We start from the raw sequence: 65,570 nt of genomic DNA, 5'->3' as shown, positions 1-65,570 counted from the left end.
CGTGGGGCTCACAGTCTTCATCCATATTTTCCAGACGAGGGAACTGAGGCCCAGAGAAGCGAAGTGGCTCGCCCAAAGTCACCCAGCTGACCGGTGGCGGAGCCGGGATTAGAGCCCGTGAGCTTCTGACTCCCAAGCGCGGGCTCTCTCCACTGAGCCACGCCGCTTCTCGGTGCCCGACCAGGCCGGGTGACGCCCTCGACCCGAGCCGAGCCCCCCCCCCCCAATCAATCAATCGTATTTATCGAGCGCCTACTGTGTGCAGAGCACTGTACTAAGCGCTTGGGAAGTACAAGTTGGCAACATATAACGTCCTCGGAGCCCCCTCGCCCCCGCGGGAGCCCCTCAGCCCCTGGACGGCGGCTCCGGAGGGGGACCCCGGCCCCGATGAGGCGGGGAGGACGAGGGGGGCGGCCCTCCGTCCTTCCCTCCCTCCCTCCGTCCGTCCGTCCGTCAGGAGGCCGTGCCCGGCCGCGGGTCCTCCCGGGCCCCGGGCCCCGTCAGACGTAGGCCGAGTCTCCGGACTGCGTCCGTCCGAAGGCGGGCAGGCTGGGCCGGGGCAGGTCCCGGGCGCGGATGTCGGAGAGGGACTTGCGCTTGGCCCGGGCGCCCCGCACGGCCAGGCGGATCTTCCGCCAGCCCAGGTGGTTGAGCTCGGCCAGGTTGAGCAGGACGCAGACGCCGCTGACGGCGAACATGAAGACCAGGAAGACGCTCTTCTCGGTGGGGCGCGACACGTAGCACTCCACCTCCTTGACGCAGGGGTAGCGGTCGCACTCGACCAGGCGCGGCACGCGGAAACCGAACAGCAGGTACTGGCCCAGCAGGAAGCCCAGCTCCAGCGCGTTGCGGAAGAACACCTGGATGACGTAGAAGCGGGAGATGCTGCCCTCCGGCCGCCGCAGCTTGGGCCGGCCGGCCGGGCGCGGGCCTCGGGGGCCCGGGGGCCCCGCCGCCGGCTCCTTGGCCTCGGGCCCGGCGGGCTGCAGGACGCCGTTGAGCGCCGGGCGCTTCTTGGGGGCGTCGCCGTCGGGCCCGTCGGGCCCGTCGGGGGGCTCCCGCTCCGGGGCCGGCGGCACGGCGGAGCAGCGGCGCTCGCGCTGCTTGGCCGCCTGGTGCACCGAGTAGGTGATGAAGCAGAGGCTGGGCGTGCACACCAGGATGATCTGGAACACCCAGTAGCGGATGTGCGAGATGGGGAAGGCGCGGTCGTAGCAGGCCTGGTTGCAGCCCGGCTGCAGCGTGTTGCACACGAACATGGCCTGCTCGTCATCGTACACCGTCTCGCCCACGATGGCCACGATCAGGATGCGGAAGATGACCACCACCGTCAGCAGGATCCTGGGGGCGGGAGGGGGACGGGAGGGAGGCGTCAAGGCCGGACCCCGGGCCCGCCGACCCTTCCCTTCCTTTCCCTTCCCTTCCCTTCCCTTCCCTTCCCTTCCCTTCCCTTCCCTTCCCTTCTCTTCCCTTCCCTTCCCTTCTCTTCCCTTCCCCTTTCCCTTTCCCTTCCCTTCCCCTTTCCCTATCCCCCTATCCCTTTCCCCTTCCCCTTCCCTTCCCTTCCCTTCCCTTCCCTTTCCTTCCCTTCCCCTTGCCCTTCCCTTCCCTTCCCTTTCCTTCCCTTCCCTTCTCTTCCCTTCCCTTCCCTTCTCTTCCCTTCCCCTTTCCCTTTCCCTTCCCTTCCCCTTTCCCTATCCCCCTATCCCTTTCCCTTTCCCCTTCCCTTCCCTTCCCTTCCCTTTCCTTCCCTTCCCCTTGCCCTTCCCTTCCCTTCCCTTTCCTTCCCTTCCCCTTGCCCTTCCCTTCCCTTCCCTTCCCTTCCCTTCCCTTCCCTTCCCCTTTCTCTTTCCCTTCCCCTTTCCCTTTCCCTTCCCCTTTCCCTTTCCCTTTCCCTCTCCCCCCTATCCATTTCCCTTTCCCTTTCCCTTTCCCTTTCCCTTTCCCTTTCCCTTTCCCCTTCCCTTCCCTTCCCTTTCCCGCAGGGCAGGGCCCGGCCGGGCGCTGTCCCGGGATGCCCGGTGCTGAACGCGGGCACGACGCCCCACCCCCAACCCTCAGGGGGATCACGCAATCGTATTTATTATTAATAATAATAATAATGGTGGCATTTATTAAGCGCTTACTATGTGCAAAGCACCGTTCTAAGCGCTGGGGAGGTTACAAGGTGATCAGGTTGCCCCACGGGGGGCTCACAGTCTTCATCCCCATTTGACAGATGAGGTCACTGAGGCACCGAGAAGTGAAGTGACTTGCCCCGTCACACAGCTGACAATTTATCGAGCGCTTCCTGTGTGCGGAGCACTGGACTGAGCGCTCGGGGAGGACGAGGCCGTCCCCACCCAACAACGGGCTCACAGTCTGGGGACAGACGTGTGTTTCCGTGCGGGTGGCGGGAGCGGGAGGGTACGACTCTGTTCGGCGGGAGTGAGACCGTTGCCGAATTGTACTTTCCGAGCGCTTAGTCCAGTGCTCGGCTCACGGTGAGCGCTCAATAAAGACGACCGAATGAATGAATGAACCCCTTCGAGACCGTGAGCCCGTTGTTGGGTAGGGACCGTCTCTCTCTGTTGCCCATTTGTACTTCCCAAGCGCTCAGTCCAGTGCTCTGCACGCGGTAAGCGCTCAATAAAGACGATTGAATGAATGAACGTGTGTGTGTGTGTGTGTGTGTGTGTGTGTGTGTGTGTGTGTGTGTGAGTGAGCGTGTCCGTAGGGGTAAGGGTGAGGGACACTATGTGGGCGAATGCCAGCGTGTCTATGGGGGTCTGAGGACCTGAGGTTGTGTGTAATTGTGGGTGGGAGTCCAAGCGGCGCGTGTAAGCGGGGGTGTGAATCTCTGAGGGAGTGGGAGTCCGTGCGTGTTAGCGGGCGTGTGAGGGTCGGAGGATCCGAATGGGATGGGTCAGCGGGTGTGTGTGTGTGTGTGTGTGTGTGTGTGTGTGTGTGTGTGTGTGTGTGTGTGTGAACGTAATCTGGGGTTACCCGAGTGCGTTTGTGAGTGGGTGTCAGAGTGTCGGCTCTCTGAGCGTGGAACCGTGTGCGAGCGGGTCTGAGTGTGAGTCCGTGTGTACTGGTGAATCTGTGTCTCTGCGCGAATGCACGTGAAACCAGTCCGGGGCTTGGCACTGTCCTCGCCCGTCCTCGCCCCCCGCCCCCGCCCTCGCCTCAGCCCCCCCCCCCCCCCCCCCCGCCCCCGGTACCCAGTCCCGGCCCGGCCCGTTGCTCCCTTCTGGCCGGCGGGGCCTCCTGCCTTCTGGTCCGGGTCCGGGTCCGGCCCGGTTGGGACCGGGGTGTGGCCCGGCCAAGGTCCGGCCCGCTCCCGGCCCCGCTCCGCCCTGGCTTTGGCCCGCCCAGGGGGCAGCCCGCCCCCCGGCCCCCGGCCCCCGGCCCCCGGCCCCCGGCCCTTACCTCCCGATCATAGTCGAGTGCTGCTGCACCGCCGCCTCCAGCAGCCGCTCCAGGATGGTCCATTCTCCCATCGCTGGGCATCCGGCGGGGGCAGCGCGGGCCCGTTCCCCGAGCCGCCCCCGGCCCCCGGCTCCCGGCCCCCGGCCACCGACCCCCGACCCCCGGCCCCCGAACCCCGGCTCCCGGGCTCAGCCCGACACGGGCAGGGGGGGGGTCGGCGGGCGGGCCGTCCGGCTGCGGCTGTGGAGCCCGGGCCGGAGGGCGCTTGGGGATCCCGGCTCCCGGACCGTGCCCCGTCCGGTGCGGGCGCAGGGCGGGAAGCAACGGCGGCGGCCGAGCCCGGGGAGTCTGCAGCCTCGGCCCGCCTCTAATCCGCCTTTAAGTAGTCTTCTCCTCCTGCGTCAGCGGGGCCGGGCCGAGCGGGGACCGCGGGCAACGGGGGGAAAACCTGCGCCGACCCCCGCTCGGGGGACATCGCCGGCGGGCAACGAGCATGGGGGGGGGGGACTCGGGGGAGGGCCTGGGGCGGAGGGGCCCGAGGGGCTCCATCCGTCTCCCCCCAACCCTCTCCCTCTCTCTCTGCACTGAATGGGAAAGGGCAGGGAGGGCTGCCTGTGTGTCTGTGAGTGTGGATGTTTAAGCCACCCCTGTTTCCACGGGTTGGGCAAAGGGACTTGGAGTATTATATGAATATGTGTGTGCCCAGACGTGTGTGTGTGTGAGTGTGTGTGTGTGTGTGTGTGTTTGTGGGGGCCCACGGGGAATCCAGGCGTGTGTGAGGGTGTGTGTGCACTCAGCTAAGTATTTGAGTGTGTGTGTGTGTGTTTGCCTGGGGGTTAACGGGGAATCCAGGCGTGCGTGAGGGTGTGTGCGCACTCAGCTAAGCATTTGAATGTGTGTGTGTGTGTGCGTGTGTGTGTGTGTTTGTGGAGGCACACGGGGAATCCAGACGTGTGTGAGGGTGTGTGTGCACTCAGCTATTTGAATGTGTGTGTGTGTGTGTGTGTGTTTGTGTGGGGGCAAACGGGGAATCCAGGCGTGTGTGAGGGCGTGCGTGCACTCAGCTAAGCATTTGAATGTGTGTGTGTGTGTGTGTGTGTGTGTGTGTTTGTGGAGGCACACGGGGAATCCAGACGTGTGTGAGGGTGTGTGTGCACTCACCTAAGCATTTGAATGTGGGTGTATGTGCGTCTCTTTGAGTGCAGATGTATGTGTGGGTAAGACTGGGTGGGGGCGAATACACCGTTTTGTCTTTCTCCTTTGCCAAGAAGAACTACTACACTACTACAAACAGGCTGGCTCGCGGGAGGGGGAGAGTGGCGAGTGTGTATATGCAGGGGGATGTGTGTGTGTGTGTGTGTGTGTGTGTGTGTGTGTGTGTTTGTAGGGGTATGTATGTGTCTGAGCAGTGAGTGTGAGTGGTGGGAGTGTATGGTCAGGAGTTTGTGTGTTTGTGCGTGTGTGTGTGTGTGTGTGTGTGTGTGTGGTGGGGGGTTCAGATGAAGTGGTTCATTGTCCATCTTATTAATACTAATAATGATCACTCATAATCGTGGTATTTGTTAACTGCTTACTATGTGCCGAGTACTGAAGTAAGTACTGGAGTAGATACAAGATAATCAGGCCCCACATGGGGCTCAGGCTCACAGTCTAAGTAAGAGAGACAACGGGTATTGAATCTCCATTTTGGAGATAAGGAAACTGAGGCACAGGAGAGTTAACTGACTCACCCAATGTCAAACAGCAGGGAAGTGGCAGAGCTGGGATTAGAACTCAGTTCTGGGAAGCAGGGCTGTCTAGTGGGTGAGGCATGGGCCTGGAGTCAGAAGGACATGGGTTCTAACCCCAGTTCCACCACTTGTCTGTTGTTTAACACTGGGCACGTCCTTGAACTTCTCTGTGCCTCATTTACCTCGTCTGTAAAATGGGGATTAATAATAATGTTGGTATTTGCTAAGCGCTTACTATGTGCGAAGCACTGTTCTAAGCGCTGGGGGGATATAAGGTGATCAGGTTGCCCCACGTGGGGCTCACAGTCTTCATCCCCATTTGACAGATGAGATAACTGAGGCACAGAGAAGTGAAGTGACTTGCCCAAAGTCACACAGCTGACAAGTGGTGGAGTCGGGATTCGAACCCTTGACCTCTGACTCCCGAGCCCGGGCTCTTTCCACCGAGCCACGCTGCTTCTCCGTGCTGTGAGCCCCACGTGGGACGTGGACTGTGTCCAACCCGATTATCTTGTATCTACCGCAGCACTTAGTACAGTGCTTAACGACACCATAAAAAAGGTCTTCTGGCTCCCAGAGCTGTGGTCTTTCCCCTAGGCCTCACTGCTTCTCCTTCCAGCCCAGCTCTCGGGCGGCCCCTTGGCTGCTAGCCAGGCCCCGGGGACAATGGACCAAACGGTTGCGCCAGACTTTTAGCTTTCATTTAAAAAAATCCCAGCTATGGCCCTGCCCCATTGGGTCCATGCCCCATCCGGGGAAGGCACCGGGCTTGTAATCGGCGCGGCAGATTAAGTCTCTCCTGGCCTACATAACCGCCGGGTGAATGTGAAGGTGCATGTGTCTGTTTGTTGTTATTCTGTACTCTTCCAAGCGCTTAGTACAGTGCTTAATAAATTCGATGGAACTGAATGAATTCGTGGGCCCGGAAGGCCCAACGCAAGGTCTCCCCCGCTCCCCGCCGAGGCTCAGTGTCCCTGCCTGCACAGTAGGGCTGGGAATCCTCCGTCCACCCATGGGTTGGACCCTGGTGAAATCCCGAATGTCCTTTCAGGGGAGAAAGCTCTGGAGAGAAGAAAAGGCTGGAGCTGGGGCTGGGCTGGGGCTGCAATGCTCTCTGGAAGGGACCACCCCCTTGACACCATCTGCGTACCTAACCAACTCCATCCCCACCGGTGTGGCTCAGGTGCTTTCAGCGTCCCCTCCGTCAGGTGTACACCATGTCCCCTGCCCTCCCTCAAAGTCCTCTTTAAAAAGTCGCCTCCACCAGGAAGTCTGTCCTGATTAACCCCCCATCACCTCAGCCTTGATGTACGGGTCTGTCCATTTGTCCAATTAGTCATAGTTCCTTCCTCTGAACTATTATGTTAGGTCTTTTTGTCTGCCCCCTTAGACCCTAAGCAGAGATCGCTTCAGTTACTTTGGTTAATGCTCCCCCCAAAAGCAACTTTGAACTTATAAACCCCTCCCCAGAAGCCACCCTCCTCGTTCCTCCTGTCTGCTCCCTAGCAAGTAGCTTGTCACAGCCTCAAACTACTTGAGTTCATCTGCTGAAGTCCGAACAAGGGGAGAGTCGGGGATGGAGAGGGGAGAGTCAAGGGTGCTGGACGTTTTGGAGATTCAGAGGTGTCGGAGGGTCTTTCAGGCTGAGTCACTGGAAGAGAGTCAGGGATGGAGAGGGGAGAATCAGGGTGTTGGGTGGTCCGTTCTGGGTCACTGGGGGAGTTAGAGATGGAGAGAAGAAAGTCAGGGGTGTTGGGTGATCGGTGCTTGGTCATTCGGGGGAGATGCAGGTATGGAGAGGGGAGAGTCAGGGATGTTGGATGGCTTACACTGGGTCACGGGGGAGAGTCGGGGATGGAGAGGGGAGAGTCGGGGGTGTCTGATGGCCCTCTGAAATCTTGAGGACGGGTGCTCAGGAGGTGTGGCCAGCACACGGTTTCTGCAAGTCTCCCGGTGCCTCAATCAGAGACAAAATCGTGGATCGGACGAACCGTGGGTCTCCCGTCGGGGTGGTCTCTCTCTCTCTCTGTCTCTCTCTCTGTCTCTCTCTCTCTCTCTGTATGTGTGTGTGTGCGTGAGTGCGTGTGCGTGTGTGGTGGGGGAGGGAGACGGCGCTCAGGGACTGAGGGGCTTTTTTCTCTACAACTAGGGGTTCTGAGCGTCTAATCCCAAATTGGGTCTGCGATTGCTACGAATTCGCTCTCCAACGGCTGGTCTGCTGCTTGCTCTCCCCTCCATCCCCAGATGCCCCCTAGGAACGGTCCCGCCCCCGCCCCAGGAACGCCCCGCCAGCCTCGGGAAGTTGGCAGCCCCCAGTCCGCCCTGGGTCTTGTTTATTTAGAAAGCAATAAATATCCGAAGCACAAGAAACGGCCCGTGGGAGTAAACAAACTGTACAAGGACTGAGAGGCTTGCCGGGGGCGGGGGGCGGGGGGAGGGGGCGGGTCCAGGCTAGAAGCACTTGCGGTGGACGATGGAGGGTCCCGCCTCGTCGTACTCCTGCTTGCTGATCCACATCTGCTGGAAGGTGGACAGCGAGGCCAGGATGGAGCCGCCGATCCACACCGAGTACTTGCGCTCCGGGGGCGCGATGATCTGAGGAAGCGGAGGCAGAACACGCCATCCCTTCAGCTGCCGCCCGGGAAACGGGCCACGGGGGTCCTGGCCAGCCCGACCTCCCCCTCTCCCCCCACTCACACTCACACTCACACTCCCTCAGGATCCATCCCTCTCTGCCTGGTTTCCACTAAGAGGTCTGGGGTCTAGTGGATAGAGCGCGAGCCTGGGATTCAGAGGATCTGGGTTCTAGAGAAACAGCATGGCCTAATGGAAAGAGCATGGGCCTGGGATTCAGAGGTCGTGGGTTCTAATTCCGGCTCTGCCACATGACTACTGTGTGATCTTGGGCAAGTCACTTAACTTCTCTGGGCCTCAGTTACTTCATCTGTAAAACGGGGATTAAGATTGTGAGCCCCATGTGGAACAGGGACTGTGTCCAACCTGATTACCTTGAATCTACTCCAGCGCTTAGTACGTTGCCTGGTACCTAGTCAGGGCTTAACAAATACCATTTTTAAAAAAAGGTGCATAGAGGATGGGAGGCCCAGACTTGCTGCGTGACCATGAGTTTATCGCTTGACTTCTCTGGGCCTCCGGTTCCTATCCATAGAATGGGAAGAATCTTATGTCTTGCTTTTCGTCAACAATGGTTTATTAACTGAACGCCTACAGTTTGCAGAGCGTTTTATTGGGTAGCTACTGTGTGCAGAGTGCTATCCCGGGCGCCTACTGTGTGCTGATTGCTGTACCAGGGGTTTGAGAACATACTGCAGAAGTGAAGACGTGGCCCCTGCCCTCGAGGAGCCTAGGGGCCGATGGGGACCCCAGGAGATGCCCTCTGTCCAAAGGACAAAGGCCACCCAGAGTCGAGGCTCCTCTCCCTGATGGGGAGGGAAAGGGGGGGTCCCTCCGAGCCCATGCTCTGGGGAAGACCCCCCGCCCCCCTTTGCCCCTGGGGCGGCCGAGGCCCCTACCTTGATCTTCATGGTGCTTGGGGCCAGCGCCGTGATCTCCTTCTGCATGCGGTCGGCGATGCCGGGGTACATGGTGGTGCCCCCGGACAGCACGTTGTTGGCATACAGGTCCTTGCGGATGTCAATGTCGCACTTCATGATGCTGTTGTACGTGGTTTCGTGGATGCCGGCCGACTCCATCCCTGGGGAGACCCGCCCCACCCGCCCCCGTCAGCTCCGCCGCGCGGCTGGGGAGGGGGAGAGAGGGTGGGGGGCTCCGGCTGCCCTCGGGACGGAGGGGCTCCCACGGCCCGGGGAGGAGGGGGGTGATATAGAGGGTCGTTGGGAAGTGGGGGCGATGGGGGGCAGTCCTCGGGAGGGAGGGCCTGCCACGGGCCGGGGAGGGACTTTTAGACTGTGAGCCCACTGATGGGTAGGGACCGTCTCTATATGTTGCCAATTTGTACTTCCCAAGCGCTTAGTACAGTGCTCTGCACACAGTAAGCGCTCAATATATACGATTGATGATGATGATGACGGGGCACCGGGAAGGGGGGCGCTGGGGCATCCCCTCCAGGATGGGGGAGGGGGGCTCACGGATAAAAGCCTGCTGAGACAGGGAAAGGGGAGGCGGCGGGGCTCCCCCGTGAAGGACGGCCTGGACCGGGGGAGGGTCTCCCCGACGAAGGGCGGCCGGGCCCGGGGGTGGGGGGTGGGGGGGAGGCGCTCACCGATGAAGGACGGCTGGAACAGAGTCTCGGGGCAGCGGAAGCGCTCGTTGCCGATGGTGATGACCTGGCCGTCGGGCAGCTCGTAGCTCTTCTCCAGGGAGGAGGAGGAGGCGGCGGTGGCCATCTCGTTCTCGAAGTCCAGGGCCACGTAGCACAGCTTCTCCTTGATGTCCCGCACGATCTCCCGCTCGGCTGCGGGGTGGGGGGCAGCGGGTCAGCGGAGGGGTGTCGGGCGCTCATGCGGGGCCGGGGCCGGACAAGGCCGCGCCCGGAGGGAACGGGGACGGGCGGGAGGACGGCAGGCTGGACGGCACTGACCGGTGGTGACGAAGGAGTAGCCGCGCTCGGTGAGGATCTTCATGAGGTAGTCGGTCAGATCGCGGCCGGCCAGGTCCAGCCGCATGATGGCGTGGGGCAGCGCGTAGCCCTCGTAGATGGGCACGTTGTGGGTCACGCCGTCCCCGGAGTCAAGGACGATACCTGCGGGGGGGGGGGGGGGGCGGGGGCCAGCCAGAAGCCGTGACTCCCCCCGGCCTGATCGCCCCCCTCCCCTCGCCTCGCCTCGCCCCCCTCACGGAGGCCGGGCGCCCTAGACTCCCCTCCCCGCGGCTGGCAGGGTAGGGCCAGGGGCCCGGTCAGGGGCGAGTCCCCCAGCGCCCCCGTCCTCCAACCCCTAGCCCCCAGCCCCCAAGTCTACCCAGTCCAGGCTTTGGCTCTGACAGGGCCACCAGGGAGCTCGGAGGACCGTGTGTGGTTTGCCCACTCACCATCATGGTTACAGACGGATGAAACAAACCACCGATTCTCCCCTCTCCGTTCCCGGTTTTCCCATCCGACACCCCTGACTCACACAGGCTACCCTACCCCCCTGACTCTCCCCAGTGACCCAGCACGGACCGTCCAACACCACTGACTCTCCCCTCTCCAGCCCTGACTCTCCCCCAGTGACCCAGCACGAATGATCCCACACTGACTCTCCCCTGCATAGACCGTCCAGCACCCCTGACTCTCCTCCTCTCCATCCCTGACTCTCCCCCAGTGACCACCCAGCACGGACCCTCGCCTATAGATCTGACAAAACCCCTCTGGACGCTGCAAGATCTGGATACCCTTCAGGAAAGGACCATGGTGATGGAAAGCTCCACAGTTCCCACCTTTTTCAACTGCGGAATTGGACAAGTTCAAGGAGAAAGGTTTTTCCCCTCGAAGCGAGCTTCGGCAGATGTTTGAGGCAACGGGTGACTGGGTTTATTTCTCGGGTTAATCTGTTCTCTACACCTCAACAATCCTGTCACTGCTGTCACCTATTTTTGAGCTTAAAAATCTCCTGGTTATGTACCAGAAATACCACCCTGAATTAGGGCCAATGAGGGGTGGGGGGACCTTCCTCATCTTTTCAGAGGGGAATAGGGGCATGTTTACCCGTTGCTTCTCCGGAGGGAGGGGTGGGAAGGGGTGGGGATGGGGCACAGCTGGGCTACATCTGTCCCTATCCACCTCAGCTGGGAATCCTAGGGGTACCATCTCCATTGTTCCCACAGCTGGAGCACTACTACTACTACTACTACTACTACTACTACTACTACTACTACTACTTGTTAAATGCCTATTCTGTGACAAGAACTGTGCTAAATGCTGGAGTAGACATGATAGTCTTGATGGACACAATCCCTGTCCCACATGGGGCTTACAGTCTAAGTAGGGGGGAGAACAGGTAGTGAATCCCCATTTTACAGATGACAAAATTGCAAAGTGACTTGACCAAGGTCACCCAGCAGGCAAGTAGCAGAACAGGGGTCAGAACCCACGTCTCCGGACTCCCAGACCAGTGTTCTTGGCAGTAAGTCGTGCTGGAACTTGGGGTCACCGGTCCCTACCAAGAAGCAGCGTGGCTTAGTGGAAAGAGCCCGGGCTCGGGAGTCAGAGGTCGTGGGTTCTAATTCCGACTCCGCCACTTGTCAGCTGTGAGACCTTGGACAAGTCGCTTAACTTCTCGGTGCCTCAGTTACCTCATCTGTAAAATGGGGATTAAGACGTGAGCCCCACGTGGGGCAACCCGATAACCTTGTATCTACCCCAGGGCTTAGAATAGTGTTTGGCACATAGTAAGCGCTTAACGAATGCTATTATTATTATTAATAAGGATAATGACTGGTCCCCCAGCCACCGGGGTTCTAGAGCCCACACCAGGCGAAGGCAGGACTAGATTGGCCATAGGCCCCCCACCACCCCGGCCTGGCCTGGCCTGGCCCAGCCCGGTCACTCACCGGTGGTGCGGCCGGAGGCGTAGAGGGACAGCACGGCCTGGATGGCCACGTACATGGCGGGGACGTTGAAGGTCTCGAACATGATCTGGGTCATCTTCTCGCGGTTGGCCTTGGGGTTGAGGGGGGCCTCGGTGAGCAGGGTGGGGTGCTCCTCGGGGGCCACGCGCAGCTCGTTGTAGAAGGTGTGGTGCCAGATCTTCTCCATGTCGTCCCAGTTGGTGATGATGCCGTGCTCGATGGGATACTTCAGCGTCAGGATGCCCCGCTTGCTCTGCGCCTCGTCGCCCACGTACGAGTCTTTCTGGCCCATGCCCACCATGACGCCCTGTGGGGATGGAAGGGGGTCGGTTATCCTGGGGCTGGACACCCAGCCCTCGGGTAATGCCCCAGCGGAGAGTCCCTAAGGTGAATCTGAGGGACACCCCCCCCCCCCCAACCCGGGTCAGCCCCACAGCCCCCCGTGTCTAAGGCAGCGGTAACTATGTGCACGCTGCCCTCCAGGAAGCCCAGTTTTATGGTTTGAGTTGGACGTGCAACACCCCTGATTCTTCTCTCCGTCCCCGACTCTTCCCCCAGTGACCCGGCACGAACCATCCAACACCCCTGACTCTCCTCTCTCCGTCCCTGACTTTCCTCCACTGACCCACCACAGGCCATTCGACATCACTGACTTTCCCTTCTCCATCCCTGACTCTTCCCCAGTGGTCCAGCACGAGCCATCCAAAACCTCTGACCCTCCCTCTCTCAAATCCTGCCTCTCCCCTCTCCATCCCTGGCCGTCCCCCAGTGACCCAGCACGGCCCAACCAGTACCCCTGACTCTCTCCCTTCTCCATCCCTGACTCTCCTCCAGTGACCCAGCACAGACTTACTCACCCGGCCGACTCCATCCCTCTCCATCCCTGACTCTTCCCCAGCACGGCCCGTTACGGAGCACTCCCTGGATGGGTTATCTAGGGAGAGGCATGGTCTGTGTGTGTGTGTTTATGTGTACGGGGGTGTGAGTGTCTGTGAGTCCTCCTGTGTGTGAACGTGGGTATATGCACACTGGTGGCACCCGTGGAGATCTTCCTTTTAACCAGTTAAGTGCCAAGACCAGGAGAGGTGCGGGGCTGGCCCAGCGAAGGGGCAGTGGGCAGCAGGCAGGGGGCAGGGGGCCTGGATGGTACCTGGTGTCGGGGTCGGCCCACGATGGAGGGAAACACGGCCCGCGGCGCATCGTCCCCGGCGAAGCCCGCCTTCACCAGCCCGGAGCCATTGTCGCACACCAGCGCCGTTGTCTCTTCGTCGTCGCACATCTTGTCTGGGGGGTCTGAGGGCCCGAGAGGTCAGGGGTCAGGCCTCGGGGCCGGAGGCCGCACCTTCCCCTCACCCCCCGGCCTCCTCCCTTCCCTTCCCCTCTGCCAGATCCCCCCGCCTCCCAAACTCCCTCCCCTCTTCGGCATCTCCGTTAAGCCTTCGCTCCCAGGCCCGTCCCAGCTGCTGCCTCCCCGCGAGGCTCCGCCGGAGCTTCTTCCCCGGCCGGGGCCGCGGTGATGGGGAGAGGCTCCCCGCCGGCCTCCCAAGGGACCGGAGACTTGGAGGAACATCCTCCGGAGCCCTCTCCGACCCTCCTGTCCGGTCCCGGGGAGGCGCAGCCGGGAGCCTAGTGGCGAGCCATCCTCGACGACCACGAGGTGCGGAGGGGAGAGGAGGCAGAGGAGCAGGGGCAGGAGGACCGGGTGATGGGGGAGAGGAGCTGGCGGCGCCCCGGGGGCGGGGAAGACTCACCGGCGATGCTGGTCCCGGGCAGACGGGCTGTGGGACCCGAGGGCGCGGCGACCCCTCTTTATAGCGCGCTGATGGACGGGGCCGGCTGGGACGGCGCGGCCGCCTTGTCCTTATTTGGTCGCCTGCGCGGCCCGGAGGGACAGCCGGGCCTTGCATGGAGTCGACCCCCGGGGGGAGGGGGCCAGATGAGATTGGGGGCGGGGGTGGGGGGCGGGGGGGGACCGCACAGGCCTCTCCCCCACCGGGGGCCACACTGGGCCGGCGAGGGGCGTCGCCCTGGAGCTGAAGTGTTCGTGGGCAGGGGAATCTCGGGAACTGGCACGCCCCACCCGCCGGGGGCCTTCCGCGGTCACTAGGACCAAGCCCTGGTGGCCTGGAGATGTCGGGGAGGTTTAGCTTGGGCTGTGCCCGGGGCCCTCGGCCGGCCCGGGGAGGGAGGGCTGGCTTCCTTCTCACCCGACTTTCCATCGCGGGTGGGACGGCGGGGCGGCTGGGTTTGTGCCTTGTCCCCGCGGTGGTGATGCCCGATCGTGGGGGAGCGGTGGGGGCGGCGAGGGGCAAGGAGGAAGGGGGTACCAGGCTGCCCTCGATGCCGCGACTCTGCTCTGCCACTTGCGGATGCAGGCCTGGACCTGGCTCCTGGGAAGGGGAGGGGAAGGGAGAGAGAGAGAGAGAGAGAGGGATTCTGTGTGTGTACGTGTGTGTGTACGTGTGTGTGTGCGAGCGCGCTCTGGGACAGGGCCTGATCTGTGGGGTTGGCGTGGAGACCTGCGAGATCCTCCGACCTGCATCCCCCAGGCCTCCCCTCCCGGGCCTCTTCCGCCCTGGCCCCTCCGTCCCTCAACCTGCGGCCCCGGGCTGATCCAAAGGCTCCTGTCCGGGACAGTGGGGCGGGGGAGACCAGGCAGCGAGAGGAGGGGGAGGTCGGAGGTCTCCGCCAGCTAGGGGGGCGGGGGTTGGGGGGGCTCGGCCCTCCCCCCCCCAGCCCGGCCCCAGAGATTAGGGGCCCACGCTATCTCAGCTGTCCCTCGGCTCGGAGGTGTCGTGCTATTTCCATGGCGGCGAGGACTGATAGGCCCTGAGGAATTCCTCTCCAGCCGCCCTCCCCCGCCCCCACGTGCAGCTCGGCTGCAGGACAGATGTCCATCCGTCCTCCTCCTCCTCCGCCGCCTGTCCTCCCCCGGCCCGGAGCCAGCCCTCGGTGGGGACAGCTGGAGGGAGAGGACTGGGTCACCCCGGGCGCGTTCCGACCGTCCGGGCTCCGCTTCCCCTGAGAGGACATGGGACGGACAGTCCCCTCCCCCAGGTCTTCCCCTGCGGACCACCGAGGCCGGACCCCTTTTCTGGCCCGGACCCTGGCCCCCCACCTGTGGTGGCGATGGGGAAGGGAGGTCTTTGGACAAGGCCGGTCCTTCTGTAGGCCGAGGCAGGGAGTCGCCCCCAACCCCAGAGGGTCTAGGCCTCCTCAGAACGTGGAGGCCCTGGCGCCCTTCCCCGCCCCTCGACCCTCCTCTCCACTCTGCCCGTCCCCTCCCTGGGGCAGAGGTGGAGGTAGGAGGAAAACCAGGGCCGAGTCCGTCGGCCCTGCCAGAAAGTGACACCGGAATTTAGGCGCTAAAATTCCTAGTCTACACGTCTACACATCTACGTGTCTCCATTCGGGCGCCTGTGTCTACACAGTCTTCCTATCTGGGTCTATACATTACTAACTTCCTAGCCCTGGCTAAACGTCTACACGTCTACGACTACCGGTCCATGGCTACATGGCACCAAGAGGCCCTGCGTGTCTACAGGAGTCGGTGCTTCCAGGTTCGGCTCTCAGGCGGGTGTCGGCGGTCCGGGGCCTCACGCCTTCCGAGAGCCCCTTCCTCCTCTGCAGGGATGGAGTGACAACTGCTGTCACTCAGGGCTGCTGGGGTCTCGGCGGGGACCCCTCCACACGGACCCCTGCCTCCTCCCTCCCCCCCTCCGCTTCCCCGGAGCCTGGGCCCAGCCTCTATTTTGGGATTTTTCCAGAATGCCCACTTGTGGCCTCGCTTGTCCCCTCCTGTGCCCTCAGCTCGAGCCTGGAGCCACGAAGTCCGAAGCCTGGATCCGTGGATCCACTGAGCCTGGAGCGTGGAGCCCAGATAATAATCACGGGATTTCCTAAGCACTCACTACGTGCCAAGCACCGTACTAAGCCCTGGGGAAGATACAACATCATCAGGTCAGACACAGTCCTTGTCCCGCATTCATTCATTCATTCAATCGTATTTATTGAGCGCTTACTGTGTGCAGAGCACTGTACTAAGCGCTGGGGAAGTCCAAGTTGGCAACATATAGAGACGGTCCCTACCCAACAGCGGGCTCACAGTCTAGAAGGCCCGCATGGGCCTCGCAGTCCACGGAGCCTGGATCCACGGAACCCCGGGAAGCAGAACTCGGGGTACGGAGCGGAGCCTGCCCCTCCCTCCATCCTCGCTCACTCGGAAAACTGTCCCGGGGGAGGGGATTCTCGTTTCCCGTTCAGCTGTTGTTTTCTTTCAAAACGCAGGCCTAAAAACAGCAGTGGCGAGTCTCGCGGCCTGGCGGGGGCTGGATAGACCATATAAAGCAGTCGGGTCGCCGGCCGGCGGACAAAGAGACAAAGAGACAGATAGACATACAGACACAAACTCCCCCCCACCCCCGCCCCATCCCGCTTCGCTGGGAATCCTGGCGCGGTCCCTGGTCAGCCCGGTGGCGATGACCTCCGCCCCTGTACCCCGGTTCAGCCAAGCCCCGTCAAGGGACACCCCCTGCTTCGCTTCGATCTGTGTCCAAAGAAGTTTTTTCCCCAGCGTGGCAGAGTTGGGCCCGGTTTGGGCTGGGAGGGGCGGGGGTGGGGGGTCGGTGGCAAGGGGCCAGCAGTCACCCACCCCAAGGGGCCTGGAATGGAGTCTGGCTCCCATTTCCCTTCTCCAGCTCTAACGTGTTGCCCCCTCCCTGCCTGACCTTCCCACCCTCTGCTTTACTATACTGTGTCTGCTTGCCTTCCCCTTTGACTAGAAGCGCCTCGCAGGCAGGGACCGTGACCTATTTTTGTATCTTCCCGACCACCTAGCTCAAGGCTCTGCAATCAATCAATCAATTGTATTTATTGAGCACTTACTGTGTGCAGAGCACTGTACTAAGCGCTTGGGAAGTACAAGTTGGCAACATATAGAGACGGTCCCTACCCAACAGTGGGCTCACAGTCACAGCAGGCACTCAGAGCAGGGCTCTGCACACATCAGGAGTGAGGAAAGGGAGGAAGTGGAAGGGGGGAGGGTCTCAGCAGCCCCCAGCCCCAGCCTTTTGGAGGTTCCCGGCCATGACGGGGCCCAGGTCGCCTTTGGCTTTGGGAAGTGTGGCCACTAGCCCTGGGCAGCCTGACTTTGGGGAGCTCGCCTCGGGCCCATGGCTTCTCCAGAAAAGAGCCGCAAAGGTCAAAAGCAAAAAGCCACGGGCGATTCGGCCCCAGACTCGGAGAGTGTGGGTTCCCAACGCCATCTCCAAGGCGGATCCGGGAACAGACGGTCGGTCTCGGGAAATTTTTCTCTTCTTCTGGGCAGGGGGTCTGGTCCCTGGCCCCACGACGCCTACAGCCTGTGGCTACTGTGGCTGCTGTGGCTGCTGCCGGGATGAAGAAGCTGAAGGGATCTGGGAAAAGGGGATCAAACTCTCCAACAGGGGACTCGACCAGAAGACCCCAAATCTGCTGTCTCTGCTCCCTGCCCCTCACTATAGCCTGCCCATACTACTACTACTACTACTACTACTAATAATAATGGCATTTATTAAGTGCTTACTGTGTGCAAAGCACTGTTCTAAGCGCTGGAGAGGTTACAAGGTGATCAGGTTGTTCCACGGGGGGCTCACAGTCTTAATCCCCATTTTACAGATGAGGTAACTGAGGCCCAGAGAAGTGAAGTGACTTGCCCAAGGTCACACAGCTGACAATTGGTGGAGCCAGGATTTGAACCCATGACCTCTGACTCCAAAGCCCGGGCTCTTTTCACTGAGCCACGCTGCTTCACGCTGCCCATCTCCACACACTAACCCACAGTGGTGCCCACATCACCGCTTCTGTCCCTCAGCCCCCACCCCAAGCTCCGCTCCTGGGATGGGTCTCCCAGCCCCTCCTTCCCCTCCCCTAAGCACTCAGCTCCACTCTGCTCAGGTTCTGTGAGGGTAGGGGCCCAAACTCAGGGGTGGAAGGCGTTTCTGACCCCATGGGGGGCTCACATGGCATATTTAGTCTGTTGACTATGTGAGATCAGGGCTTTCTTGTCAAGCAGCCTGGCTGAGTCACTGAGCTGGGAGGGGTGAAGAGGGGAGAGTCAGGGGTGTTGGATGGACTATGCTGGGTCACTTGTGGGAGAGTCAAGGATGGAGAGGGGAGAGTTGGGGGTGTTGGATGATCCTCAGTCGGTCACAGTGAAAAGAGCTGAGAAGGTTGGGAAGGTATGGCCCATCTCCAATCGCGAAGGTAGGTGTCTCGAAGGGCGACAAGTTTTCTCAGGTGGTCCTGGTGGCTCTGCTGGAGTCAGAGTCCTGGGCTGGGCAGACCCTGGGGCTGAGCTAGGAGGGTGATTGAGAGATGGGGCTCTAGGTCTCTCCCTCCCCTGCCTGGCTCCGCAGGGCCCAACGCAGGCCTGGGCCCACGGTGGAAGGCAAGGAGAGCGACCTTTGTCCTGGGGGCCAGGGGCCACCGTTTTGGGCCTGGATGTGCTTAGTACAGTGCCTCCAGGGCTTAGCAAAATGCCTGGCACATAGTAAGCACTTAACAAATATCGTAATTATTATTCTTGTTATTGTCATTTCTGTGATGGGTGCCAGACTGCTCCAGCTCCCATCTGGGGGGCAGCGGCTCAGTGCCACAGAAGACTCCGTCTCCGGGGAGGCCTCACCCAGCAAGGAGCCACTTGCCATCTTTCCAAACAAAGGCCGATTCCTAGGAAGATTTGCATGAATCGAGGGAGGGGGAGCTATCACTGAGCCCTGGCATGCAATCTCCCCGGGTCCAACCAATCAGGGCTGGGGTTTCAGGGGGCCGGGCCCTCCCGCTCGGCCCCAGATGTTTCCGGCCAACGTGTCGGGGCCTCGGATTGGTGGGCCGGGCTGTTCTGGCAAGAGTCTTCTCCGGCATCATCTCTGCTTGAGCCCATACCCCCCGCCCGGCCGTGGCTTCCGCCCACGGATTTTCCCCTGTGGAAAGAGGGAGAAAAATCTTGCCTTCTCACCCATCCACCTTCCCATTTCCTCTACAAACCAGTCGGTGCCTGCCTCCCCCGTTAGAGAGCCAGCTCCTCGAAGGCAAGGATGGTGTCCTTTCCCTCCCCCCGGCCCCGGTAGGAGATGAAACCCCACGCAGTCCCACAAATGAAACATCGGCAGCAAGAGAGGGGCAGGCCTGGCCAGGCTCTGGCTTCTGGAAACACAGGGTCTAATGGAAAGAGCCCAGGCCTGGGAATCAGGACACCTGGGTTCTAATCCCACCATCGCCACTTGGGTGCTGTGTGATCCTGGGCAAGTCACTTTACTTCTCCGCGCCTCGGTTTCCTCATCTGTAAACTGGGGAGTCGATGTCTGTTCTCCCTCCCCGTTGGGTGGGTGGGGGGAGCCCCTTGAGCCCCATTTGGGATTTTGTCCATTCGGATCATCTTGTATCTGCCTCAGCGCTCAGTACAGTGCTTGGGATGTAGTAATCACTTAACAAATACCACGGTTATTGTTGCTATTATTGTTATCCCACCCTCTCCCTTCATCTGGACCAAGACAAAATTGGCGGCAGACTGGCGGGAAAGCTGGGTCTTTATTAGGTCGGGCTTGTTGGCACCCCTGGGCAGATGATCCGCCTGGGCTTCTCAACACACACATACCCACACATGCTCACACACACACACACACACACACACACACACACACACAGAGTTCTATTTCGGGAGGAAGGTGCCATCTGCATTCTGCCCTGGCCCGAGAGCCAGGCTGGCACAGGAAATGCCCCGGGTGCCGGCCGGCAGCGAGCCCAGGCGCTGACCTCGCCGGGAGCCCGGGAGCCCGCCGCTTTCCCATCACGGATAGTTGTCTGAAATAAATAGGTCTGTCCTGAAAATGTCCGCCCAGCGACAGGGCGGTGGGGCTGAAGGCGGATCCGGGGTGGGAGGGAGTCCAGGGGCTGGGAGGAGGCCGGAAGGGAGGGAGGGAGGCCTTAGAAGAAAGGTTTGCCGTTGATGGCGTTTAGGGCGCATTTTCGGCCCAGGTTGGCTCCTCTGAGAAGGGCTTCACTGACATCGTCGAGCGCCAGGAGGGTGGTGATGGGGGCGAAGACCCCAAACAGGAGGGCCAGGAGCAGGCTGACGGGCCAGGCCAAGACAAGCAGCACCGCGAACCACACCACGCACCAGCAGATGCATTTGCAGTCGCCCATCGTGGATCTAGCGGCAGACACCGGAGAAACGCACTGAACAGAGTCGGCTCTTCCTGGGCAGGGACCTAATCCCGGCCAACTGCTGGACTCGCCCAAATGCTCAGAACGGTGCCCTGTAGCCAGGGAACACTCAGGAGTAAAATTCCTTTACCACTATGACGTCTACTACTACGTGGTGGGGGGGGGGCGGAGGGGGGCAGGGCGAAGGGGGCGGGGGGGGGGGCAGGGCGAAGGGGTAGGTTGCCCCGCCTCCCTACATCCCAGTGAGCTCCTGGAGGGCAGGGATGGTGTCTGCCAATTCTGTTTTATTGTACTCTCCCCAGTACTTATTACTATAAGTACTCTCTGCCAGAGAGTGCTCAATAAATACCGTTGATGGTGAGATTGATTGGTTACTTCAGGGGCCCTAACTTCTCCCTGTCCGATCCAGGAGAACGGGCCCTTGGGACCTGGTCCAGGCAGGAAAGCCGGGGACTTCAGGCTCCCACCCCCTTCCCCCTGTCTTGCCGAACTTCTTCCCCACCCGCCCGACCTCCCACCCAGTACCGGAATGGGGTTCAGGCGTCTCGGCCTGGATGACTTGGCAAGCTTTAAAACTCTTCTCTGGCTGCCAGAGGGTCCACCTTTCCGGATCCAACGGCAGGAGAGGCAGTGAGCAGCTGTTCAGAGGAAGAAGGCTGTGGTCAACTAAATGGCCCCCCACCCTGGAAGCCTGGGTGAAACCCATTCTGGAGGGGGAGAGGAGACAGGCCGGGACCGGGGTGGAGGGGTGGGGGGTGGCCGGGACCTCAGTGAGTGTGTCTGCCTGGCAAGGAACAGGGTCTGGTGGAGGCGAAATTCAGTGGGCACACCGTGAGACAACCGGGCCCTTGTCCCGGCTCTGCCCTGGCCTGCTGGGTGACCTCGGAGAAGTCACTTAACCTCTCTGGGCCCCGGCGTCTTCAAATGAGCAATGGGGAGAAGCCCACCTGCTCTCCCTTCCTGCCTCGCAGGGCAAGATGAGATGGTTGCCAGGCAGCGAGCGTTATAGGGAAAAGCGTGCCCCAGGGGTCAAGGGGCAAGCCCTCCTCGGGAGGCACAGGGGTGAGGGAGATGAGGGGGCGGAACAGGGTCCCCGTCGGGAAGAGCCCTCGTTCAGTCGCACCTGATCTCCGGAGCAGTCGGCTGGACTGTGGGGGACAGAGGTGGGGTGGAATGGGGGGGACGTGGGAGGGGGGACCGAACCATTACGGTCTGGCCGTGGGGGTGGGGGGAGGGATAACCCGCAACTCAGGACCCCAAAACACAGCAGTGAGAGGGACCATTTCCCTCAAACCCGCGCAAAAGAAAGGCGGGGAAGCATCTAGGGTCCCTCAGGAGGGGAGAACCAGCTCCTTCTTCGGCTCCTCCAGGTAAGTCCCGGATGGTCCGTCCCGCCCTCCAACAGCCCACGGGGGGCCGTTACCCGCGGAGCCGCGCGGACCGGGCTGGGCCCAACCAGTGGGCAGGGCCTCGAATCCATGGCAACGCCTGTCTCCCCTTCTAGCCTGTCAACTCGACGCGGGCAGGGAATGTGCCAACCAGCTGCTAGATAGTGCTCTCCCAAGTGCTTAGTACAGTAAATACTCAATAAATACCACCAAGTGCTTAGTAATCAATCAATCAATCAATCAATCATATTTATTGAGCGCTTACTGTGTGCAGAGCACTGTACTAAGAGCTTGGGAAGTCCAAGTTGGCAACATATAGAGACAGTCCCTACCCAACAGTGGGCTCACAGTCTAAAAGGGGGAGACAGAGTGTTCTGTACGCAGTAAGGACTCAATAAATACCACCGATGGATTGGTTTGGGGGCGAGAGGCAGAGCCCAGGGTGGTGAGCTTCCCCGTGAGGAGAACCTGGGCTTGCAGGAAACCCCCAAATCCCTCAGGGAGGGCACTTTCCCGGACCCGGTGACCTTGACGGCCTCCTTTCTGGCTGATGGACTGGAATGAAAGCTTCTATTATTAATTATTATTATTGTATTTCTTAAGCGCTTACTGTGCGCCAAGCACTGGGGTAGATACAGATCCCGTATGGGACTTGCAGTTTAAAAAGGGAGGAATCCCCATTTTGCTGATGAGGAAACTGAGGCCCAGAGAAGTGAAGCGATTTGCCCAAGGTCATGCAGCGGACGAATGGCAGAAATGGGATTAGAACCCAGGTCCTCTGATTCCCAGGTCCTGGATCTTTCCACTAGTCCGTGGAAAAGCTTTTCCCACAGGCTCCCCCAGGTCCAGAAGCCACGGGGCTGATAGTTGCCAACTCTGAGGGAGGCTGCGTCCTCGAGGATTTGATGCGTCAGACCTCAGGAGACTTGTTCAGTCAATCAAATCAATCAATAGCATTTATTGAGCACCTACTGTGTGCGATAAGGTGCTCGGGAGAGTTCAATACAAAAGAGTTGGTTGACACGTTCCCTGCCCGCAGAAATTGAGAGGCAACAGCAGGCCGGCTCTGAGAGCGGGTAAAAAAAGTCTGCCTTCGAAAACGACCCTGTATTCATTATCACTTTATTTTTGACTTCACATCCTGGTTGGCTTCGCAAACATCTTCTCAGATCCAGACCTCCCGGAGCCCTTCCAGGGAGGGCCCTTGTCACCTTGGTCCTTCCCAGCACCGCCTGGGGTCCGGAGGGCTTCACCGCCCAAGGGGGTGGGGTGGGGGTGGGCCAGACTGTAGGCCCTTGGGGTGGCCGTGGCCCGCCCGGCCTCACTGGATGGAGGCAGAGAGATTCAGAGTGGCGGGGCGGGTGGGGGGAACACACTCACCCAATATCGGTTTTCGCGCCTAGGCAGCGACACCTTTTACTTCACAAAGCTTCAGGGCAACGGATGCAAACAGAACTCACATTTCGTCAAAGAAGGGGAACTACAGCGTTCAGAAAGGGGCTCCCGGCTGCCACTGCCACGGTGATTAGCAAGAAGAGCAGAAAACTGCATAAAGCCCACGGCACGCACAGGGCAGGCCGCGGAGGAAGCTGGCAGGGAATCGGGGCAGAGCCGACCCCAGGCAAGCCGGGGAACCAAGCCCCCATCCTCCCCAACTTGGGTGGGTGCACCCGAGGAAGGTTTCCTCCCCACACAGGGTGCTGAAGCAGCCGTCCCTGGACCCCTTCCCCGCTGGAGCCTGAGGGACGGGGCCTGGACCCTCCCGGATACACAACCCCTAGTCGTTTGGCGGGGAGTGACCTGGGGCAGGGGTCTGTGCTTGGGTTACGGAAGGCCGTTTGAAGCTCCCACTCAGGATGACCAGGGCACTGAGTCTCCAAGGCTCCTCCAGGGGTCCAGCAGAAATTTCCACCTGGTGCCCGGCCCTGTCCCGGCTCCTGAGCACATCCAAGGTCACCATCACCGCCCCTCCCTGACACCCGGCCCGGTCTCCCAAGCCTCAGGTCTCAGGGGGGACGGCGTGCCATAGTCTCTGGGACCAATCTGGGCCTGCTTGGGAGGGAGAGAGGCAGCCGCTGGCCAATCCCCGGGCTCCCTAATAATAGTAATAATGATACTAATAGTAACAGTATTTACTATTGGATTTGTGAAGCGCTTACTATGTGCCAAGCACTGTTAAAAGTGCTGGGGGTAGATACAAGCTAACCAGGTTGGACACAGTCCCTGCGTCATGTGGGGCTCAGTCTTAATCCCTGGAGCCAGTCACACACACACACACACACACACACACACACACACACGAAAAACAAGCATGCTTTGAGAGAAACCCCACGGGGGGGGCCCCAGGGCCACCTCCACTGGAAGCCTCCTGTTCCTCCTTCAGCCCATGCCCACTACAGACATACTAATAATAATGGTATTTGTTAAGCACTTACTATGTACCAGGCACTGTACTCGGTGTTGGGGTGGATACAAAGCAAATGGAGTTGGACACAGTCCCTGTTCCATGTGGGGCTCACAGTCTCGATCCCCCTTTGGTAGATGAAATAACTAAGGCCCAGAGAAGTGAAGTGACTTGCTCAAGGTCACAGAGGGGACAAGTGGTGGAGCGGGGATTAGAACCCCATGAGCTTCTGACTGCCAAGCTCGTGCTCTATCCGCTACACCACGATCCCTGCCTGGTCCCGCTCAGGGCTCTGGCAACCTGACTGCCACCCACAGTCACTAGAAACTCACACAAGGAACAGAAAAGCCTGGGCTATAAATAGCCCCAAATGGGGGCCAGGGGGTGGGCTGGGTGGGATATTCTGGTGGCCGAGCTATTTCAGAACACACGGGTTGAAGGAGATGTCGCCGGGGGCTCCCTCTCAGGACGACGACTCGGGGGTGTGGTCAACCCACCCCCTTGAGTGCCTGGGGTCGGACCAGAGGAAAAGGCCCAAATTTGGGTCAGGCTAGGGGTCCCTCGCGAGTGAGTCATCCCAGAGCCGGCTGGGGCTTTCATCCACCAGCGAAGGGACAGCAACAGATTCCTTCCACTCTTCGGGTCCAAACTGGTTTCCCGAGCGTGATGTGCTGGGGAGACGGCCTGGTCCAGCCCGGCTTCCCCTCCCCAGCCCAGTCTCCGTCCCACCTGAGGCTCCCAATCAGAGAGAGAGAGCAGGGATAGGAGTGAGGTAAAAAGTCCCCTCACTCTTTTTCCTCAGACCTATTTTCAAGCAGACCGTGGCCCCCCCAGAGTACTAGACATTTTAGGTAATCAGTGAGATGCTTCGGTTGGGGAAAATTTGGAGTGCTGGTTCCCCCGGTACTGGCGGCCCGATTCTGCCAGGGGCAACCCCTCTGGTGGTGCTGTCCTCAGCTGGCCATGGTAGATGCCCGTCGAGGCCTCAGTCCATGGAGCCAGGGGTTGGGGAAGCCAAACCAACGCTTTCCAGAGGGCTCCGATCCAGGTGAACTAAGGCACCCCCCACCCCTCCAGCTTTCCAAAAGGAGACTGACCGGGATCCCCAATCCCGGCCTCCACTCGCCTCAGGCCCCATCCCGATCTCCCCCTCACTCCCCTGGCCCCCCGCAACCAGGCAGAGAGGATGGGTCAGGCAGAAATTCTTGAGCTGCTTCACTTGTCTTCTCTCCACTGCCGGACAAGTTGCCTGGGCCTCATCAGATCCGATAGGTTCCTCTGCACACATCCCTCTTCTCTGTTGCCCGGCATCCGGGGACAAGGAGACTCAGACCCCATTAGACATGAAAAATAGGTCGGGAAGCAGGCGTGACCCTGAGCTGAGGGGTCACGGCTGCCCGGGGGCCCCCATTCACCCTTGATTAAGCACATGACCGTTGAGTTTGTGAAACCGAACTGCCCGTCGGCCCCACCAGCGATAGACAGTTTATAAATAACTCAACTTTTTTTTTTCCTTTCCCTTTCTTCCCTTGATTGGAAAAAGCAGAGGTCTTTGCCATCTCCTAGGCAATCTGCTTTTCCGGTGTGAGGGTTCGTTCAGGGAACGAGCCAGCACGTGCACACAAAAGGGGTGGCTCGCAATGTCGAGAAGGGGCCGGTGGGACTCCCGGAACACGGTCTGGATGATTAGCGGTGGGTTCCTGCAGGTGCCCGGACCTGATCCCCGACGGAAACATTTTCTAGGAAAATTCTCCTTCTCAGACTGTGAACCCTGTGTGAGTCAGGGACTGTGTCTGTCCCAGGGCTTAGTACAATGCTTGGCATATAAGAAGTACTTGACCAATACCACAATTACTATTAGGAAGGTAGCGGGCCAGGCCTAGCGGCTTCTTTCCATCCTTGCCCTCCGAGATGGTGACGGGTGAAAAATCACCCATCGGCCCTTCCTTTCCCACTTGCACGTGTTGGAAGACCTGGCCAGCTTCATGCCTTCTCATCATCGCCACGAATATTTACTGAGTGCTTACTATGTGCAGAGCACTGTACTAAGTACTTCGGAGAATACAATAGAGTTGATAGACACATTTTCTGCCCACCTTTTTCAGAGAGGGAACCCCAGGCCTCTCCAGCCCAACCCTTCCCCATTTAAAAAGCCCTCCTTATCACCCTCTGAGGCCTGGTTTTCTTTTCCCAGAGCTCACTCATTGCTCTTATCTCTCCCCGGCTTCTTAAGCCCCCTCACGATTACTATTTATACCCCCAGCGCCCGCCCTCCCACTAAGCTCGGAAGCTCCCTTCTTCCTGGGGCCATCGCAGGGACAGACAAAGCCCGGATCATCTTTAGCAGTATGGTTTCGCTGGCTTTACCTCATCCAACCCCTCTCCTCGTTAGACGGTCAACCCCGGGAGGGACGGGGATGTGTCATATCTGACTGCAGAATTTAGCCCAGTCAGGGCTTAATCACAATCCAAGTGTTTATAATTATTATGGTACTTGTTAAGTGCTTACTATGTGCCAAGCACTGTACTATACGCTGGGGTGGATACAATATAATCAGATTGGACACAGTCCTTGTCCAACACTGGATTCCCAGACTACATAGGAGGGAGTGGGATTTAATCCTCATTGTACAGATGAGAGAATTGAGGCACAGAGAAACGAAGTGACTTACCCAAGGTCACACAGGAGACAAGTGGCAGAGCTGGAATTAGAACCCAGATCCTCTGACTCCCAGGACAGTGCTCTTTCCACTACGCCACACTGCTTCCCTATTAATTGATGATGATGATTCATCTTGGCAACTGGGTAGCCCTGGGCGTGACTAGGATGTGGACAGGACGCAGCCCTGGTTCTTGGCCACTTCCAGCCTCAATTGAGTTGGTGGGCGTTGGGCGAGCTTATTTCTTGAGGTCTTTCTGGCTCCTAGATTTGAATCTCCTTAATGGTTTCCTATGGAAACCTCCGGTCTCACCTTTTAGACTAACCTCATTGTGGGCAGGGAATGTGTCTGTTATAGTGTAGTCTCCCAAGCGCTTAGTACAGTGCTTTGCACATAGTAAGCACTCAATAAATATGATGGACTCAAATGAATGAATTCCAGGTCCCAGGAGGCTCCAACTCACCCTCCAACCCATGAGCTCCAGGGGCTCCCGAAGCCACCTGATCACAACACAGCCTCTCTCTCTGCCTGTCTCACTCTGGCCAGAGCACCTCGGGATGGACGCCCCCGGGCCTGGAAGAGCCTTCGGATGTGTTCAGGCTGCTGGGAAAGTAAGGCCCGGCGAGAGCCGGGCGAGGGGTGAAGCGAAAAGTGGGGGGAGAGTCGCGGGTTTGACAGTGTCAGCTTGGAGGCATCTGGACACAGGCTGCTCCCGGGCCGTTTCCCAGCCGCTGCCCGCCCCGCCGGCGCTGAACAAACAGCGGGTCTGGTCAGGGGATCCCGGCACAAAGGCAGGTGGGAGCCACTTCTGGTCACCCGTTCCTCTCTGGCCTCCTGCCAAGTCGAGGGGAACACTGGTGTGCCTCTACAGCCAAATGGCCCCCTGAGACCGGTCCCCAACCGCTGGGGAAGGAGGCACGGGAAAGGTGAGCTACAGACGGAACTCTTGGCGCTTCCCGCAGGGAGCGGAGGGGAGCCCGACAGCAGGCCCCCAGCTTAACTGACGTTCAGATGCAATTTGAGGCTGGTGGCAGAGGGAAACAGGAATGGAAAAGAAGTTTAATCGGCAGAAAACGCAGTGCTCGGCCATATGAAAAGTAAACCTCTGAGGTGGCTCTGACGAGCCCTCAGCATTAATCATTAAGCCGCCGCGGCCAACGCCGCCGCCGCTGAGCCACAGTCTCACAGTCCACTGGGAGCTCTCCTGGCCTCCTGGGGGCCCTCGCCTGAGGAGGTCCCATCCTTCCCTTTCTCAGACACCCCAGTCTCTGATGTGTCAGCCTCCCCCTCGGCCTCTGACGTTCTGGCCTCCGTCTCTATCTCCGTTCTGGCTTCCGCTTCAGCCTCCATCCTGGTCTCCGTCTCGGCTTCCGTTTCAGCCTCCATCCCGGTCTCCTTCTTGGCTTCCGTTTCAGCCTCCATCCTGGTCTCCGTCTCGGCTTCCGTTTCAGCCTCCATCCCGGTCTCCTTCTTGGCTTCCGTTTCAGCCTCCATCCTGGTCTCCGTCTCGGCTTCCGTTTCAGCCTCCATCCCGGTCTCCGTCTCGGCTTCCGTTTCAGCCTCCATCCCGGTCTCCTTCTTGGCTGCCGTTTCAGCCTCCATCCTGGTCTCCGTCTCGGCTTCCGCTTCAGCCTCCTTCCTGGCTTCCACCTCAGCTTCCGTTCTGGCTTCCGTTTCAGACTCCATCCTGGTCTCCTTCTCGGCTTCCGTTTCAGCCTCCATCCTGGTCTCCGTCTCGGCTTCCGTTTCAGCCTCCATCCTGGCTTCCACCTCAGCTTCCATCTTGGCCTCCGTGCCCGTCTCTGCTGTGGCCTCCGTGCCCGTCTCTGCCGCGGCCTCCGTGCCCGCCTCTGCCGCGGCCTCCGTGCCCGCCTCTGCCGCGGCCTCCGTGCCCGCCTCTGCCGCGGCCTCCGTGCCCACCTCTGCCGCGGCCTCCGTGCCCGCCTCTGTTGCGGCCTCCGTGCCCGCCTCTGCTGCGGCCTCCGTGCCCGCCTCTGCTGCGGCCTCCGTGCCCGCCTCTGCTGCGGCCTCCGTGCCCGCCTCTGTTGCGGCCTCCGTGCCCGCCTCTGCTGTGGCCTCCGTGCCCGCCTCTGCTGTGGCCTCCGTGTCCGCCTCTGTCGTGGCCTCCATTCTAGCCTCCTGACTCGGAGCTGGTTCCCCGTCCTCCACCAGGGCAGGTGGGGGTGGCAGCGTCTGCTGACAGAGGAGAAAACCTTTCAGGGAGAGCCCAGAACGGCTCAGTCCAGTCCCCCTCCCTCGTGACTTTGCCTCCACCCCGTCCCATTTTCTTGGCAGCCGACATCCCACACTCCGGGTCCCTCCACCCGGCACCGCTCTGTGGGTTCCTCATCACGAGAGGGACGCCTGGACACCCTGGCCTGGGGCAAACGGTTATGTTTTAGGGCCATACGGAGTTCAAGGGGAGCCGAGTTGAGAGATTTAAGTGAGTACCGAACACATGCCAGTCTCTGGCCGAGGGAGGACGAGCCCCTGCGGAACAGGAAACCCTGGGGGGGGGGGGCGAAGGCATCCCTCTATAGACCAAAATTTCTCGAGAGAGTCAGGGAGAAGGGGAGAGGGCCCGGCTTAAACCGTGAATGTGTCCGGTAGGGTGACAGGTGGGCTCCTATTTTGGAGGTTGGCTGTAGGCACCTCACCTGGCGGTAGCAGTGAGAACTCTGAACCATGTGCAGGTACATATTGTATACGAAGTTGGCCATCTGGGGCGTGTCCTTGACGATCTGCACGGGGTGAGCAGGGTGAGCTCCGTTCTGGAAAAAAAGAGCTGGTTGGGGTCCCTCGGCACACCGGCCTTCTAGGACGGGCCGCCTTCCGCACGCTGCAGATGGAGGTCCTCTGTTTTCCGGGGGCCCCCGCCGACTACTGAGCTCATCCGAGCGCTCAGAGTGATCTGCACGCAGCAGGTGCTCGGCAAATACTACTGATGGGTTGAACGAGTGACTCCCAGAATAAAGCGGACTCGACTTCCACAGAAAGGGGAGAGCCCGAGAGCCTGGTTGGGCTGGGAGGGTGTGGCCCACCCCCCCGGGGCCCTCGGTCTGTTTCCCTTGGAGGCAGGCAGGGAGAGCTTTTCCAGGGGTAGCTGTGGCCGTGCTGAGAGGGCACTGTCTGGGGCCCCGGGGATTGGGGTGAAGACTGAGGGAGGGAGGTCCCGACCCTCCCGTCAGCCCTCCGGCTCCGACCCTCCCGTCGGCCACTCAGTCCTGACCTTCCTGTCGGTGGGGAAGCGCTCGGTGGGCACGATGTGGAGGTGGAGGGGGCGGGCGGTGAGCTGGCTGAAGGCTGGTGTGAGCTCGAAGCAGTTTTGGAAGAGGGCTACTCGGGCGAAGATGTACAGGCCGAGCCGGGCCCTTGACATGGCCACCACCAAGCGACGGACGTCCCTTCGGGGAGCAAAGACAAAGCGGCCAAATGACTCCCTTCGGCACCACCAGACACCCGGAACCGTGAGCCCACTCCCGTGCCTTCCTGGAGACAGCTGCCACTCCCAGAAATCCCCCCGGCTCTCCCTGGCTCCAGAACACCTCCCTTAAGCGCTTAGTACAGTGCTCTGCACACAGTAAGCGCTCAATAAATACGATTGATGATGAAATACGATTGATGATGAATTAACCTCTCCCCCTCCCCCCTCCGACGCCACCCCAGTGCTTCCACGTCACCGGGGCACCTCGGGGCTCACTCCCTTCCCCTGCCTCCCACTGGTACTTGAGCGCCGGCTTGTTACATCCATAAGCCCCGGTCCTTACTTAAATTTCCGCCTCCCTCACTGGACTGGAAGCAGCTAGAGAATGGGGATCGTGTCTACGGACCCTACAGCACCCTCCTAAATAGCTTTCTGTATACGCTACGGCTCAGCAAATGCTAATGATTGCAAGCTCCTGGAGGGCAGGACTCATGTCTAGTCACTATACTGGACACTCCCAAGCGCTTGGACGCAGAGCCCTGCAGACATTAGGCACTGATCAATACCGCCGAATGACCGATCGGTAGACTTTAAAGATACTACCCAGATGAGTCTGCCATTTTAACATGAATAAGGGGTGCAGGATAGCCCGCGCGGTCCACCTGCCCAAGCTGGGCGCCAGGGAAAAGCAGAGAGTCAGCCGAAGAGGTCCGAAACCCAGAGCGTGTGAGTGGCCTCGCTGCCCCGAGACTGGGCCCGGAGACAGGCCGGTCCAGTCCCCGCTGCCAGCCTCATCCCTGACCCCAGCGGGCCGACGTTCCAGACCGTCCGGAGAAGAAGGGTAAGGGCGAAATCGTCGACCCGTGAGCAGACCCCTCAAAACGCCTGGGACGGCAAGTGTCGTCGGGAAGACGCAGCCCCGACTCCCTCGGACAGCCGGTCCGGTCCGTCAGACCAGGCCAACCCTTGGAATAGAGGGGTCTCGTTCCCCTCAGGCTGCCCAAGTCTCACGGAGCGGGGGGTGGAGCGAAAGCTCCTGGAGCCAAGCGGGTTTGGGAGATGGCACTTTCGCCTACCTCAGGTGGCCCACGGCCCTGGTCCGCACGAGGGAAAGGAGAATATAATCGTTCTGTTGACCCTGAAATCTGTCCACCGTCGTCACCTGGAAGCAAACGGGAGATGGGAGACGCAGGCCCTTCTAGAGCCCTTGGCCGCCCCAAGTAAGAGAAGGGGGAATGCGTCGTGCCCGTTTGATGGCATGGGAACCCCCCACCTCTCGTCCCCCGCCATTCGCACGCCACCCTGTGCCCACGGGTGCTACCTTGTTGGGACGCCCGATGAGGGGGTTGTTCCCACAGCGCTGATTGATGACGTCCCGAATCAGGTGCTTCTGCCCATTGTAGGTGGTCAGGATGCTGATCTTATCCGCGGGGTAGCCCAGCAAGCACATGTACATGAACAGGGCCACCACATACTCGGCCTCCCCGAGGTTCTGCAGGCACACAGGTACGGATATTAATAGATATTAACAGAGCTAAAGAAATTACAGATACGTACATACGTGCCGTGGGGCTGGGAGGAGGGAAGAGCAAAGGGAGCAAGTTTGGGCAACGCAGAAAAAAGTGGGAGAAGAGGAAAGGGGGTGCTCAGTCAGAGAAGGCCTCCCGGAGGAGATGTGCCTTCAATAAGGCTTTGAAGGTGGGAAGAGTAATTGCCTGTTTGACTTCATTCATTCATTCAATGGTATTTATTGAGCACTTACTGTGTGCAGAGCACTGTACTAAGCGCTTGGGAAGTACAAGTTGGCAACATATACAGTCCCTACCCAACGATGGGCTCACAGTCTTGAAGGGGGAGCCAGAGAACAAAACCAAACATATTAACAAAATAAGATAAATAGAATAAATATGTACAAATAAAATAGAGTAATAAATACGTACAAACATACGTACATATATACAGGTGCTGTGGGGAGGGGAAGGAGGTAAGGCGGGGGGATGGGGAGGGGGCTCAGTGTGGGAAGGCCTCCTGGAGGAGGTGAGCTCTCAGTAGGGCTTTGAAGGGAGGAAGAGAGCTAGCTTGGCGGATGTGCAGAGGGAGGGCATTCCGGGCCAGGAGGAGGATGTGGGTTGGGGGTCGACTTGAGGGGGGAGAGTGCGGTATCCGCTCAATCCCCGCTGGCACGCTTTGGCACGGCTCCGGAGGAAACCTGAAAGTGGCCGAAGGAAGACGAGCCCCGAGGCGCTCCCCCCTCTCCACCGGGCTCACTCTTGTGGCCGACGCTGGGGGGGGCGGGGGCGGGGGCCCACCCCTCACCTGGTAAAAATAGGGATTGGGCTCCGATTCCCCGACCCCGTGGAAGTCCTCGACGTTGACGAGCTGGAAGTCATAGAGCAGGCCGGCATTGGCGGTGCGGAACTCGGGCAGCAGCTGCACGTGGGGCAGGTTCCCCAGGTTCTTGTAGCGCCAGTTGTACAGGTTGCACAGGCTTTCCGAAGCGAGGAAGCAAATGGTCGACGGCGGTGAAGGCCGGGCTCCGGCCTCACTTTTCCAGCCAAGTCCCAGGATGTTCTCCTCCCGACTCGGCCGACGGCCCCCTACTCTCTCCCACGGACCGACTGGAGCCAGCTCCCCGGGGGCTCCCCCCGGCTCCCCCACCGCCCGCCCGGGCGGTTACCTGGCTCGGGCCCGCCCCTGGGCATCCAAGTCGACGGTGGGCACCCCGCCCCGGACGAAGCGGGTGAACAGGGACTGCTCCATGTTGGAATACTTCTGGAAGGCCATGTTCTTGACCACGGGGGGCAGCTGGTGGTGGTCCCCGATCATGATCCAGCGCTTCAGGCGGCTGAACCCGTCCTGCGGGTTCTGGGGACCGAGACCACGGGGGAGGTCACCCCATCAAGGCCGAGGCCCTCGGGGGTCAGGGAGACAGGGCGCAGATTCTCAGAGGGAATCTGCGGGATCCTAAATCCATCCCAAACTCCTGCGGGCAGTCGGGGGCCTCCCAGATGTCACAGTTCAGGCCCACCAGAGGGTCGGGGCTCACAAAACAACCCAGGGGATTCGCCAACCGCCCAACCGCTTCTGGAAATAACTAACTAAAGGGAGCTACAGAAATAGAACTTTCCAAAATGCATAATTATAATGTCATTTTGGTGATTACAGCTACCGGGTCTTTTCAGAGCTCCTCTGCCCGGATCAACTGTGGATGTTTAATGGAGAAACCCCCACCCACGAAGAGGCAGAAAACCAGGCGACGCCACGGTGGTCAGCAGAGGCAGGAGAGGCTGATGGCAGACTCGCTGCCCACCGCAGAGTGCCCTCGGGAAAGGGCATGTGTATGTGTGTCAGGGGGACGAGCCTGGGAATGGCTCCCTGGGACCTCAGGCACCGGGCCACCTCGCCCCACCCCCGACCCCGGCAGCAGCTGGGGCATAAATTGGGATGTCCTGGGGACATTCCAACACCCCGGGTTTGGGGGGAGGGGGGTGCGGGCATATACCTGCAGGAGGAGGGGGATGAAAGTCTCTATCTCCAGGATCTGGGCTGATTCCTCCATCAAGATGTTGTCATACTGAGAGACAGAGGGGAGAGAGGCCCGTCAGGGAGACAGGTCGAATCTCAGGCAGAGAGCAGCCTGGCGCACAGAAGCCACCAAGGTCCCTCTTGATGGCCCCGGGGCTCTGGGGGGAGCAATCTCTGACCGTGGTGAGCGTCTGTCATCTCCAGACCAATGATCATCACCCTCCCCGTTCTTCCCAGGAGCCTGGTCCCACCCGGCACAGAAACCCTGTAGATGGCAGCTTCCCTGGGCCAGACCGGACCAGAGCCCTGGCCTCAAAGGGCCAAGACATCAGGACACAGGCTGGCAGAGACGGCGCCCACATCAGACAAGTTCCTGGACGGCTCGAGGATAAAGTGTGAACTCCCCCGGAACGGTTTCTCCGTGCTCTGTCCTGATGACCTCCCTGCCCCAGGATGGGTTGCCTGTTTTGGCTGCCAGACTCGGGGGCAGAAGAGGCCTGCCGAGTCCCTGCCAGTGGGGATGCAGGTGAAGTCCTGCCCGCCGGGCTCACGTCTGTCCGTCACCACCGCTGCCCAGGCGGCTCCTGCAGAGTGCCAGTTTCCTGACAAGGGCCTAAGGCTCCGATGCCCGGCCTCGCCCCTGCAAGGTGTCACTTTCCGGTCCGCGGGCCCAGGAGGTCAGGCAAATGCATTTACTGAGCGCTCACTGTGTGCGGGGCACTGTACTAAGCGCTTGGAAGAGTACGATGAGCACCTCCCACGTCGGAGGGCTGGCTCCGGCTGAAGGAGCGGGCACGGTCGGCCGCTTGCTCGTGTATACCGGAGAGCGGAGATCAGCTGCGGGCTATTTCCCTGGGACCGTTCATTGGCCGCCAGGTTAGAGTGAGTCCTCGGGTTACATGGAGCCGCAGGGAGCCAATTGAGGCCAACTCTGGGACCGGGCAGCGGGCAGAGAATCTGCGGGCACGGCTTCTGAATGAGCAGGTGTCACGGGAGCTTGGCTTGAATGGCTCGGATTCAGTTCTCATCGACAGCGATGACTCAGTGCTCAGTTAAAGCAGTGACTCAGTGCTCGCTGGCTCAGGGCTCAATGACGGCAGTGACTCATCGCTCGCTGAAAGCAGTGACTCGGTGCTCGTACGGTGAATGGACCGAATTCAGTGCTCCCTGACACATATAGCTCAATGTTCATCGAGTGCTTTCTGAATGAACGGATCGAACAAATTCGGTGCTCCCCGAGTGCTCACCGACAGCAACAGCTCAGTGCTCACTTTGTGAATGGATCAAACAGTGCTCACCGAATGCCTGGATCAAATCCAGTGTTCTCCAACATCAACGACCTGGCCCCAGACCAATCGCCACCCCACAGTCTGAGTTGGCTGCAAACACCGAGGGCCGGGCCCCAAGCGACAGGGCCAGAGAGAGAAGCAGAGAGCCACGGGAACGAGCAACGGCCGAGGGCCCCCGCCGCCCCGCCACCCCCGTTACCTTGAACCCCAGCTCGACCAGGTCGTGCCTCTTCAGGGCGGCGTGGGTGCAGGTCATGGCGATGATCTTGGCTTCCTTCACCAGCAGATACTTGGATCGGTCCAGGCCACTCCGCAGCAGCTCGAAGGCTCGGAACTCCTAAGCGAGAGAGAGACGGGGCCCGGGGCTCGAAGACTCCCCCGGCCCCCTCTTCCGCCGGATCTCTGGGCCGCCCCCATCCCGGTCCCCATCCCGGCTGCCCCGTGTCAGCCAGCCCAAGCACCCGTCCTGTCCCATGCAGGTTTTGCCTCGAGAGCCCGCCTGTGGGACCGGGGCCACCTTCCTCGGGAGGGAAGACCCGGGCCCCATGGAGATACACGGGGAAGGCGAGCAGAGTGGCACAGAGTGGCGTGGCGGGGGCGGCCTTGCCTCGAGCTGAGTGAAGATCTTCCGGAGGTGCCGGAAACAGCCCTCGGCGATCTCCATGTCCTCCGCGTACGAGCTGCCACGGAAGACGGGCTGCGGCGCGTTGGCAAAGTACTTGTGGAAGGGGAAGAGGCGGCTGACGTCGGCCACGTCCGGCTTGTCGCGGGCTCCCCTGCCCTTCACTTTGCTCATGTACTCCTCCCAGCGGGACATAACCTGTGGGGTGAACGGGGTTGGCCGCGTCACAGGGTGGGCCGCGCCAGACTGCCGTGAAGCCCTTCGATCGCTTCCCCCCGACTCCGCCTGTCCTTAGTTCTGGGGTCTGTTTCCCTCGGGGGAAGGGAAGGCACCGCGCAGGGCACAGAGGGCACCTGGGGCCTTCTACTCCCGCCTCGTACAGGTTGTGGGCACAGAGACCCACCAGACCACCGGAGGCCTAAGTCCCGGAGTCCCGCTGGCAGGACCAAGACCGCCAGCTGCCTCTTGATGTTATCGGACAGGTGTTATGGTCAAGAGCTCACAGCTCGGTACTGAGCACCCGGGAGAGTCTCTGAGAGGCAGCAGAGCCGGGCCCTGCCCTCATGGAGCTCAAGGTCTGGCGGGACTCGCTGGTCATCAGAATCAGGAAGGACGGAAGCTCCCCGAAGCCCCCACCTCTGATCCCCAGTACCAACAAAAGTGACTAGAACCATCACTAGAGAAGCAGTGTGGCTAGAGAAGCAGCGTGGCTGAGGAGAAAGAGCCCGGGGTTTGGAGTCAGAGGTCATGGGTTCAAATCCCAGCTCCGCCACTTGTCAGCTGTGTGACTTTAGGCACGTCACTTCACTTCTCTGGGCCTCAGTTACCTCATCTGGAAAATGGGGATTAAGACTGTGAACCCCCCGTGGGACCTTATCACCTTGTAACCTCTCCAGTGCTTAGAACAGTGCTTTGCATATAGTAAACGCTTAATAAATGCCACTATTATTATTATTATCTTCTTTGCTTAGGAAAGCCCAGCTCAGGCACGCTGCCAAGAGTCACCCCGAGACTGGGGCGGTGGCCTTCTGATACACAAGCCAGTAGACCTGGAGAACAAAGAACAGCCCAGCCTGGGGCTGGCAGGCCTTGGTGCTACCTGGTACCCTGGCATGCTGACAGTGCCAATCCCCAGGCCCAAACTACTTTGGGGTGACCTAGGAGAGCATCCCCTGAGACCCGGTGGAGTTTCGGGGTGAACTGGGAGGGCCCCCCTCCCTCCCCAGTCCACGGTCCAGAGTGCCGCGCTCCCTCACCTGGTACAGGAAGAAGTGGCCAGCGGTCTCACAGGTGTAAGACACGTCTCCGGGGACCCCCAGGCTCTCCTGCAGCCGCCCCACCTCCCGCAGCAGCTCCAGTCTCCGGGCCAGGACGTAGTTCACCCTCCCGTATCTGGATGTTGGGACAGGCAAATGGGGGTGGTCAACGGGCCTGCTCAGAGTGGACCGGCTCGGCCTGGCCCCGCTCCCGGCCCTGATGTGGGGAAAGGGCATCTCCGCCACTGATGCTTCTACTGGGCAGCAGCCCGCTCCAAACTCCACTGAGGACCGCTTAGGAGGCCAGGCTCCTCTGGGAAACGGGGCTCTGCATCCGAGAACCTGTCCTGGCGGGGCTGGCCGGCCCCTGGCTGATGGTCATCGGGATCTGTGGCCTCTGCTGCTATCCCCGACCCCGGTCCGGTGACAGTGGTAAATGACAAGGTGTGTTGGGGTGGGGGGCCGGGGCTGGCCAGTGACCCTGGACTCCGACAGAAAGGGTTGAGCAATGAGGGGAAAGGACAAATCCTGGCTTTGGCCTGGGGACAGTCCCCTGAGTGCCGCTCACCGGCTGAAATCCTTCTCCGTCTCCAGCTCCTCCTCGCCGTGTCCAAGGCGCAAGAGGTGGCGCTCGTCAATGTCGAGGGCCATGATCTTCTCAAACAGCTGATTCAGGGCCTGTGGGAGGAACGGATCGGGGGCGGTCGGGGCTGGCACTGGGGACCGGGGCCAGGGCCGAGCCGGCTCATGGGAAGGCCAGCCAGGGAAGGGACGGTACAGGGGTGGAGTGGGTCGGGTGTGGCAAGCCCTGCCCTCGCAGACTGGAGTCACGGCCCAAAGGGTGTCGAGTGCGGTGGGAGGGTCCTGGGCCCGGCTGGGGGATTGACCGGCTTGGGCTAGCAGGGTCCGAGGATCTCTTTCTTGGGTGCAGTTCAGCCCCGTGGGATCGCCGGTCCCCGGGAAGGCCACCTGGCCCGCTTGCCTCATCGTCCCCACAGGTGTTCTGTCACACAGACTTCTGACGCCCTACGGCTTGTAGCACGTGCCCGGGCGGCCTCGTAGGGCAGGCGAGGTGTGAGCTCTGCAATCCCAGATGCACACGCTCCTGTCCAACTCCACCCGTTCTTTACGATCGGCGCACAATCCCACTTGTCCCGACCATTCGAGTTCCCCCTTAAAGGAGGAAACCTCCCAGAGCACAGAGCCCTTGCCCCACTTTGGGTTCTTCCTTGGTCCCAGCTGGATGGCAGAGCTGGACAATGGTGCGCACTGACTCCCGCAGCTAATCGCCACTACTCCAGGCCCCCACCCGACCCGCAATTCCTTCTACCTCGTCCTGGAAGCCAGGATCCACCTGGGAGCTGCCCGGCATCCTGGCCCCCTGGCCCCCATGACATCACGGAGGCACCGAGCCAGAGGTGCCAAGTCACACCCGGCGCTCTGGAGTGGATTGAACGGACCCCGGTCGTCAGCGAGACTTACGCCAGAGGAGAGGCACCGGCACCTACCTGGTTGGAGTGGGTGACGATGAGCGTCCTCTGCTCGGGGAAGTTGTGGTACAAGTTGGAGATGATCTGGACGGCCACGTCCGTCTTGCCCGTTCCGGGGGGCCCCACCACCTGGGGAGCGGACAGGAATATGCTGGGCAGGTGCAGCCGGCTTCCCACTGGAAGGGCAGTGGCCGCCGTGGCCAGGGCCATCAGTGACCACTTCTCCACTGGAAAAGGCCCTGTTCCGCCTGGACTTTAGCAGGCTTTTTTTTTTTCCCCAAATGGAGCTCCAAACCACTCTCAAGCCCTATGGCCTTGTGTCCGACAAGCATGCAGGTTGGTATGCTCCCTCTCCAGAGAGCACGCTCTGGACCCCTCGGGGGAAAGGCTAAGACCAGAGGCTCAGGGCACTTGCACTCTCTCCCCGCCCCACCCCTCCCCTCCCTCCATCCCTCCCTCCACTGTTTCTCCATCACTCCATCTTGTTTCTCCAACAAGTTATGTTGCCGACTTGTACTTCCCAAGCGCTTAGTACAGTGCGTGGCACACAGTAAGCGCTCAATAAATACTACTGAATGAATGAATGAATCTCTCACCATGGTCAGCCCCGGCTGCATCCCAGCCCGGATGGCCTCGATCTGCGTGTGTGTGAACTGGATCGTGTTGCTGTAAACGAACAGAGAGGCAGCAAGTTGGCGGGAAATCCGCTCCCACTCCCACCCCACCCCAGCTCGTACTCTTCTCTCCGGCTCCAGAAGCCCGCCGTCTCACTGGGCCCCATCCTCGATTCGCTCGCCTCCGACCCCCGGCTCACACCCTTCCCCTGGCCTAGAGCTCACTCCCTCCCTCCCTCCCCACCACACACACTTCTTCCCGGTCGCTCCCCCAACCTGTAACTGAACTTACAGTCTGTCTCCCCCGATAGACTGTCTGCTCCTTGAGGGCAAGATTTGGGTCTACCTATTCTACTATACTCGCCCGAGCGCTCAGGGCACTCAGTGGAAGCATTCTCTAATAATAATAATAATAATAACAATGGCATTTATTAAGCACTTACTATGTGCAAGGCACTGTTCTAAGTGCTGGGGAGTTTACAAGATCAGGTTGTCCCACGGGGGGCTCACAGTCTTAATCCCCATTTTACAGATGAGGTCACTGGAGGCACAGAGAAGTTAAGTGACTTGCCCAAACTCACACAGCTGACAGTTGGCAGAGCCGGGATTCGAACCCATGACCCCGGCCTCCAAAGCCGGTGCTCTTTCCACTGAGCCACGCTGCTTCTCTAAGTACCGCTGACCGTGTGATTGGCCTCAGCTCTCTCCAAGTTCAGAGCCTTCCTGAAACCCGGCCTCCTCCGGGAAGCACCTCCCGGCAGATTAACTTTCCTTCTCGCAGGAACATACCCTCGCATCTCAGGCCCTCAGACCCTGGGAGCCCCCTGCCAAACGCAGCCCTTCAGTCCGCATCGACTGACGCCCTCCACGATCTGGGCACTTCATCTACACCACGAGCTCTCGCGGCTGTTTATCTTCCTCCCTGTATGTTACTTTCTGCCCGTCGGCCCCGCTACACTGAAAACTCCCTGAGTGCCTTTTCCCTCCACAGTCTCCTCAGCGCTCAGTAGAGTGTTCTATAGCATACAGGCCCTCAGTACAGTCCTCTGCATCCGGCAGGCCCTCGAGTCAGTACAGCTGATGGACTGACCGAAAGACGTCAGAGGAGAGGGTAAAAAAGCGGTCCTAAGAACCCAGCTCTTCAGACGGGTAGGTCAGCCCGACAAGAAAGATGGGGCCGTGGTCCCAATCCAGGATGTGGTCCGGCCCCGCTTCTGCCCTGACAAGAGCACGCGCGAGTGTGCATGGGAGTGTGCGTGTGTATGTGCGTATGCATTACCGTTTGGGCTGATTGTACGGATAGGGTCCCCGATTGGGAATAACGTGGGGCTCCACGATCAGCGTTCGCGCTTCTTCACTGCCATCGCCTTCCCCGTCGGCATCCTTCCGCTTCTTCCCTCTCCCACTTTTCCCTGGGAAAGTGATCCTGAAACCCAGAGTCCACATGTCACCATCCCCACCGAACGGCTGGGGGGAGGGTGGCGTGGCTGGGGACCCCGAGTTCTAAGCGGGGAAGCCACCGGCTATGCCCCGGGTGGCTCCCCGGTCCCCTCTGACGCGAACGGCTAGGAAACTTTTTAAGCTGATGGTCCCTCCTCCCATCAGGCAACGCCACCCGCGGAGCATGCTAGGAAGCAGTGTCAGCCCTTAGAACCGAGCCCCGTGGGTGCCGATGTCCCCGTCAGGCCCTCTGGGGATGGGAGCCGGGCGACGACGGTCACCGACCTGAGATGGCGTTGCCGACCGGGATCAGGCTCCGCCCCACGGGCATCCCACTGCTTTACCTCCTCCCCACCCTCTCACATCTGAACCAACCGCACCGGCCGACGAGCCCCAGGTTCTGGCCGGGCGAGCCCCCGGCTCAAGTGGAGGAGGCCCGCCGGGGAGTGGGTCCCCGCGCCGCACCTGAAGGGTGGGACCTGTTGGTCCGGGCTCCCGGCGGTGACTTTGACGCTGTAGCCGGGGAAGCTGGCTCTGAGGTGGTCCATGGACAGGAAGGTGTCGTTGAAGTCCAGGCGGGCGATCTGGTTGGGCATTTTGGAGTAGTGGGCGCTGCCGGGGTCTCCGTAGCCCAGGATGATGTCGTGTAGCCAGTCGGGCACCACGCACTCGGTGTTCATCAGGTCCCGGATGGTCTCCAGCACCGCCTGCGGGCAGTGAGATGCCACGGGGGTTGTCAGTTGCGGGGCGGGGGGAGGGCCGTGTGCGGGCAAATAGAGAAAAGAAAGAAATGATGGCATTTATTAAGCGCTTACTATGTGCAAAGCACTGTTCTAAGCGCTGGGGGGATACAAGGTGATCAGGAGGAGCAGCGTGGCTCAGTGGAGAAGAGCATGGGCTTTGGAGTCAGAGGTCATGGGTTCGAATCCTGGCTCCGCCACATGTCTGCTGTGTGACCTCAGGCAAGTCACTTAACTTCTCTGAGCCTCAGTTACCTCATCTGTAAAATGGGGATTAAGACTGTGAGCCCCATGTGGGACAACTTGATCACCTTCTATCCACCCCCAGCGCTTAGAACAGTGCTCTGTGCATAGTAAGCGCTTAACAAATGCCATTATTATTATTATTATTATTATTATCAGGTTGTCCCATGTGGGGCTCACATTCTTAATCCCCATTTTACAGATGAGGGAACTGAGGCTCAGAGAGGTTAAGTGACTTGCCCAAGGTCACACAGCAGACGTGGTGGAGCCGGGATTCGAACCAATGACCTCTGACTCCAAAGCCCGAGCTCTTCTCACTGAGCCAAGCTGTTTCTCTCTCCAGGACCACCAACCCCTCCCCTCTACCCCTCCCCGACCCAGGCCGCAGACCTTAAAGTTGTTTTCCTTCGGCTTCCTGCGCATAATGATGTTGAAGGTCTCGTACACGTCCTCCGCCCCGTTCTGGATAGTCCTGGTCATATCCTGCTGGTACTGGTTGGGATCCAGAAACACCCGGAAGGTTCTCGAGTCTCCTCGCAGCCTGGGCTTGGGTTCCGGCCCTAGTCACCACCAGAAGCGGAACCAAAATGAACGTGGGGCGAAAACTATACTGAAACGTCCCACGGTCCTGACATAAACAGTCTCACGCTCTACCACCTCCCCTGGCCTCCATCTACTTTAACGTCCGTCTCCCCCAAAAGACCTCAAGCTCCTTGGGGGCTGGGATCGTCGCGTACTCTCTCAAGCGTTTAGTATAGTGCTCTGCACCCAGGAAGAGCTCGATAAATGCCACCGGTTGATTGAAAAGAGCCCCCGGTGGAGCTGAACAGGCAGAAAGGCACTTCAAGGAAGGAGAGCTCAAGACACCAGTCTGCTTCTCCCAGAACAGCCCCCACAGCAAAGAGAGGGAGAAAATGGTGGGATGGAAGGGGAGCCGGGGGCGGAGGCTAAGGGCAAGAATTCTCAAGAGAAAGGTGGTCTCCGTGGGCCTTTCAGGAATGAAGCCGGGCACTGTCTGTTCCGAATTAAGATGAACGGCAGATTCTTATCTTCCACGACAACTGGCTCGCGACCCGATGAACGAATCCGAGTTACCCAAGACGTTCCACGAATCAGTGGAAAAAAAGGGCCGGCCCCAGCTTTGGTCCTCAATGGCCTGCCCTTCGTCAAACGGCCCCCCCGCCCCCTTCCCCGTGGGCCGGCAGCACCCACCGTCCTCGATGACCCGGCCCTTGTCGTCCAGCACACCCTGGACTTCGCAGCCTCGGACGTAGACCAGGCCGATCTGCTCCACGAAGGGGCGCCTCCGGTCAAACTTGGTGCCGTAGGGCTTAGTGGGGCGCACGGTGATCAGGAAGCAAACGTCATGCTTGCGCAGACCTAGGCCGGAAGACGGGGGTCAGATTCGCCGGAGCTCCCTTCCCGAGCCAGCCGCCGTCTCGCCCCGTGGGCCGGGCCCCTGCTCCGAGGCAAGGGGTGGGAAAAGCAGCGGGTTACCTTGCCACTCGTCCTTGATGTGATCTCGGACGTTCAGGTTGACGGTCACGTCCGCCCGTACCCGGGCTGGCCAGTTCTCCCCAATCTTGGGCTTGGCCACCTCCACGATGGTGAAGGCCACGATGGGCTGGGCCATCCGAGCCCAGCCGCCAAACACCACCCCTCCGTACTCCGACTGCCTGCGGACAAGGAAGGGAGTTGGCGTGGCCCTCCACGCCACGGTGCCCACCCTGCCCACCCCAAGAAGAGGGAAGCCCCAGAGACTCTTTGCTGGGGAAGGCTTCCTCTCTTCCGCCCAGCTACCCCCGGCTCCGTCCCGGCCCCTACCAGGGCTTCATGCGGCTGACGCTGTCCTCGATGTCCTGTCTGATCTCGTAGGTGGATTCCAGGCGGAAGAGGTTGAAGTTGCGCAGCAGGTAGTCGTGGAGGGTCAGGAACTGCAGGTTCAGCTTGGGGAGGGCCAGGCAGCCTGCGCAGGGACCAGACCGCACGGCTGGGGGAGTCCCGGCCGCCGCCCGGGCCCCACCCGCCCCCTGCCCGCCACCCCCGGCCCGGGGAACGCACCTTCCCCCGAGTAGTACTCGGTGGGGACGATGTTCTCATCCCAGATGATCTTCTCGGTGGGGTAGAGGGGCATCTGGTTGAGCTGCTGGATCTGGGAGATGCGCCGCTCGTGGCGAGACACCTGGGAACGCGGGCATGGGACCCGGCGGGAAGAGTGGCCGTGAGGCCCGGTGGGCTCTCTACCCCTCCTCCGGGGAAACCACCCGAGTCAGGCCAGGTGGGAGGCCGGGTGCTCTCCCACCCCCACCGCCGACCCCCGGGGTCCCACCCGAGACAGCCGTAAGCTCGTCCTGTAGACTGTAAGCTTGTTACGGGTGGGGAACGTGTCTGCTAATTCTGCCGTACCGTACCCTCCCGAGTGCTTAGCACAGCGCTCCCAAGCGCCCCATTCATTCATTCATTCATTCAATCGTATTTATCGAGCGCTTACTGTGTGCAGAGCACTGGACTAAGCGCTTGGGAAGTCCAAATTGGCAACATATAGAGACGGTCCCGACCCAACAGCGGGCTCACAGTCCATAAATCCCACTGGTGACTGACTGATGGATTGCGCTCGCCCACGCGGGTGCTCACCAGGAGCTCCAGCAGAAATTCCTTGTGGAAGGCGGTGTCCTGGCTCTCCGGGAGCGGCGGCAGGAGGCAGAGGTGGGAGGCCACCTGGTGAAGAGTGTTTGAGCTGCAAAACACGGCAAGGCGGCGGCGGTGGCGGTGGCGGCGCCTCAGTCCGGCTCCGGCCTCGGGGCCCTCCCGGAGGCGGGACGGATGCCACCCTCACCAGACCCTGGCCAGGGCACCGAGACGCCCGGCGCGCTGGCACCCTGCTGCGGGCACAGAGAGCTCGGCCCCACCCGTCCCCCTCCCCTGACCGTGCTTCCCGAGTTGGGCACCTCAGTGGGATGGGCCGGGGCTCCAGAGGACCAAGGGCTTTTGGGGCAATTCTCACTGGCCACTTCAGACTGGACGCTACCACAGGGCAGGGAGACGGTTCTCCATCTCGCTCAGGGAACGGAGGGGGTGGAGGAAGCTCGGGGAGTCTGTGCCCGGTCCCAACAGCACCATCATCATCACCACCAATCGTATTTATTGAGCGCTTACTGCGTGCAGAGCACTGTTCTAAGCGCTTGGGAAGTACAAGTTGGTAACATATACAGACAGTCCCTACCCAGCAGTGAGCTCACAGTCTAAAAGAAGTCTAAAAGCCTAAAAGCCACAGTCTAAAAGTACCAGTCCAAACGGGCCAGTTCCGGCCGCGAGGCACCGAGCCCGGCCCAAGGGGAGAGACGCTCCCCCCCCCGACTCACCTTAGGGGAACGAAGAGCTTCATCAGGGCCCCGCGGGTGTCCACGGCCGCCACGTTGGACAGGGCAAAGTTGTAGAGCTCGGGGAAATGCGCGAAGGCGGCCCGCTGGGGAGACACAAAATGGCAGGAACGTCAGGAATGGCAGGAACGAGGATGGAGCTGCTGCCCAACCGGGAATCTGCCACCCCTACCCGACTGGTCATCCCCCCAGAGACCGGGAACCCCACGCAGGACAGACAGTAACGAGCACGCTGCTTTGTGCAGGGTGAATGTGGTTTCGAGAGAGCCCGTCGGCCGAGCAGTGTCACGGGCTGGGCAAGAGGAGATACAGACCACGGTCAGGCTCTTTGCATTCAGAAGCTGAATGGCCCCGGGGCACTGGCTGCTTGGAGGGAGAGAAGTCAGGCTCTTGGACGTGGCCGCCAGCTGGGACTGAGCCCCAAGTGGAACATGGACCGGGTTCAACCCGATTGAGCGTGTATCTGCCCTAGTGCTTAGTACTAGGGGAGATACTCGGGCAGGGACCCTGGGACTAGTCACTTGAACCTCATTCATTCAATCGTATTTACTGAATGCTTACCGTGTGCACAGCAATATATTAAGGGCTTGGAAAGTACAATTCAGCAATAAAGAGAAACAATCCCTGCCCACAACGGGCTTACGGCTCCCTTCCTGCTAAGACTGACGGTTGGCATGACCGGTACTAACAGGGCACACACTGGGCGCAGGGCACTGTGCTGATCATTTGGGCCACTTCAGAACCGGGCATGCTTCTGGCAGGTTTCAGCTTTCGGCCAAATATGGCCATTTCGATGGGACCAGGGAAGGGTATTTTTCCGCCCCCAACAAAACGGTTTTCGTGAAGGGCATAGTATTCATTCATTCAGTCGTATTTATTGTGCGCTTACTATGCGCCAAGTACCCTACTGAGCGCTTGGGAGAATACAACAACAGACGCATTCCCTGCCCATGACAAGCTCACACTGTACTAAGCACTAGGGCAGATATAAGCTTAACACGCTGGACACGGTCTATGTCCCACACGGGGATCAGCCTCAATCCCCATTTATCAGATGAGGGAACTAAGGCCCAGAGAAGTGACTTGCCCAAAGTGACAGAGCAGAGAAGCGGCAGAGCCGGGATTAAAATTCAGGCCCTCTGACTAGGCCTGGGCTCTTTCCACTAGGCCATCCTGGGGTCGGGGGAAAGGTTGACGTCAGAGGGTCAGTAAATCCAGGGGCAGCGTCCACCGGGCCTACAATGAAAGTCTAAACCATCACTGCCCAAGGGGCCGGGGGGTGGGGGGGGGTGTTTTCCTACCCTGCTGCGGCAGCCCCCATTGGAGTCACCCCAACATTACCTGCAGGGAGGTGATCCTGTCATAGTGAATTGTTGTCATCTCGTTCTCGGTCAGGGCGTTCCCCGTCTGGTCGTTAATTTCAAAGCCGGCGTAGAACCTCAGCATGTCCAGAAGCTGCACCGACACAAGGCACGCGGGTCGGTTGGTCAATCCATCGGTCGATCCATCGATGGGGAGGGGAGAGGTTAGAACAGTGTTTCGCACATGGTAAGCGCTTAATAAACGCCATCATTATTATTATATTATTAAACGAAGGGCCAAGGGGCCCGCCCTCCTCAACGGCAGAAGCTAGGCCGGCCAAGCCCAGGCCCACAATCCCCTGGGGTGTCATTAGGGCGGGATCAATCTGAGAGTAAACTCAACTGAACCGCCAACCCCACGGGCACCCGCTTTTCCTCGGCCCATGGCTCGCTGTGGGGCAGAGACCGAGCCCCGGCAACCGCTTCAGCAAGCTGGAAAGAGACCCCCGGGAGTGCGACGGAAGCGATCGGGACCGGGGAAGAGGAGATGGAGGGGAACAGCCGACGCTGGGCTGGAATGTGGCCGCTCACCTGGGAGAAGAGATGGCCGTCCTCTTCCCTGCGGACCAGGTTGGACAGGGAGCAGTGAACCACCAGGTGAGAGTCATCCAGCACAGTGTTGAACCAGCGTCGGGTGGGCAGCAAGGCCTGTGACAGGAACCGCCACGTCCACGGGCTGACTACGCCAGGTCCCCGGGACCCGCCGCACCCAGGACCCAGCCCGGACGTCCCCGTCCTAGCTCCTAGCTGCACCCGCAGGAAGCCCCAGTCTCCTGAGGCCGGCGCCCATGGCAAGAATGCCCGCGGTCCCCAACTCCCGTTCCCTTTCCCGGGGACTTGCGGTTTACACTCTGCCCACGTCGGGCCACCCCGGCGTCTTCCAAGGCCCCGGCGGGGAGTGACCAGAGCCCCAAGCTCTGTCCGCTTCAGATGGAGGCCCGAAAGAGCTCCGGGGACCCTGCTCCCTTTTCCCACCACATCTTTCTACCCGCTGGGCAGCTGGCAGTCTGCCAGTCCCCGAGCCTCTCTGGCTGTTTATTGGTCCCTGCCCCGTCCCCAGGCAGTGAGGGGAGAGACAGCCTGGGATGTGGACATGCCCAGGAGCAAGGGGAAGTTCCGGCCACGTGTTCTGGGCCCTTACCTCCAGGTCGATCATGAGCTCAATGAACCTTTCACAGTAATGCACTTTGTCCATGGTCACGGGCTCTGCTAAGGGGAGGCACAAACGTTCTCTCAGCGGGGCCAAGGCCTCCAGCATCTCTGCCGTGCCCGGGGCATCTGCCCTTGGCTCCGAGCATCATCGGCGACTCAGACCGGCAGCTGCCCGGGTGTGAGGGTGTGGCGCCCGGGGCCCAGTCCCTGCGCCCATCCAAATGTTACGAGGCACAAGGAGGCGATGCTGACAGGTGGCATGACCCCGGTGGGTACGTGTCACCAGAGATGAGGGAGCAGAACGCGGTGCTGCTGCCACCGCAGAGCCAACCCTCGGCTTTCCCTCCTCAGCCCCGCCCGCTCCTCCCGTCTGGCCATTGGAGGTGGAGAGGAGACTGCGCTGCGGTGGGCCCTGGGGAGGGAGGCACTTCCCACCCGGGCCCAAATGAGTCAGATCCCTTACCCGAGAGGGGAATGGATTTTAGCACGGAGATAAATCTCTGGATGAGTTGGGAAAGGAACCGCCTCTCCTGATGGGCCCTGAAATTAGAAAGGTTAGAGCTTTACCCTCGTCCTGAATCAGACATCCAGCTACTCTACACATTTCCAAAGAATGGGGACCCGACAGAGCAGGAACTCAGGAGATGGAACTGCTGGATCAACCCCCAAGGTGATGTAGCCCAGGACTTTGCCCTGGCGGCAGCGGGAAGGACAGAACACCTGGAGGAATTGTGTGCCGCTTCCCCTTCTGGACCTCCAACCCCCTGCTTAGGGATGACCTGTCAAACCCGACTCTCCCCCAGTGAGCCAGCACAGACCGTCCAACAGCCCTGACTCTCCCCTCTCTGTCCCTGATCTTCCCCCAGCGCACGGCACGGACAGTCCGATACCCGACTCCCCCGCTCTGTCCCAAACTGTCCCCACAGTGAGCCAGTAGACTCTCGCCCATAGAGACACTCATCCAAACCCCCGCCAGCAGGAGAGGTGGAGCCGGACGAACATGTGCACGGACATATAAATGTACACGGGTGTGCACGCACTCATGTGCACCTGCACCCACTTAGCAGGCAGCCCCAATTCAACCCTATGCTTTGGGGAGCTCTCCCGAGGGCGGCCCGGCGGCCTAAGAATCAGGAGCCCCGTCGGCTCCTGCCCCTGGAAGGAACTCCCTCTCCCTCGCCCGGGGAAGAGCTGTGGGGAGCTTCCTCGGGGCCCGGTTGGCGCTGGAGCCTCCACGGACCAGCTCAAGTCCCCCAACTGAAACCGCCACTCGGTCAACGCACTCTTCCCGGAGCTTCGGATCCATTTTCTCATCATTCTTTCGGATCAAATTCCAGAATTTCTTCAGCTTGGGGGTCTTTTTCAGTTCCAGTTCCAACCGGGCCTGTGGGAACGGAGAAGAGGGGGCGGGGGAGAGTCAACTCCGGCAATTCACATTTCCCCCACATACTAACTTTGACCCCGAACTGCAAAGATTGGCAAGAAAACCGCCGGTGGGAGGCAATTTTTGCCCCGGGGCTTCTCTGACCCCAGGCCCCGAGGCGAGAACCGCTTCTGAGCTTTGGGCTTCCGACACAGTCAGTGAGAGACTCCACCGAGTCTCCTCATATGGGAAGCTCAGAGGGGCCAAGTTTTCCCAAGAATTGATACACCCATGTCACCAAAGCAAGGTGGGGACAGGAAGAGGGGATGAAAACGAAGAGTCAATTTGGGAAGTCCAGAAGGGCCGTGGCTCTCGTTTCCGCAGCTCGGCAAACGAGTCCGCGGCAACCGCACCCTAAAGGCAAGCCAGGCCCAATGGTGCCCCACAAACCAGCCCTCCGGGGTGCCCGCGGAGATACGATCGATTGACCTCTTGCCCCGTGCCTAGGCGGGGCCCACACTGAGCCTTCGGCCCTCCCGAGCACCCTCGTCATTCTCCTATCCCCACGGCTGCAACGGGGAGGGACAGAGAAACTGTCCGTGATCCATGGAGCCATTGGCGATCTGTCAAATAAGGGTCCTCGGCCTCAAAAAGGGCGATTGCTGGGCCGAGGACTGATTAAAAACTATAAACATAATGGCGGTACTTGTTAAGCACTATGTCCTAAACGCTGGGGAAGAGACAGGAGCTTCAGGTTGGACACAGTCCCTATCCCGCATGGAGTTTACAATCTAAGCTCATTATGGGCGGGGAATGTGTCCAGTTTTTATTTTTAAATGGTATTTGTTAAAGCGCTTTCTATGGCCAAGGCACTGAACTAAGTGTTGAGGTAGATACATGCTAACTGGATTGGACAAAGACCTTGTCCGGCGTGGGGCCCACACTCTTAATCCTCATTTCACAGATAAGTTAACTGAGGCACAAAGAAGTGAAGTGACTTGTCCAAGGTCACACGGCAGACAAGTGTCAGAGCCAGGATTAGAACCGGACGTGCTTCCAGGCCCGGGCTCTATCCACTAGGTCGCCCTGCTTCAACTCTGCTATACTGTCCTCTCCCAGCGCTTAGGACGGTGTTCCACACATAGTAAGTGCTCGATAAATACCACTGATTGATTGACTGAGGGGGAGGGAGAGAGGACACTGAATCCCCATTTCACGGATGAGGAAACCGAGGCCCAGGGAAGCGAAATGACTCCCGTGGCTCCCGGGCCTGGGTTCTTTCCACCCGGACACGAGGCTTCCTGCCCTGGAGCCGTCGCCGGGCAGCAGTGCCCGGAGGGGGCCTAGTGGGGTTCTGAAGGCACAGTTGCGGGGCCGGGGGGCACTCACAGGTTGAAGTCCCAGCCACATCGGGAGAGAGATGAGCTGCTGCACCTGGTTCCGGATCAGATCCACTTCCTGCACGTGGGGAAGACAAGGGCAAGCTTACCCGGAGGCCTCCCCGCCCCCAGGGGAAGTACAGCCCGGCCTCCTCCCCGCACGTCTCCCAGTCACGACCGGCACCAAAAAACCCAGTGTCCACAGTGTCTGAGACCAAGAGCCTGGTCCGATCGCTTGGTCTTGCCCAGGGCCCCTGGTGGACAGTGGATAGGCTCAGGTCACTCAGTCAATCATATTTACTGAGCGCTTACTGTGCAGAGCATTGTATTAAGCACTTGGGAGAGTACAATATAACAAGAACAGGGACAGGGGCTGGGTCCAACCCAATTAGCTTGTAGGAGAAGCAGCGTGGCTCAGTGGAAAGAGCACGGGCTTGGGAGCCAAAGGTCAAGGGTTCGAATCCCGGCTCCGCCACATGTCTGCTGTGTGATCTTGGGCAAGTCACTTAACTTCTCTGGCCTCAGTTACCTCATCTGTACAATGGGGATTAAGACTGTGAGCCCCACGTGGGACAACCTGATCACCCTGTATCCTCCCCAGCGCTTAGAACAGTGCTTTGCACATAGTAAGCGCTTAACAAATGCCAATTATTATTATTATTATTATTATAAGAACAGAGACATTCCCTGCCCACAGCAGTCTAGAGCGGTGAAGGCGAGGCTTTGGGATCAAGCGCTTAGAACGGCGCATTGCCCTTCGTGAACACTCAATCAATCCCGCCAACTGGCGATTATACTTGTACTATATTATAACTTGTACTTCCCAAGCGCTTAGTACAGTGCTCTGCACACAGTAAGCGCTCAATAAATACGACTGATGATGATTGATGATTATCTGTGGCGGCCAGGCGGGTGGGGCCCGGCACGCCATCCTACCCCCACGAGCCTCGACGGGAACGACACGTGGGAAAGGGGGACGGGGGCGCAGGTACCAGGCTGTTGAAGCAGTGATCGAGGAAGAGCAGGAGGATGGTCTGCTCGGGCAGGGAGGGCTCCTCGGCCCCGGCGGCCAGCAGCGCCTCCAGGATGCGTTTGAAGAAGAAGGGGAAGTGCTCCGGCTTTCTCTTGAAAGTCTGCGGAAAGGAAGGGGGAGCAGGTTGGCCCAGCGGGACCCAGGTGCCCAAACACGCCACCCTCCCCTGGGAAACCCGCGGAGGTTCACGTTTGTTCTCCGTCGGCGATGCCAAACGGGAGGTTGGGGGTCCCGCGGCAGCCGGAGGCCTCCGCCCCCTCGGCCCGAGTGCCTCGTGTGGCCGCCGGAACTAGTCGGAGGATGAGCGGGAGCGCTTCCTGCCGGTTACCTCCCAGGCGGGGACGTTCTCCCTGAACTTCTCGTTCACCATGCAGCAGATGGACATGAAATAGGCCTTGCTGGACACCTCCGGGGAGTAGTTGAGCCACAGGTAGTTTTCCAGGTACTGGCTGCGGTGGGAGAGGGAAGGGCAGGGAGCCCGTGAGCTGTCCTGACCCACGTCCGGCGATCGGCCGGCGCCTCTCCTGTCGATGCTCCGGTTCCCCGGCCCGCGACCCGTCGCCCCCAGGAGCTACCCACTCAAAAACAGGAAAATACGTGCAAGGGCCCCCCGACCCCTAACAACGCTGACCTCCCCCGGTTGGGCCCGTGGGACTCGGCATCCTCAGGGATGTTGCCGGCCCTGAACGATCCCTGGTCCCACCATTCTCTTCTTTTCATATTTAGGTAGGGCCTGGAGAAGGCTACTCCCCCAGAATTCATTCATTCAATCATATTCACTGAGTGCTCACTGTGTGCAGAGCACTGTACTAAACGCTTGGAAAGTACAATACAGCAATAGAGACAATCTCCACACTCCACACTGGTTTGGAGGACCTGGGTTAGAGGGTGGGAAGCCCCAAGTCCTCCTTCCTTTCTATCAAACTCACGCTGCAAGTGACAGCACCTAAAACAGTACATGGCCCCAAGCGGGAGCTCAATAAATGCCGATGCCAATAAGAACGGGAGTCTAGAAAAACCGCCGAGCGGCAGAGATTTTTTTTTTCCCCTTTAAGGCCCGCGGGATATCGAAGAATCGCACGCTTACCTGAACTCCAGGAGCATGATTTTCCTAATGGCAAACCTAAAAGGGAAGAAGAGGAATCTGATTCCCGGGATCCCGTCCCCGAGGGGCGGGAGGGTTGGGTGAGCACCCATCTGGCTCTTGGCCTCCTCATTTATCCACAGACGATTCCCTCAGCCGCATCCGTTCCACTTGGTTGTGAGCTTTGCATCGAATCGCAGAATAATGGAAGGGCTCTCGAGAGGAGAAATGGGACAAGACTCCTTATCTGTCCCCGAGAGCTCTGCCAGGAATTTCTCATCTTGCCTGTCCAACTGGACCGTCCCATCCCACTTGGTTCAGCCCCCCAAACCACCAGTACTATTTGCTGAATACCTCCTGGGTACAGGGCACAGGGGAAGCAGCACGGCCTAGTAGAGGGGAGTGTGGCCTAGTGGAGAAAGCAAGGTCCTAGGAGTCAGAGGACCTGGGTTCTAATCCTCCTTCTGCCACTTGTTTGCTGTAAGGTCTTGAGCAAATCACTTAACTTCTCTGTGCCTCGGTTACCTCATCTGTAAAATGGGGGTGAGGCAGAGAAGCAGCGTGGCTCAGTGGAAAGAGCCCGGGCTTGGGAGTCAGAGGTCATGGGTTCGAATGCCGGCTCCACTTAACTTCTCTGTGCCTCAGTTCCCTCACCTGTAAAATGGGGATGAAGCCCCACGGGGGACAATCTGATGACCCTGGATCCCCCCGGCGCTTAGACCAGTGCTTCACACACAGTAAGTGCTTAACAAATACCATCATTATTATTATTATTACTTCATCTGTGAGGGTTTAGACTGTGAGCCCCACATGGGACAAGGATTGTGTCCACCCTGACTAGCTTGTATCTACCCGATGCTCAGTATAGTGCCTGGTACACGGAAAGCGTTTAACAAATACCATTTTAAAAAAAGGTGGGGAGGAGAAGGCCAGAGGAAAAGGAGGAGGAGGAGGAGGAGGAGAGGGAGAAAGGGTGAGCTACCAGGGTCAAGCGTCCAGTCCAGTGCTCTGCACACAGAAGGCACTCGCTCAGTAAATCCCACAGGTCAACCGATCGATGGATGGACTGACTGGGGTGGGGGTGGGGGTGTGTGTGAATGTGCGGACAAGAAGGAGCACTTACCGCGACTTGACAATCTCTCTCTCGTATATGTCTTCGATGACCTGTGGGCAGCAGTGGAGGAGGTCAGGGGGCGGAGGGGCCTTTTGTCCCCAATCCCCAGTGCTCCAGCCAAAGCCCCTCTCCCCTCGCCCAGTGGAGCCATGCCCCAGCGAACCCAGGGCAGGGGTAGGGAGGACTCGGCCCGCAGCAGGGAGCAGAGCCCGGAGCTCACCTTGGGGTCGAAGGGGGATTTCTTCTTGATGTGCGGAGCCCAGTACTCACACGCCAGCTGGGGAGGCAAGCGGGACAACGAGGCCGTGTCACGGCGTTGATCGGAACGGCAACCACCGGGGACGTGCCGAGCGGCCAGTCGGGGGCAACCACCGAGTGCTCTCGGGGGGCTGAGCTCTGGGCTGAGCACTGGGGAGAGTCAACGGACGTGATCCCAGCCCACCCTCAAGGAGTTTAGGATCTAGCTGCAGAGGTGGACCTTACAGCAAATCACAGGTGGAAGAATAAAGGTATGCACAAAAGTGCTAAAGGGAGGGGAGGGATGTGTATACCTAAGTCTAATGGGGGGGGGGGGGGCGGAGAGAGGAGGGAGAGGGAGAGAGAAAGAGAGAGCGAGAGAGAGGACGGACCCAAGGGTTTAGGTGATGCAGAAGTGCTGAAAATGCAGGAGGGGGGAGACAGGATGGGGCCATGATAGATTATCAGGGAAGCCCTCCTGGAGGAGATGGGGTTTGGGAAAGGTTTTGAAGACGGTCAGTCAGATGTGAAGGGAGAAGGAGCTCCAGGGAGGAGCAAAGAGAATAAATTCTGCGACCTAGTGGATAGAGCCCAGGCCCGGAAGTCCGGTTCTGGTCACGTCTCCCCACTCCTGGAGAACCTCCAGAGGTGGCCCATTGACCTCCGCATGACACATGGGCACTCCTCACCGGCGGCTTTAGGGCACTCAATCACCTCACCCTCTCCTACTTCACCTCCCTCCTCTTTCGCTAGAACCCGGCCCACACGCTTCACTCTGTACCTCAATCTCATCTATCCCACCACCGACTCCCCCGGTCCCGGAACTTCCTCCGCCTCCCTATCCCACAGACCACCGCTCTCACCACCTCCGAAGTCTTTCTGAAATCCCGCTTCCTCCAGGAAGCCTTCCCTGCCTAACCTGTCACCTTCCCACAGAACTGCTATCTACGCCCTTCGAGGTCACCATCTAAGCACTTGGGGATGACTCCCATCTGACATCCCACAGACATCCCACTCTGTGTTCCCTCTACGACTCTTTCCCCTGCTAGACTGCAAGCTCCTTGAAGGCAAGGGTGGTGCCTACTACGTGGTCCTCTCCCCAGCGCTCAGTACAGTGCTCTGCACACAGTAGACTGTAAGCTCCTTGAGGGCAAGGAACGTGTCTACTAACTCTAACTCGGGAAGCAGTGTGGCCTTGTGGATACAGCCAGGGAGCCAGAGGACCAAGGCTCTAATTCCAGCTCTGCCGCTTGTCTGCTGTGCGACCCGCAAGTCGCTTAACTCCTCTGTGCCTCAGTTTCCCCACCTGCAAAAATGACGATCCGATACTACTTAGACAGTGAGCCCCGTGGGGGACGGGAACCGTATTCGACCTGATTAAAGTGCATCGACCCCAGGCTTAATGCGGTGCTTGACATGACACACAAGTGAAGCAGCAAAGCTCGGCGGAAAGAACACAGGCTCGGGAGTCAGAGGTTATGGGTTCTAATCCCAGCTCCACCGCCTGCCAGCTGTGTGACTTTGGGCAAGTCACTTCACTTCTGTGGGCCTCAGTTCCCTCATCTGGAAAATGGGGATGAAGGCTGTGAGCCCCCCACGGGGCAACAGGATCACCTTGTAACATCCCCAGCGCTTAGAACAGTGTTTTGCACATTGTAAGCGCTTAATAAATGCTATTATTATTACTATTACTATAATCCCTCCAGCGTTTAGAACAGTGCTTTGCACATAGTAAGCGCTTAATAAATGCTATTATTATTACTATTACTGTAACCCCTCCAGCATTTAGAACAGTGCTTCACACATAGTAAGTGCTTAACAAATACCATCATTAACAAATACCATCACCACTATTATTATTATTATAGTCAGCACTTAAATACCACGACACCCCCCCCCCCACCCCAACTCTAATGGACTCTCCCCAGCGCTCAGTGAGGTGCTCTGCGTGCAGTTGGCTGTAAGCTCCTGGAGGTCAGGAGTCGTGTCTTCTGCCGCTGTCCTCTCCCAAGTGCTTAGCGCAGTGCTGTGCACACAGAACAGGAGCTGGACCAAGCTAAGCGGGTAGTACATGGCTCAATGGAAAGAGCCCGGGCTTTGGAGTCAGAGGTCACGGGTTCAAATCCCAGCTCTGCCAATTCTCAGCTGTGTGACTTTGGGCAAATCACTTAACTTCCCTGTGCCTCAGTTCCCTCATTTGTAAAATGGGGATGAAGACTGTGAGCCCCCCGTGGGACAACCTGATCACCTTGTATCCCCCCAGCGCTTAGAACATTCATTCATTCAATCGTATTTATTGAGCGCTTACTGTGTGCAGAGCACTGGACTAAGCGTTTGGGAAGTCCAAGTTGGCAACACATAGAGATGGTCCCTACCCAACAGTGGGCTCACAGTCTAGAAGGGGGAGACAGAGAACAAAACAAAACTTATTAACAAAATAAAATAAATAGAACAAACATGTACAAATAAAATAAATAAATTGAGTAATAAATATGTACAAACATATAAACATATATACAGATGCTGTGGGGAGGGGAAGGAGGTAAGGCCGGGGGGACGGGGGCTCAGTCTAGGAAGGCCTCCTGGAGGAGGTGAGCTCTCAGTAGGGCTCTGGAGGGAGGAAAAGGTCAGGACAGGTTTGTTGTCTGTCTCCCCCTTCTAGACTGTGAGCCCTCTGTTGGGTAGGGACCGTCTCTAGATGTTGCCAACTTGGACTTCCCAAGGGCTTAGTCCAGTGCTCTGCACACAGTAAGCGCTCAATAAATACGATTGATTGGTTGATTCTCTGGGCTTCAGTTCCCTCATCTGTCAAACGGGGGCTAAGACTGTGAGCCCCACGTGGGACAACCTGATCACCTTGGATCGTAATAATACTAATAACGGTATTTGTTAAGCGCTTACTATGTGCAAAGCACCGTTCTAAGCGCTGATCTTCCCCAGCGCTTAGATGGCATTTATTAAACTCTTACTATGTGCAAAGCGCCGTTCTAAGCGCTGGGGAGGTTACAGAGTGATCAGGTTGTCCCACGGGGGGCTCACAGTCTTCATCCCCATTTTACAGATGAGGGAACTGAGGCACAGAGAAAAGTGAAGTGACTTGCCCAAAGTCACACAGCTGACACTCGGCGGGGACGGGATTTGAACCCATGACCTCTGACTCCAAAGCCCGGGCTCTTTCCCCCGGGCCTGGAATGCCCTCCCTCTGCCCCTCCGCCAAGCTAGCTCTCTTCCTCCCTTCAAGGCCCTGCTGAGAGCTCACCTCCTCCAGGAGGCCTTCCCAGACTGAGCTCCTTCCTTCCTCTCCCCCTCTCCATCCCATCTTACCTCCTTCCCTTCCCCACAGCACCTGTATATATGTATATATGGTTGTACATATTTATTACTCTATTTATTTATTTATTTATTTTACTTGTACATTTCTATCCTACTTATTTTATTTTGTTGGTATGTTTGGTTCTGTTCTCTGTCTCCCCCATTTAGACCGTGAGCCCAGTGTTGGGTAGGGACTGTCTCTATGTGTTGCCAATTTGTACTTCCCAAGCGCTTAGTACAGTGCTCTGCACATAGTAAGCGCTCAATAAATACGATTGATTGATTGATTTCCCCCTGAGCCGCGCTGCTTCTCTTAGAACAGTGCTTGGCTCATAGTGAGCGCTTAACCCATACCATCATCATCATCATTATTATTATCATTATTATTCTAGTAGTGGTAGGACGTAGTGCGCGCCCCCCATCCCTCACCTGGGTCACGAACTCGGCGTTGATCTGCGACACGGTGGGGGCCACCACCTTCTTGGGCTGCGGCGGGGCTGCCATGGCGACGGGGGGGGAGGCCCGGGAAGGACCGCTGACCCCTGACCTCTGACCCCTGACCTCCGCGGACCAGGCGCCGGGCGCACGCGCTCCGGGGCCCCTCGCGCGCACGCGCGCACGCGCACTCGCGCCCCTGCCCGGCGGAAGGGACAACGAGAGGCCGGAAGTCCGCGCCGCCGGCCAGAGCGGACCCACCCGCCCTCCTCCTGCCCCACCGCCCCCTGCCGGCCGGGCCGCGCTAACCGCCAGCGCTCTCGACGTCCCGCTCTCCCGGGGAGCGGGGAAGAGGGCAGAAATCAATCAATCAGTCAATCAATCAATCAATCAATCAATCAATCAAGTTGGCAACATAGAGAGACGGTCCCTACCCCACAGCGGGCTCACAGTCTAGTTATGTTGCCAACTTGGACTTCCCAAACGCTCAGTACGGTGCCCTGCACACAGTAAGCGCTCAATCAATACGATTGATCGATTGATAGAAGGGGGAGACAGACAACAAAACATATTAACAAAAGAAAATAAATAGAATAAATATGTACAAGTAAACTAGAGTAACAAATACGTACAAACATATATAATAATGGCATTTGTTAAGCGCTTACTACGTGCAGAGCACTGTTCTAAGCGCTGGGGAGGATACAAGGTGATGAGGTAGTCCAGGGGCTCACAGTCTTCATCCCCATTTTACAGATGAGGGAACTGAGGCTCAGAGAAGTGAAGTGACTTGCCCAAGGTCACACAGCAGATATGTGGCGGAGCCGGGATTCGAACCCATGACCTCCGACTCCAAAGCCCGGGCTCTTTCCGCTGAGCCACGCTGCTTCTTATATGTATATATACATATATACAGGTGCTGGTAAGGCTGGGGGGATGGGGCGGGACGGGATGCCCACTGTGGGATATTTATTGAGCGCTTACTGTGTGCAGAGCACTGTACTAAGCGCCTGGGAAGTACAAGTTGGCAACATAGAGAGACAGTTAAGCGCTTTCGCTCCTCTGGGGAGCAGGGAAGAGGGCAGAAACCCAGAATAATAATAACAATGAGGGTATTTAAGCGCTTTCACTACCCCGGTGAGCATGGAAGGGGGCAGAAACCCAGAATAATAATAATAATAATGAGGGTACTTTTTAAGGGCTTTCAAAAACCCATAATAATGATAATAATGAGGGTATTTAGGGGAGCAGGGAAGAGGGCAGAAACCCAGAATAATAGTAATAATAATGAGGGTACTTGTTAAGCGCTTTCAGAAACCCATAATAATAATAATAATAATAATAATGAGGGTATTTGTTAAGCGCTTTCGCTCCCCTGGGGAGCAGGGAAGAGGGCAGAAACCCAGAATAATAATAATAATAATGAAGGTATTTAGGGGAGCAGGGAAGAGGGCAGAAACCCAGAATAATAATAATAATGAGGGTATTTGTTAAGCACTTTCACTCTCCTGGGGAGCAGGGAACAGGGCAGAAACCCAGAGTAATAATAATAATGAGGGTATTTGTTAAGCGCTTTCGCTCTCTTGGGGAGCAGGAAACAGGGCAGAAACCCAGAATAATAATAATGAGGGTATTTGTTAAGCGCTTTCACTCTCCTGGGGAGCAGGGAAGAGGGCAGAAACCCAGGATAATAATAACAATGAGGGTATTTGTTAAGTGCTTACGCTCTCCTGGGGAGTAGGGAAGAGGGCAGAAACCTAGAATAATAATAATAATGAGGGTATTTGTTAAGCGCTTTCGCTCTCCTGGGGAGCAGGGAAGAGGGCAGAAACCCAGAATAATAATAATAATGAGGGTATTTGTTAAGCGCTTACTATGTGCCAGTCACTGTTGTAAGCGCGGGGGTAGATACGTGAGGCTGATAGTCTTAATTACAGATGAGGGAACTGAGGCGCGGAGAAGCAAAGTGACTCGCCCAAAGTCACCCAGCTGACAAGTGGCTGAGCCAGGATTAGAACTCACAACCTGTGACTCCCAAAACCCGGGCTCTTTCCACTAAGCCACGCTGCAAATGGGGCATCGGAGGGGAGCAGGCCACCAGACAGGGGCCGGCCCGCCCCGGACCCCAGTTTCCCCATCTGGCGGATCCTTCTTGTCCATCCATGGCCTTGCCTGAGGGACTGCTTTTCTTTTTTAAAATAACAATAATTATGGTACTTGTTAAGCGCTGTTCTAAGCGCTGGGGTTCCACCTCCTCCCCCCGGCCCAACTTTAGACTGTGAGCTCAGTGTGGGCAGGGATTGTCTCTCTTCATTGCTGTACTGTATTTCCCCAAGCCCTTGGTACAGTGCTCTGCAAACAGTAAACGCTCAATAAAAACGATTAGCGTGAATGAATGAATGAATACAAGTTCATCAGGTTGGACGCAGTCCCTTGTCCCACATGGGGCTCGCACTCGTCCCCATTTTACAGATGAGGTAACTGAGGCACAGGAAAGTGACGGCAGACAGGTGGCGGAGCCCGGATTAGGACCCGTGTCCTTCCAACTCCCAGACCTGAGCTCTGTCCACTTAAGCCACTATGCTTCTCATGGCATTTTTACAGCACTTACTGTGTGCCAAGCACTGTACTGAGCGCTTCTTGTTAGGGTAGGGGGTCCAGCCTCGTCCTGGGACGAAGAGCAGGAGTGCTGAAAGTGGGCGCCTCCACCCCGGCGCCCTCCGGGTGTGCGGGGAAGGGACGGCATTTTATTTTGTTAGTATGTTTGGTTTTGTTCTCCGTCTCCCCCTTTTAGACTGTGAGACCACTGTTGGGTCGGGACTGTCTCTAGATGTTGCCAATTTGTACTTCCAAGCGCTTAGTACAGTGCTCTGCACATAGTAAGCGCTCAATAAATACGATTGATGATGATGATGATGATGCAGAGCACAGGGTGAGTCCGGGCTACTCCGGTTCGAGTGAACGGCGGCTCGGGACGGATTCCCCGCTCTCCGGTTTGGCCCACGAATCGGGCTTCCTGACGTCGCCTCGGGTCCCACGACCTGTGGGCCTGAACAAACCGAGGGGCTTCATCCCTAACTGATGAGGTTCGATAATTCCTCTACAATTGTAGCCGAAAACCGTCGCGACCCCCAGTACGTCCTTTGCCCCCCGAGTGGGAGGATGGGCCCCAAGCGCAACCTGTACCTCGGTAAAGGTACACGTCACATTTGCTCTGCACCCAGGGGACAGATGGCCTTCAGTTGGCATTCGCTAAATACCGACGATGGGGAGGACGGAGGAGACCCATCCTAGAAAACGTGTTTAAGTAAAGATGAGGTGAAAAACGGGTTAGAGAGTGAAAGCAGAAAAGAGGTGAACCGAAGAGAGCGGACCGCTCCGGTGACTGGATCTGCGGGCGGCCGAATCGAAGACACGATAAAAAGACGGATCCCGCTCTCTTCATATTCACCAGCTTTATTCTTTTTCAGAAGCAAAAAACAAAGGACTCAGCAACCCCTACCGGTTCTAACATGCAGCAGTGCGGACCGTTAGTTTTGACAGCTAATGTTTCCTCTTTTGAAAAATCCGATTTGAGGCGGCCGACCCCCTCCGCCCCCCCCCGCCCCCGTAAGGTTCCCCCACGGCCTGCTCGGTAAAGGTACACGAGAAATAAACGGTCGGTTACAGGTACTTCACAGACCTCTATGGCACACACCGTGGACAACATCTGCTACCGAGTTCCGCCTCCCGGGAGGAAAAGACTTGAGGGAGAGGGAGGAGCTGGAAAGGGCTTCAGGCCAACGAACAGCCTCAAATACGCAGCACAGAAACCGGAGCCTCGATTTTCTCGGCCGCAGGGACGAGGCCCGGGGGCCGGTTCGCTGGCGTCGCCCCCGGGACACGGCACCCCGGCTCGTGTGGGGGCCCGGAGTCGGGATCCCCCTTTAAAAGCGGCAAATCAACATCGACAGTCTTTTACACGGAGTCCAGCCCGGCACCCCGGGGGAGAAGCCCGCGGGGCCGCCGGAGCCGGGCCAGCCCGGCTCAGAGTTGGGCACAGTGGAAGGGGCCTCTGGGAAGGCCTGCGCCGACCGCTCCGTCCCCAAGGAAAACCCAGAGGCACGCCACCCCTCTGGCCCCTTCCCGGACGATGTCCGCCGGCCCGCAGCGGGCGGGCGATGTAGGACACGCTGCTTTGCCGCGCCGGCCCCCCACGCGATGCGCTCGCAGAGGCCACCCGGGGCCCGTCCTGTGCCCCTGGCCGCCGCACCGCCCGCTTCCCCGCAGAGCAGTTGGATACCGCCACCATCTGAGGTTCTCCGCCACACTTCACCATATCCCGCTTCCTTTGGTACCCCCCACCCCGGGCTCTAACCACCCCCGGGGTTGGACCGGGCGGCCGGGGGCCTCAGAACGACAGCGGGACGGATGGCGCGGACAGGTCAGCTCACAGCGGCAGGCGGTTCCGGCTCCTCCCGGCCACCCGCGCTCTTGGGGGCGACGGGGAAGGGAAGCCGGGCCGACGAGGTCCACGGAGAGGGTCTGTTGTTGGGTCCCCCAGTCCGAAGCGGGAAGGAGATGGGGGGGGGGCACACACAAAGACAGCATTTTGGGGGGGCGGGGAAGGGGAGGGAGTCTGAATCAGCCCCGAAGGCCGGGGCCCCGGCCGCCAGCTCGCCGGGGGTAGGGATCCCGCCTCTGAACTCACCCGGGCTCCCTTCCGCGCTCGGTACGGTGAACGCTCCGCGCCCAGAAGGCGCTCCCTAGACTCCAATGATCGCGAGCCTCCTGAGGACGGGAACCACTGGGAATAACTCTTTCGGGTCTTCTGAAGCACCAAGTACAGCGCCCGGCACCCCACGGGTGCTCGGTCCACGCCGTCGACTGTGAGCCCCGGGAGAGTCGGGATCGTGCCGGCCGAGGCCGGTGGGCCGTCCCGAGGGCTCAATGCTTTGCTCTGCCCGCGGCGGGCACGCGGTCAATACTGTCGATGGTCGGGCACCTATGAGGAACCATCCAGCGCCCCAGACGGAGGGCGGAGGGTGTGGGGCAGTGGCGAGCGCTCCGGCCGCCCGCCCCGAGACCCGCGGGGGTCGGGTTGCCTTTGGACAGTGACATGCCTCAACGTGGCTGACTTTCAAAAACCCGTGGGATCGTGGAGTTCCCGAAGCGCCCCCCGAACCCCACCCCCCGAGCCGGGGGACACTAGTGCTGGGGCAGCCGCGGTTCCTGGGGCACGGGGGGGGTTAGGGGAGGGGAGGGAGGGCGGTCGGAGGGGCAGAGACGCCGGCTACGACGCAGACCGGCCCCCTGCCCCGGCCCGGGGACGGCCGGTCCCGCCCGGGGCGGCGCGGGGGAGAGGAGGGGCCGGTCACAGCAGGGGGTCCCCGTGGGGCCGGGGCCGGTCCTTCAGGTGGGTCAGCTGGTGGCGCTTCCAGTGGGGCGCCTGGCGGAAGGTCTTGCCGCAGGAGGAGCACTCGAACGGCTTCTGGCCGGCGTGAATGAGGTAATGGCGCTCCAGCTTGGACGGGGACTTGAAGCTCTTGGCGCAGACGCTGCACTGGTACACCCTGACCCCCTCGAGCCCCCGGGGCCCGGCCCCCGCCCCCCGCCTCGGGCCCCTGGCCCGGCCTCGGGGAGGCGGCGGCGGCGGCGGCGGCGGCGGCCCGCCGCGAGGGGCCCGGCAGAACCGGGCGGCGGGCGGGGCCCTCGCCGCCGTGCGCCAGGCGGCAGGCGGGGCTGTCGCACGTCCGCCTCTCCGCGTGGGTCAGCTGGTGCCGCTTCAGGTGGGCGGACTGGCGGAAGGACTTCCCGCACAGGGCGCAGGCGAAGGGCTTCTGGCCCGTGTGGATCAGGTAGTGGCGCTGCAGCTTGGAGGTGGAGGGGAAGGCCTTCTCGCAGCGGTCGCACTGGCAGGCCCGGGCGCGGCCGTGGGGGTCCACGGGCGGCGCCGCCACCGTCCAGGGGATCACGTCCAGGCCGTCCAGGGGCGGGGCCGCCGGCGGGCCGGGGTCCGGCGGCGTCGGTCCCTCCCCGCCCGCCCCCGCCCCCGGGCCGGGCCCGGGGCTCGAGACCGCCGGCGGCGGCGGCGGCGGCGGCGGCGGCCGGGGCCAGGAGAAGGGCAGGACCACGGGCCTCTTCCTCCTCTTGCCGCCGAGGGGCCGGCGGGGCCCGAGCCTGGCGCCGTGCAGGTTCTTGAACGCCTTGGGCGAGGCGGCCGGGTCGGGCTCCCCGGGGGGCGCGGCCGCGGGGCCGCCGTCCCACGGGGGGCCCGTCTTCGGCCTCCGCCGCTCCGCCCGCAGGGCGTCCGGCGCCTTCTCCCCCGCCCGCCGGCGCCGGGCCCGGCCCCGGCCCCGGGCGCCGGCCCCGAGGCCGCGGCCCCCTCCCCGCCGGCCGGCCGCAGCGGTGCCCGCGCAGGGCCGGCTCCGACTCGAACGACTGCTCGCAGCCGGGGCACTGGAAGGGGACGATGTAGACGGAGTGGGCGTCCGGGGGCTCGCCGGCGGGCGGGGGCCGGGGGCGTCCCCGGCCGGCCCGGGCCCCCAGCGGGCCGGCCCGGGCCCCCAGCGGGCCGGCCGGCTGCAGGGCCCGGCTCCTGGCGTGGACCTGCCGGTGCTTCAGCAGCTTGCCCTGCACCTTGAAGCCCTTGTGGCAGAGGCCGCAGCGGAAGGGCCGCTCCTCCGTGTGGGTCAGCTGGTGGATCTTCAGGTGGGTGGCCTGGCGGAACGCCTTAGCGCACAGGGGGCAGGCGAAGGGCTTCTGCCCGCTGTGGATCAGCTGGTGCCGCTCCAGCTTGGAGCGGGACGGGAACACCTTGCTGCAGGTGTCGCAGCCGTGGGGCCTCCTCCTCCGCCGGGCCGGGCAGCAGGCGTGGCGGCGGTCGGGCAGGGCGCAGGGGGCGCAGGGGGCGCAGGGGGCGCAGGGGGCGCAGGGCGGGAGCCAGCGCTCCTCCGGGGCCCCCCGCCGGCCCGCCGCGCAGCCCCCCGCGCAGCCCGCCGGGTCCGCGGGGCCCTGGCAGGTCCCGCCGTGCAGCTGCTGGTGCTTCAGGAAGGCGGCCGGGCTGCGGAAGAGCCGCTGGCACACGCCGCACTTGTGGGGCAGCTTGTGGGTCAGCTGGTGCCGCTCCAGGTGCACGAGCTGGCGGAAGGTCTTGCGGCACACGTGGCACTCGAAGGGCTTCTGGCCCGTGTGGATCAGGTAGTGGCGGGCCAGCTTCGACGGCGTCTCGAAGTGCTTCAGGCAGATGTTGCAGATGTAGGGCCTCTTGCGCGGCAGCCTCGCCGCCCCGACGCCGGCCTGCAGCTGCAGCATGTCCGCGGCCGGCGGGCGGCCGCCCCGTCCGGTCCCGTCCCCTCCGGTCCGCCTCAGCTGCCCGCCGACTCCCTCCGCTCCATTCCTTCCTAGGCGTTAAGAGGAGGAGGAGGAGGAGGAGAAGGAGGAGGAGGAGGCCGTGCCCACCGTCCTGGCAAAGCCGTCGTGGGGCTCCGCCGCCCCCGCGAGCCTGCCGGCTCCGCCCGGGCGTTGCCCCTTCATCCAAGCGCTTATTCCAGTGCTCTGCACACTGTAAGCGCTCAATAGATACGATAGACCGTGAGCCCACCGTCGCGGAGGGACCGTCTCTAGATGTTGCCAACTTGTCCTTCCCAGGCCCTTAGTCCAGTGCTCCGCACACAGTAAGTGCCCAATAAATACGACAGACTGTGAGCCTACCGTTGGGCAGGGCCTGCCTCTACATGTTGCCAACTTGGACTTCCCAAGCGCTTAGTCCACTGCTCCGCACACAGTAAGCGCTCAATAAATACGATAGACTGTGACAAGCCCACCGTTGGGTAGGGCCCGTCTCTAGATGTTGCCAACTTGTCCTTTCCAAGCGTTTAGTCCAGTGCTCCGCACACAGTAAGCGCTCAATAAATATGATAGACTGTGGGCCCACTGGTCTCTCGATGTTACCAACTTGGACTTCCGAGGCGTTTAGTCCAGTGCTCCGCACACAGTAAGCGCTCAATAAATACGATAGACTGTGAGCCCACTGTTGGGTAGGGCCTGTCTCTAAATGTTGCCAAATTGGACTTCCCAGGCGTTTAGTGCAGTGCTCCGCACACAGCAAGCGCTCAATAAATACGATAGACTGTGGGCCCACTGTTGGGTAGGGCCTGTCTCTAAATGTTGCCAAATTGGACTTCCCAGGCGCTTAGTGCAGTGCTCCGCACACAGTAAGCGCTCAATAAATACGATAGACTGTGGGCCCACTGTTGGATAGGGCCTGTCTCTAAATGTTGCCAAATTGGACTTCCCAGGCGCTTAGTCCAGTGCTCCGCACATAGTAAGCGCTCAATAAATACGATAAACTGTGACAAGCCCACTGTTGGGTAGGGCCTGTCTCTATATGATGTTGCCAACTTGTCCTTCCCAAGCGCTTAGTACAGTGCTCCGCACGCAGTAAGCGCTCAATCAATACGATTGAACGAATGAACGAATGGATGGAATGAATGGCGAGGGCGCGCTGGGCGTCTTCCCGGCTGTGAGGCCGCCGTCGGGTGGGCGCCGGCTCGAGCTGCTGCCGGCTCGGACTTCCCAAGCGCTTAGTCCAGTGCCCTCCGCACTCCGCAGGGAGCGCTCAGTAAGTAGGACTGGATGGGCGGATGGATGGACGGATGGATGGGCGGATGGATGGATGAGGGAAGGAATGACGGCGTCCTCAGGGAAGGATGGACTGTGAGGGACGGACGGCCTGAGGGAGAGAGGCCGCGGCGGCAGCCCGGGCCCCGG

At 59.7% G+C, this 65,570-nt stretch overlaps 4 protein-coding genes across 8 annotated transcripts; all 4 read right to left on the bottom strand.

Moving 5' to 3' along the window:
• Positions 1-500: 500 nt before the first annotated feature.
• On the bottom strand, positions 501-3,482 carry GJD2 (gap junction protein delta 2). Its single transcript, XM_038741512.1, has 2 exons — positions 3,412-3,482; positions 501-1,341 (listed from the first exon to the last, which is right to left on the bottom strand). Exons 1-2 carry the CDS (start codon positions 3,480-3,482, stop codon positions 501-503), a joined length of 912 nt encoding a protein of 303 aa, XP_038597440.1.
• Positions 3,483-7,566: 4,084 nt separating this feature from the next.
• Positions 7,567-13,497, bottom strand: ACTC1 (actin alpha cardiac muscle 1). Its single transcript, XM_038741323.1, has 7 exons — positions 13,421-13,497; positions 12,820-12,962; positions 11,652-11,976; positions 9,703-9,864; positions 9,385-9,576; positions 8,675-8,856; positions 7,567-7,736 (listed from the first exon to the last, which is right to left on the bottom strand). The coding sequence occupies exons 2-7, from the start codon at positions 12,946-12,948 to the stop codon at positions 7,593-7,595; spliced, it is 1,134 nt and encodes a 377-aa protein (XP_038597251.1). The 5' UTR covers positions 12,949-12,962; positions 13,421-13,497; the 3' UTR covers positions 7,567-7,592.
• Positions 13,498-27,363: 13,866 nt separating this feature from the next.
• AQR (aquarius intron-binding spliceosomal factor) lies at positions 27,364-56,946 on the bottom strand. Of its 5 annotated transcripts, XM_038741249.1 has the most exons (36): positions 56,814-56,946; positions 53,056-53,112; positions 52,845-52,885; positions 51,725-51,760; positions 50,966-51,086; positions 50,597-50,737; positions 49,615-49,683; positions 48,146-48,246; positions 47,326-47,402; positions 46,852-46,919; positions 46,242-46,358; positions 45,691-45,804; positions 44,332-44,435; positions 43,604-43,706; positions 43,031-43,151; positions 42,794-42,935; positions 42,467-42,645; positions 42,182-42,349; positions 41,360-41,529; positions 40,452-40,693; positions 39,826-39,972; positions 38,529-38,598; positions 37,951-38,061; positions 37,011-37,120; positions 36,443-36,578; positions 35,172-35,384; positions 34,764-34,901; positions 33,253-33,324; positions 32,428-32,615; positions 32,067-32,238; positions 31,072-31,242; positions 30,827-30,912; positions 29,556-29,730; positions 28,984-29,097; positions 28,079-28,522; positions 27,364-27,886 (listed from the first exon to the last, which is right to left on the bottom strand). In XM_038741249.1, the coding sequence occupies exons 1-36, from the start codon at positions 56,886-56,888 to the stop codon at positions 27,509-27,511; spliced, it is 4,971 nt and encodes a 1,656-aa protein (XP_038597177.1). In that variant the 5' UTR covers positions 56,889-56,946; the 3' UTR covers positions 27,364-27,508. The 5 variants fall into 5 exon arrangements, with proteins under 5 accessions (XP_038597177.1, XP_038597173.1, XP_038597174.1 ...); XM_038741245.1 differs by having other exon boundaries at positions 27,364-28,522; XM_038741246.1 differs by having other exon boundaries at positions 27,364-28,519.
• A 5,101-nt stretch (positions 56,947-62,047) lies between these two features.
• ZNF770 (zinc finger protein 770) lies at positions 62,048-64,409 on the bottom strand. The gene is given in 4 exon segments (XM_038741094.1): positions 62,048-62,422; positions 62,472-62,830; positions 62,930-63,155; positions 63,157-64,409. Coding segments are annotated over 4 exon segments (1,791 nt in total). The 5' UTR covers positions 64,113-64,409; the 3' UTR covers positions 62,048-62,172.
• Positions 64,410-65,570: the final 1,161 nt, after the last annotated feature.

Source organism: Tachyglossus aculeatus (genome assembly GCF_015852505.1).
Source record: "Tachyglossus aculeatus isolate mTacAcu1 chromosome 12 unlocalized genomic scaffold, mTacAcu1.pri SUPER_6_unloc_1, whole genome shotgun sequence".
NCBI lineage: Eukaryota > Metazoa > Chordata > Mammalia > Monotremata > Tachyglossidae > Tachyglossus > Tachyglossus aculeatus.
This window is presented reverse-complemented; position numbering and strand designations above follow the sequence as displayed.

Excerpts from the sequence above, each read along its gene's own strand:
- GJD2 (XM_038741512.1), bottom strand. The coding sequence starts at position 3,482 with ATGGGAGAATGGACCATCCTGGAGCGGCTGCTGGAGGCGGCGGTGCAG. Across the intron at positions 1,342-3,411 it reads CACTCGACTATGATCGGGAG|GATCCTGCTGACGGTGGTGG; the intron begins GTAAGGGCCGGG and ends TCCCGCCCCCAG.
- ACTC1 (XM_038741323.1), bottom strand. The coding sequence starts at position 12,948 with ATGTGCGACGACGAAGAGACAACGGCGCTGGTGTGCGACAATGGCTCC. Across the intron at positions 11,977-12,819 it reads TGGGCCGACCCCGACACCAG|GGCGTCATGGTGGGCATGGG; the intron begins GTACCATCCAGG and ends CCATCCCCACAG. Across the intron at positions 9,865-11,651 it reads CGCCTCCGGCCGCACCACCG|GTATCGTCCTTGACTCCGGG; the intron begins GTGAGTGACCGG and ends CCCCCCCCGCAG.
- AQR (XM_038741245.1), bottom strand. The coding sequence starts at position 56,888 with ATGGCAGCCCCGCCGCAGCCCAAGAAGGTGGTGGCCCCCACCGTGTCG. Across the intron at positions 34,902-35,171 it reads AGATCTTCACTCAGCTCGAG|GAGTTCCGAGCCTTCGAGCT; the intron begins GCAAGGCCGCCC and ends TCTCTCGCTTAG. Across the intron at positions 29,098-29,555 it reads GCTTCCCCACCGACAGGAAG|AACGGAGCTCACCCTGCTCA; the intron begins GTCAGGACTGAG and ends CTTTTTTTCCAG.